This window comes from Diadema antillarum, unplaced genomic scaffold (genome assembly GCF_040938485.1).
Source record: "Diadema antillarum isolate AM-2024a unplaced genomic scaffold, OU_Dant_1.0 scf00000077, whole genome shotgun sequence".
NCBI lineage: Eukaryota > Metazoa > Echinodermata > Echinoidea > Diadematoida > Diadematidae > Diadema > Diadema antillarum.
The window spans coordinates 420,910-486,482 of NW_027270966.1; the positions used below are offsets into that span (position 1 = coordinate 420,910).

The 65,573-nt window shown below is 37.9% G+C and overlaps 3 protein-coding genes across 3 annotated transcripts; 1 reads left to right on the plus strand and 2 right to left on the minus strand.

The window, feature by feature from the left end:
• Positions 1-3,650: 3,650 nt before the first annotated feature.
• On the minus strand, positions 3,651-8,937 carry LOC139717582 (small ribosomal subunit protein eS24-like). Its single transcript, XM_071629089.1, has 5 exons — positions 8,910-8,937; positions 6,681-6,746; positions 5,773-5,982; positions 4,701-4,811; positions 3,651-3,769 (listed from the first exon to the last, which is right to left on the minus strand). The coding sequence occupies exons 1-5, from the start codon at positions 8,910-8,912 to the stop codon at positions 3,767-3,769; spliced, it is 393 nt and encodes a 130-aa protein (XP_071485190.1). The 5' UTR covers positions 8,913-8,937; the 3' UTR covers positions 3,651-3,766.
• Positions 8,938-12,071: 3,134 nt separating this feature from the next.
• LOC139717556 (poly(ADP-ribose) glycohydrolase-like) lies at positions 12,072-32,177 on the plus strand. The gene is made up of 16 exons (XM_071629064.1): positions 12,072-12,293; positions 13,927-14,041; positions 15,717-16,184; positions 18,265-18,436; positions 20,261-20,380; positions 21,480-21,563; positions 22,159-22,326; positions 23,499-23,659; positions 24,385-24,476; positions 24,991-25,127; positions 25,519-25,666; positions 26,058-26,136; positions 26,789-26,897; positions 28,223-28,328; positions 30,626-30,754; positions 31,838-32,177. The coding sequence occupies exons 1-16, from the start codon at positions 12,194-12,196 to the stop codon at positions 32,050-32,052; spliced, it is 2,403 nt and encodes an 800-aa protein (XP_071485165.1). The 5' UTR covers positions 12,072-12,193; the 3' UTR covers positions 32,053-32,177.
• Positions 32,178-40,861: 8,684 nt separating this feature from the next.
• On the minus strand, positions 40,862-45,854 carry LOC139717557 (uncharacterized). Its single transcript, XM_071629065.1, has 5 exons — positions 45,585-45,854; positions 44,602-44,853; positions 43,499-43,772; positions 42,170-42,389; positions 40,862-41,096 (listed from the first exon to the last, which is right to left on the minus strand). The coding sequence occupies exons 1-5, from the start codon at positions 45,849-45,851 to the stop codon at positions 40,862-40,864; spliced, it is 1,248 nt and encodes a 415-aa protein (XP_071485166.1). The 5' UTR covers positions 45,852-45,854.
• Between the last annotated feature and the right edge of the window lie 19,719 nt (positions 45,855-65,573).

The window sequence follows — 65,573 nt, forward strand, 5'->3', positions numbered from 1 at the left end:
TTATTGGGGCATATTGCTGTTTTATTCCCCTGACCTGCCATGTTCAAATTTCTTGTCTATTACAATGTACATGCTTCACTGCATCTTAAATCCAAAGGTAGGTTTTGGAGAAATAAAGCAAAACAAATTATATATCATGAAAAAGCTTGGGATTCTGTAATATTTGATACATGCACTATCGAAATCTGAAAATGTCCCATTCTTTCTTCTTTTCTTTTTTTTTTTTTGGTCTTGTTTTGTTTTGTTTTTCCTTGGACGCTCATGCTGATAGGTCACATTTTGATATGCACATACAGTATTTAATTTCGGTGACACGACATTTGTCCCTGCAACGATTGCTCCGATCTTATTTTATCCAAGGTCTTAGGGTTGGGGTTAGGGTTGTGATGCGGTTCTGGGTTTGGTTTGAAGTGAGAATTAAGATTAGGGTTAGGGTTATGCTTGTGAGTAGAATCTGCTTTGCTTAGCGTGCAGATATTTCATTGGTGCAATTGTCGCAGGAGCAAATATCGTGGAACATTGATTTCAATGAGGTCAAAAATTTTCTGTAGTATATTACTGATATTACACTCATTGCTTGTCATTTGCTGTACAAAAAAATCCTGATGTAGTAATCTCAAGTTTGAAATTTCTATTTTACCATGCAGAGTACATATATACGTGTACACTTCTTTAAGATGTCTGTATATGGAATTTACAGTATCTTACAATGTATATCTTACAGCATATGGTGGTGTCTTGTGTTTTGCTGCCTGTATAAAAGTATATGAGAAGAATCATCTATTTCACAGGAAGAAAAATGCAGAGATTCTCTAGTCTCAGATCATTCCTATCAAAGAAGTTTTCAATTTTATGAAGACAATCACAAAACAATACCCGAGTGTCAATCCTTTGTAAATATTTTGTTTTTCTTTACATAGATGTGTAAACTGCATTCAAGTACAGTAGTGTCATTTTCAGCCAGATGAAAACGACATAATGAAAAGAACTCTATATAATAATTGCATCAAGTCAAAGAATGCAATAAGCTCTGCATGAGATAGGCCGAGACTGCTGGAAAGTTCAAAAATGATATTGGATTAATAAGAGTAAATTGTGTAGGGTTAAAATGTGAATTCAACCTTTCTCGAAGATAAATAATACATTTCTATGTACATTGTATATATAAGAAAATTGCAAGTACATATGTATTGTAATTTTTGGTAAACCAATACCTTTATCACAGGTTCTCAGTTATTCATACAAAGCAGAGAATGTAAAAATGAATGTACAGCTAACAGCATGAAATGGAAGAACAATGTATGTTTTTGACCGTTTTACTCCGACAGTAAAAGCTTTGTAAATTGACATGTAGTTCCTCTGTGGCACTTTGCCTGCACCTTCAACTACCGTGTATCGTTAATCATATATGGTTTGTTGTGAAATTGCACCAGGTCACTGCTTTGCTATCACTTGCACCGGATGAGATGAAATATTTGTGAAAGCAGTGAATTTCTGTTTAATATCTACTTTTGCATCATTAGCTTTTGTCATGGAAACGTTTCAGACCATCAAGCGTCAATAAAACTTGATTGTTGTGTTGTAAATGTGACCACAGCCTAATGATTCCAGTGAAGTCTATTGTACAGTATAAACACAGCTAACCTTGCTCAAGTCGACCTCGCTTAAAAGTCGAATAATCACGTAAGTTAAAGGTCTTTTCAAGTCCTTTTTATATTCTATTGATTTTAATCACTTTTAAGTCAAATTTTCTCCAAGTTAAAGCTATTTCCAAATAAATTTGACTTGACAAGGTTGACTGTAGATGTAAGTCAGAACTTCTACCCTTTGCTGGGTTATTTAGTCAGTGCTGTATACTCATGGGCCCACATATCACACTGTGACATTCACTCATGCATACAGTCGCCATCATTTATATGCAATTCTAAAGAGATGAATAAATGGGAACACCATCTGAACAGGACAAGAATTTAACGAGTGAACGACTCCTCCATCCACACATCTTTCATGTACAGAGTTTGATTGGTTAAGGTGATTTTTTTTTTTTTTTTTTTTTTTTTTTGGGGGGGGGGGGGGTGATTTTCTACACAAGTACAACATGACTGCATAATGATGCCCGTCTACATGTATTTTTCTTCCTTCATTAAGACACCATTAGGGCCCGAAATTACGAAGGTGGTACAATTTTTGTCCATGGTTTAAACCATGGACAAAGACCGTAGTTTTGCATGGGGCATCAAGTGTCGCATGGCCTATTTCATTACAAAATCGGTCATTTCGTCACAAAATGACATTTCGTAATGAAATGAAAATCAGTCATTTTGTAACGAAATGACATTTCGTTGATGAAATGACTGATTTCATAATGAAATAGGCCATGCTACACTTAGCACCTCATACAAAACTACGATCTGTCCATGGTTAAAACCATGGACAAAGATTGTACGCGTGTACCACCTTCGTGCATTCCAGGCCTTAGTGTTTATACAGTGGAAACTCGATATAACGAGATGGTCGGGACCGAGTCGTTTTCCTCGTTATAGCCAATATCTCGTTATATCAGTAGGCATAAAAGAAAGCATAACATAAAGACATTAATTTGCACATGTGGGACTACCCATCATCTTTCAATCAATACTGATAACTTGGTAATGTGTGTGAGGTAATTACTCACCTTTATGGGTAAGAAGATTTTTTTTTTTTTTTTGCCAATGAAATCCGATATCAAGAATGTTTTTCTTATTAATTGCAGATGTTTGAATTTGTAAATCTATATAGCTTGCGATTGTGTGAAGATCGTCTGTGGGTTGGTATGTGGTTATGGTATGGGTGTGTGTTGTGTGTGGAAAGCTTGAATATGGTCTGCACAATGCTGTGTATGTGTGTGTGTGACACATTCTGTATGTACATTATGACTGCATGTGTGTGAACTTGGGGAATTCCCTATATGTAGAAAGCCAATCACCGCATCAGATTGCCTCACACTTGCTAAACGTCGTGATGATGTCATGTATACGGCCGTATGGCCCACCACATTTTCTGCATGTATCAGTGCGCGCACACACACACATACACGTACAACATGCGGTGCTAGCTGTAGAGTGAACTGAAGAAAATATGTATGTACAAGGCAGTTTTTGGCGCATTGAGCTTTAAAATCTCGGAACATGATAGCACAGGCGAAGTAAAGCTTTACCCGAAGACATTTTGCTTTACCTCACTATAACAGGTTTGATTGGCTATGTTTTTCTTTGTTTGGAAATCACAAAATTTATCTCGTTATAGCAGTTATTTCGTTATAGCCGATCTCGCTATAAGAGTAGCATTTTACATAGATTTGTGTAGAAGGAAGTTTGGGACCGGGAAAATTTCCTCGTAATAACCGATATCTCGTTATAGCAGTGTTCGTTATACCGAGTTTCCCCTGTACTACAGATATCTGATGCACAATGTGTCCTGTTGAACATATGCAGTGTATCATATCCTATTTAATCAGCAAAATTGTGTCGTAGAAATGATGCTGTGATTGCACTGAACTTTCTTAGCGCACTAAACTTTGACACACGACATCACCACCAGCAAAGACACAGCAAAAGAGCCGTTTCCTTCTCCACACATAATACGAAAGGCAGAACACAGAACCTCAGAAATACATTACACTGAAGTCATTTATTGACACATTTGTTGACTGATGTCTGTGGGCATCTTAAAGATCACACAAAAGATGTTGTTTGTGGGACTTGACGACGTCTCATGGAGTTCCCGCTCACTGCAAAGACAAGGAAAGTGGGGGGAAAAAAGAAATTACACTTCAATAATGGAATTCTGGAGGAATTAATGCAGTGATGCTGAATAACAGTGAACTTAGCATGAATCAGAGTAATTATGAAAGTTCTGAAGATACACAATAAATATTTGACTGTGAAGAAAATACATGTATACTTATTTTCACCTTCCAGATTGTCAATGCATATTTCTGTTTTTTATTCAAGCTCATTCAAATGTTGTATGTGTGCATTGGTTAGCAATTTTCTGCCAAAATGCTGCCTTTAAAATGGCAAAAACTTGTCCATGTATTTGCCCATGAGTTTGTTAAGGAAATTTGATGAAAACACAATGTGTATTGTGTGACACAAAGAGGTACGACATACAAGTTCATACATTGTATGTTTATCTGTGTGTGTGTGTGTCACTGTATTTAATCACAGATCATTGCTTTTTTTGGTAGTCATGGTTCAAGTGGTAACACATAAAATTCTATCCTCAAAATCCATCAGCCATCACCACAGTCATCTACATTTTATTTTCATGATTACAAACAACAAATTACATGTGCAGACATTAAAAAACACTAAATTAATTCCACCTGTTTACACATGTACATCATAACCCATACACCACAACTTTCGTTTTGTGTCATTTTCCCAGACTGGTTGATTAGCAAGTAGCAAAGAAAATTTTTGCCTGATTATTCACTTTTGTTTCATATAGCATACCTGGCTTATTCTAACACAATATCTGAACCATATACAACAGCAGAAATCTTGAAAGCAAAGTTTAATCTATGTTTGCTTATGATCTAATTTTGACAATGTTTGTTACATAATGAATCACTTCAACTTCTGATATTCAAGTTGGGAAATATATACGTGTACATGTATGACCAAGTGGCAAGTATGAAAAAGAAACATTTCTATTACCTTTTTGCCAGTAGTGACTTTGGCCTTCTTTGTACCCCGAACCTTCTTCTGTCTGTTCTTCCTCTCCTTCCTCTGCTTTGATGATGATTTGGGCTTCTCGTAGAGTCCATGCTAAAAAAGGGGGTGGGGGGACACAACATTTCTGCTTAATGGTGCTGTCAGCGACAAAGCATTTTGATACGTCTTTTATTATCATCTACTGTACTGCAGTGTTTTGACAAAACCATGTATCTCTGTCTGTGCAATTTCTAGATATTTGAGCAAATGCTAGTAGATTGTCAGCTGTGGCAACACTAAAATCATTCCTATCATTATAATCTTAACAATTTGTGCTTTGGATATGGCAAGCTAATTAGCACATGAGTAATGTAATTTTTTTAAGTAATTACACACACTCAAATATGTTGTTTTCTTTTTCAAAATATCAGGGATTTTATCTCGATACACGGTTGCCAGCAAAATCATCACCGTTTTGTTTGGCATTGTTTTGGCAAAACTACCTAAACATACATGTATCTAGAGGACTAACGATCTTCACTACACCCACTGTTTTGTCAAAGCCACGTAACTCGCACATGAGGATGTCAAAGCGTGCATGTATTGTTTTGGCAAAACCATAAGTCTCGATGAGTGTGTCAAATTTTTGTACATGTTCACTAATTCATTATGACAATTATCAAGTGTATGCTTATCATTCACTATTCAGTAACACACTTGTCTTTGCCACGCTAAGAAAAAAACAAACAATCAAAACAAAATTTATCCAAAGCTTATTTCATAGAACATGGGTACAGTTGCTGCCAGAACTCACATGGGAAACTGAACCCCTGGTATCCTCTTTGTTTCCATCTCAGCATCTTATCAGTACAATTTTACACATGTACACTTGTATAAATACTAAGGATGCCAATTTCATAACTTTAAGATCAACTTCAAGGCAGCTGATATTCACATTACAATGTTATCTGTCCAAGTCAATGCAAGCACATTTGGCAATGCTTTGCTAGTAGGTACACTTCACAGGGAATCACTTTAATCAGCTCTAAAGCCAAAATTTGTGATTTGTACTTACCCTTGCCAGTCTGTACTTGGGTTCGTATTTCTTGGCGTAGTCCAGCGTGTCGTAGATGAGGGCAAAGCCAGATGTGCGGCCACCTCCAAATTGTGTGTGGAAGCCGAAGGCAAAGATGACATCAGGTGTAGTCTTGTAGACCTGGGCCAGGCGCTCACGAATTTCTGTCTTCTTCACAGTGGCTTGACCAGGGTGGATCACATCAACGACCTCAACAGAAAATATTAATAATAGAGTTATTATTATATATCAATAATAATACACATACAATGCACTATGAAAAAAAAGAAGAAGAAAAGATTGGCTCAGTGGTTCAATGTTATTAGCTCTTTGGCTAAATATCACACTCACTGTAAACAGTTGTCTGCACTATGTGTTCCAATTACTGAGCAAATCTGCCTGGACAATTATATGTTATTAACATATAATATTCCTTAGAATAATGATACATGTGTATGTGTAGTCTTTATTAGACAATTCCCAGCTCTAATGAAAGAGCTTTCAAAACTCTGTCAAATTTTGTCATAAACGAAAATTTGATTCTGCCAGGCAGGCGAAAAGTCATAATCAGCAAAGTCCAGGCGAACATTCAAGAGTAAAATCCAGTGGCAAATATATATAAATCTTTCCTTTTCTAAAACACATTTATAATGCTGGTATATGTACAGAATGAACATCAATGAGTTCTTGCAGGGCAAACAATACTACTGCTTCTTCCTAATTTATCTCCTAAGGTCTGTTCATATCTTCAGTAATTTCAATGAAATTAAAGTGCAACCTGGTATGGACATGTCACATTAAGCTCAGGTGGTGTTGTCATCGTGACAAGAGGATCGAAGTTTGCACAGCAGCTGTGATTGGTCTATTGCATTCCTTTTATAGACATTGGCTGCTTAGTGTGTACTCACCATTTGCCTCCTGTTGAGGAGACGGTTGGTCATGAACTTCCTCGTCCTGATTGTGATTGCTTCCCCCTTGCAAAAGAAGAAAAAGAAAGAAAAAGAAAAAAGAATAATTAAGGAATCAATTTTTTTTTTTTTTTTTTTTTTTGGGGGGGGGGGGGGGGGGGGGGAGGAGGGGAACTTAGGGAAGCACACCAGGGAAAGACTGACATCTTGTATCCTTGTATTTTGCTTGTTTTGTCTGTTTATCTGTTATTGTGCTGTCTTGCAAATGCCAAATAAATAATAATGATAATAAATGAAATGATTTTGGGCTTTTGTGCAGTTTGACTCCAATTAAAGGATTACACATTCTGAATAACTGATTTAAAATGTCAATATTCAAAACAGAAATATTCATTTATACTTTTTTTTTGCCATGCAACTGCTACTTTATCAAATGTAAAGTGTAGCAAAAAAAAAAAAAAAAATGCTGCTGAATACAGTTAGTGCAGAATATAGAGTTAGTGCAGAATTAGACTATCAAGTGTACAGTCAACTGCCAATATTGTAAGTGATACATTGATACAATGTAACATTAGTTCTAACATCCCTGAAAATGATGTATGGTCTACAGTAGAATTCTAGTCACAAACAGACTAATAATACCTTTCATTATCACTTGCATTCGAATGACTAATCAAACTCATCAATCTGCATGGCACTTTACAGCCACTAGCTCTAGATCCTACCCAAATTTATAGCGTGAATTTTTCAGTGATACTCGAGAGGGAAAGGGTGACACAACATTTGCTCCTTCGACAATTGCCCTGGTCTGGTCTTCACCTTATATTCTTAATTCTTATTTGATATTTTCTCCAAAGTACAACATCCAAGGATTTAGTGCCACATTAAGTGTGTGTGTGTGTGTGTGTGTGTGGGGGGGGGGGGGCAGCCCAGTTTATATTTCTGGTGCCACTTCCAGCTTTCATCAGCTAACAAGCAAAAAAAAAAGGCCCTTACCCCCACTCCCACTTCAAGTTTTCATCAGCTTGCAAGAAAGAATTGCTCCAGTACAACTTGCAATTGGCATGCAGCAAAAGCTTCAACACATTCTCCTCTCTCCTTTTTTCTTTTTTTTTTTTTCCTAGTGCCACTTCGGGGTAAAAAAAAGGGGGGCTAGTTTACATTTGTAGTGCCACTTCTGGGTCTCATCAGCTAACAAGCAAAAACAATGATAAAACAAAAACAAACAAAAGGCAATTGGCATGCGGCACGTTCTATTTTTTTTTTTCTAAAGCCACTTAACTAACTTACAGGCCAGGGTAACAATTAAGGCCAAGGATGACATTGAGGTTTGTTGAATTTATCATTTTTTACTTTTACGGCTCTCACTCCTCCGCACAAAACTAAGTCAAAAGGGGATTCTGTGAAGCCAGTGCCAGACGCAGCTAGAAGTTGCACTCGGTCTCTATTGTTAACTGTTAGCAGAACATATTCCTGATACGACAAGATGCAGATCAATCTTTAAGTTTCGGTCAAAGGTAGTGATAGGGTTATTTGTAAATTTTTAGGTTTAGTTTGATGTGAGGATTAGGATTAAAACTTAGTGAGATTTCTAGGCGACTAGAGTTATGTTCGTGGTTATTTGTTTGGCTGAGCTTGCAGATATTTCATGTCGCAGGAGCAAATGTCATGGAACCAAGGCAAGGCAAGGGGAGAAAGAGACTCCACGTCCGCGATCATACCACAAATGCACGATCGCATGACAGCGCCCGCCCTAGCGGTTCTGTTGTGCATTTAATGCATCGTTATAAAACGGCACTTCTTGAGGTTTGGTTGTGAGCTGATAGAGTGTAGACTGGAATGAGGGCAATTTGTGTAAAGTGTAGTTATCGGCAACAGAAAACCTACAAGATAAACACAAGTCACACCAGCTAGCTAGCAGCCAGCTCAGAAAGTACACACGTTATTACTTAGTACAGTCCCACATATTGTCATCTACGTCTGACTACGGTGTTAGCTTTCTCATAGATACTCTATAGGCCTAGTACAGCCAGTGTGGTTACATTGAAACACAGTCGGTACCATTTCCTAAAAATTCAGACCATTTCATCTTCGAAAAATGCTGTCATAATTTCAAATATCTCATTCTTGGAGAACTTTAAAGTTCATTCATCATGATTTATCGACAGTCCATAATATCCATTTCAGATTGCGATGGATATTACGGATTTTCCTGACATCCCTCATTACCATTTTCACGTCGTACGGCTGCCTGATCGAAAAGAGAAACTGTGAAAAAACAACCTATAGAGGGCGCGCGTCAACGTGATTCAATACGGCACTGGATTCAAGAATGACCATGCACACACAAAAAAAAAAAGAAGAGAGAGAGAGGGGGAAAAAAGACAGAAAAGAAAAGATGAAATAATTGTACTAGTAAATGATTTTAATGACATTGTCATTGACATGCTATCAAACATAAAAATGATAGTTATACAGATATACTTTTGAGGAAGAAACAAAAGGACATTCATTAGTGTTGCTTGGCTTTTGCTCGTATTCCTGATGTTTATAAAACCATGGAGGTAGAACTACCTCCATGATAAAACTATAGGCCTGCATGTTAACATGGCTATGATGCACGTGCTTTTATTTCTCTTTCACATTTATTCATCAGCTGTCGTCCAGTCGTCTTTGATTCATTTCTTTAATAACACCAGTAAAATCATCTCTTGGCTTCATTGTATGTATGATAACATGCTGTAAAAGTGGAAGTGCATAAAGGGAGAGAGAGAGAGAGATGAGAGAGAGAGAAAAAAAAACCACTTGAACCAATCTTGTTTGTTTATGTCTTCGAATTTGCTGTTGAAAAGGGGAGATAAGAAAGGCTATCAACGAATATTTCCATCACAGTAATTATGTACTGAACGCCACTTATATCTTCCCAACAGCAGGGGCATACAAAAGCAAATAAGTAAAAACAGTCAATTCTAATGAGAATACCATATATTTTATATCCATCAAAATAAGAAAGTTCTGCATCGATCGGTGTGTAATGAATAGATATCAAGAGTAGAAATAGTCGTATAAACACCGCAGGAGCCCAAAAATTGGACTGACTGTTTCTACTCTGTATATATATATATGTATATATATATATATATATATATATATATATATATATATATATATATATATATATATATATATATATATACATATATATAAATATATATACAGATGTCCGATGTGTAACAAGAACGAAGTATCATTGTACTTAGTAAAATCCAAATAAAAACATATGTTTTTAAAACTGTAAAGCGGTGGGTATACTATGGTGGTATAGAATCCACAGATTAAGAGAGAACACGCACAAAAAAACAAAAAAACAACAAAAAGAAAACCCAAAAAAAACTAACGCGGCGTTGCAAAGAACAAAAAAAAAAAAAACTTGCGGAAACAAACAATAATTTTCTTGTTCGTAGGGAGGTATCTAGTAGATTGGAAGAGCATGGAAGAATCTTCCACCTCCTTGGTTGCACCAACTAAAGCCTCCTTGGTTGCACGCAGTGTATGCAGTGCATGTTGTGACTTGTGTGTGCGGTGTACGGTACGGAACATAGGCAGGTGGAAAATGTCTTTGGCAGGTGTACGGTGCATTGTTTGGTGCATGCTAGCTGTGTACGGATTTCCTGTGACTTGTGAGCAAAAGGTATGTGTCCAGCAACGGTTCTGTGCAACTTTTGCTAAGTTTTATCGAACTGCATCCATTTATACCTTAGAGCAGAAATGGTACAATGTACTAACTGAGGTTAAACCTTGACGGACAGATCGTCTAACGTTAGATTGGATCTATCTACACCTACAGTTGTTGTAGCTAGCTCGAGTCTTGGAAGACTGTACCCCGGTCTGTAGATAGCTGTAGCGTCAGTCCCACAGCTTCGAATTGATGTTTGATGCTCGATAATCTAGTTCTACGTGATACCTGTAAAAACTAAATCATATCCATGATTCCTATTCAAAATTTTACCTGGCTATATTTCTATCGTAATTGCATTCACACCTCGTAAAAGAACCTTAACTCCAGCTGAGGCTTCATCCTGTTTCTGCACGGTATGCTCTGCTATTCTTTCAATCTGGTTTCAGCTAGTAGCAGCTGTGACCTGAGCTGAGGTCGGAGGCTGAGCTGAGGCTGAGCTGGAGGCAGAGAATTTTTGTCGTTTTTACTATTAAATGGAGAATGGCAGAATGGTGTATTTAATGTGACCTTTTGGTGACCAAAATGTTAATGACAGACAATAGTACGGTAGCCTCTAATGGGAAAATTGAATGATATGTTTTATAAATTTTCCCTGTCTAGTTTCTGCTGCTAAAGTAGGTTTTAAGCCCAGCCCAGGGTTGTCTCATAATTCAAACATGGCTCATTTTGTAGTGCTGCATAATGCAAGTAGAGTGTAAACTTTAGATTATTAAGAGTAAAGACCTAGTGAGATATGAATGTGTTAACGGAATATGTGTCTTCTGGATGGTTACTGCTGGTCTCACTTTAATACTTTCTTATACACATTTGTTATGTACCATTTTTGTTTGTTTTATATGTAAATTGCCTTCTGTCTTATTCACTTTTTTATCCTAATATTCCATAGATCATCCCATATTTTGTCCGTGTAGCTTTTTAAACTGTTTTTTTTTTCTTATGTTCCTCTGAATATATTTATGATTGCACAAAGATGGCTGATGTTGTGGATTAAGTCATGAGGTAGATGGACTTTGGTCACAATTTTAAGTTCCAAAGGCCAGAATCTAATTTTACAAAGTGCTGGCCATGACAAAGAAAGTAGATGCACTAGTCAGTTTGGCTGTGGTGAGCTTGTTTACAAATGCTTTGAGTGGATCTAATGAAGTTTACACCCAGAAGTAAAGCCAAATCAAAATATGCTCAAAGCTTTGCTGGAAACATGATATTTATGCAGCAGGATGTACATTGAACAATACAATCACCAGATGTGAGAGAGAAACATTTGCTCAGTTGAAATTGGATACACGTGTCTACAAGTAAATTCTGTAGTTGAGTGATATTTACAGATAACTTAGTTTCAAGAATTATGATACATTAAATTCAGTGTACTTAGAAAGTCACATGCTTCATGTGTCTGTGCTCTGAAGTTAACAGCCAATGTGTCCTAAAGTCGTTTTTGAAAGTTGCATAGAAGAGCATTGGAGAAAACAGGAGAAATATGTACACAGGGATTAAAAACTGAACTAAAAAGTGAGTTCATTGAAGCAGAGGGATAAGTTGGAGCATGTCTCTTGTTATCAAGATACCATATACAACCGTACTATTGTTAACTTAATTCTGTTAATTGTCAATTTTACCCCTACTTCTCTTTTATTCTTTGTAGTACATGCACATGTATATGACTGCACTGGCGGCAAGGCTGGCTGAGCTAGAATGACCGTTTGGTGATCTCTTCCAGTCCAATCAGGAGAATCATTGCTCATCACTGATACATGTAGATGACTGCTCATCGATAATGTCCAAGAAAAGAGGCAGGGAGAGGGAAGGATCTGCCAAGAGATTTAGACAGTCCACATTAGATGCCCATTTCTCACCTGGGAGCAAGAATATAAGAGGTGATATTATAATGAAAGATGATGGTACATATGAATATTAAGTTATCTTTATGATATGTAACATCTGTTTTGATACAATGGGTAGTTCATTCATTGTTCATTAAATTGTTCTTCATAGCTTGGGGTATATAGTTCCCCTTTGAAGCCAGGGATATCTATTCTTGGTTAATGTTCTCGTGACATTTGAGTTCTACAGAATATATCATTGAAGTTTGTACACTTCTTTCTTTGTTCATTGGATTCATACAGGAGACTTTAAGGATAATACGGATTTACAAAAATAAAAAAAAATGATTTGTGTTTGACTGCAAGTTGTCCTGTGATCTTTAAACTCTGCTGCACTTTATAACTAGCAAATTTTTAGATATTGCTAAATAACCACCAGATTTGCATACTTGGTACAACAGAATTAAAAAAAAATGAAATCAGCCAATATTTGACCCTAAATACATATATTCAGGCCTACTTGAAACTCTCCCATTCGAATCGTCGTTTTGGTAGTTAAAAAGAGAAATCACATGCATGCAGTTTCTGTAGCATCTTGCTTTTTCTTGTGGAATTACTTATCTAAGGTGATAAAGAAGCAGTGTTCTCCTCTCATGTAATGGTATTACTACTGTATATGATGTAATGTGAATGTATGAATATAAAAATCACAATCTCTCCCTTGATCTCTTTCATTACCTCTCATTCCTGTATACATGTATATGTAACAGGGCTTGACACTAACTTTCTGCTCTGGTGACTCATTTGACAATCTTGATTTGAAATTTTGGTGGCCTGAAATAAAAGGAAATATTAAAAAAAAAAAATCATTCTGAATTTTAAAGGACAAGTTCACCTTTATAAACATAAGGATTGAGAGAATGTAGCAATATTAGTAGAACACATCATTGAAAGTTTGAGGAAAATCAGACAATCCGTTCAAAAGTTATGAATTTTTAAAATTTTTGTGCAGCAACCGCTGGATGAGAAGACTACTGCAGTGTATGAATAACTTGCGTACAACAATATAAGGAAAATATAAAGAGAATTTCACAAAATTCCATCTTTTGAAAAAAGTACACATTCCCCTGACTCGTTACCGACAAATGTTATGGGCAATATTATTCCCCCTGCCTTTAGAAAGAGGCAAGTCAAGAGCTCTGTTATTATGCGAAAAAAGTGAAAATATGTTGAATTTTCTTTTACATTTTCTTTATACTGTTGTACGCATATGACTCACAAGCTGTAGTAGTCTCCTCATCCAGCGGTTCCAAAACAAAAATTTTAAAAATTCATAACTTTTGCATCGATTGTCCAATTTTCCTCAAACTTTCACTGATGTGTTCTACTAATATTGTTGCATTCTCTCAATCCTTATGTTTATGAAGGTGAACTTGTCCTTTAACTGCCTGGTGGGGCCACCAAAGATAGCCTTTTTTAGAAATTTGGTGGCCCAACATCAGTTTTAGTGGCCCTGGGCCTCTGGACCACTGCTAGTGTCGAACCCGTTGTTATGTCTACAGATATAGATAAATTGATATTCATCAGCTTCTCAATGATGGTGTTAATCATACTTTCACAATCTAATTAAAGCCTCTGAGCATTCCTGTTTTATTTTTGTGTGTGTGTGTGTGATCTGCCTTTACAGCCGTGGAGGAAGAGGAGCTGCCACTAGAAGAGATGAGTCTTCAGATGAGTGCAGAAGATAAAGCAGACCTTCAGAGGAGGAGAGATATGATCGCAGATGCGGCAGAGAGACGCAAGTATGGATAGTGATATCATTATCAAAATAAATGCACTTGCTTCTGTATACACTTTGTATTCCTTGAAAGTAATGATCAGTAGTGTCAGCAAAACAAAAATTGGCATGAAACTGATGAAAAATAGTCTCATATTTCCAGCTTGCATAGAAAGATATATGAGTGAGATCATCTGGTATTCTAGTCATGTTTTCCTGTGATTTTTGTTGAGCCCACCGGAGGTGTGGGGAGACTAAGGGATCGCCTGTGGCGTCTGTCCGTCTGTCGTCCCTTCCGTCCGTCCGTCGTCCATCCGTCCGTCGTCCGTCCGTCCATCGTCTGTCCCTAACACTACAAAAACTTGAATAACTCTCTACTGAGGATTTCAATTTCAATTAGACTTGGCGGGAAGAGTGGATATGCAAAATTACACATTTTATTAAACATGAAGGGCACCTCAAGGTCAAAGGTTACAGGCAGAGGTCAATGAACTTTAGGGCCCAATGTTAAGTTTTTAGGGCGCGCTTCGTTTATGGATCGTAACTTTTGAAGTATCTCTCCGTTTGTGACCAAACTTGGACGGTAGATGTCCCTTGGGGAGGTGAAGGTCATCACAAGGTCAAAGGTCACAGACAGGGGTCGACAAACTTTAAGGGCCCAATGTTGAGTTTTTAGGGCGCGTTTCGATTGTGGCTCATTACTTTTGATCCCTATGTCCGTTTGTGACCAAACTTGGATGGTAAATGTCCCTTGTGGAGTTGAAGGTCACCACGAGGTCAAAGGTCATAGGTGGGTCAATGAACTTCTGGGAGTTAGAAAAATATTAATTTCTTGTACGCGAATGGGCGAGACACAATTTGGCACTTGCCTTGTTAGTAAAATAATTCAAGTGATCACATATCAACTGCCACCTTCTACCCGCATTACAGACCACCTACCCCGATTTTCTTGGCTCAATGGCGCATAGTGGTTTGCACACACTGTGGCATAAACTTTACACAAATCTCAGTGGTTACATGTGTGGAGATTTCATATGACACCCACGTACAAAATTTGATATATATTCTGTTGATATTTTAGCCATTTGTGAACCCATTTTTCGTAAACAAATGTCACCAATATTTGAAAGTAATCATTCCTTCATTAGTGCATTTAGTAGTTTTCATTCCTTCTGTCTTAGTAGTTCAATATCCAGAGCGCAATCTTTCCCACACTAATGATCTTTCCCTTTAAGTAAAACTTCAGTTACATATTTCTTTTAAGAATTAATCAGTGTCATTTATGAGTATTAAATATTGTAATGTACTTTATTTTGTCTGACAGTGTGATGATTCTAAATATCTTTCATTTTGAATAATTGTTAAGGTAGTGTATGTTGCAAAACAGAACCAGACGAGGTGTCAAATGGAGATAAGCAACTTTGTAATACAGCTTCAGGTGGAGACTAATGAGGATTACATCATCACAGCATTTCATTCTTGATTGTAATTCAAATGATGTTTCACAAAAAGTATGTAATATTTTAAATTGAAATATGATAAAAAGACAACGTTGGTTATCACTAAAACATGCTTGTGTGCATACCAGTAATATGGCGTTTCATTTTCATTCAGCAACATGCTTTACTCGTGTGCTTGATAGATATATATGTATTGCTGGAATAGTATTTGATTGAATCACATCTGTCACATTCACTCAGGAAAGCCCACTCACCTTGGACAACACCTCCTCACAATCAAGAAGATTCACAGCCAGAAAGGAGCTGTACCCCCGAGGAAGCACATGGACCAGGCATCAGGGACGCTGCCTCAAAGACTTCATCAAAGACTGATGATTTGGCAGTCAGCCCATCAGCATCTGGAAATCTTGCTTGGAAAAGAACTCACGGCTCTGATACTGCTGAGGCTGTTGAGAGAACACACGGTAGGATGCGCCTACGTGAAAACATGTTCGAAACTGGAACTGAAGACGCAGAAATGCATGATCGGCACAACAGAAATATTCCGTCCACCTCAAGGGAGGGTTGCCCCGTGAGCCCCGTTAATGCAGAAGGAGGCTTTGATGATGGAGATGAGTCAAGAGAGGGATTCGAAGAGAGAGATGCGTGGCAAAATGTGGAAATGAGTCCAACACTGGAGTATGATGGATCGCAGCCTTTGTTTACAGAGTAGGTATCAAAAACTTGTGTTTGACTCTAGGTCAATAGCACAATCAGGGTATGCAATTGTGTAACAGGGCAAAAATGAAAAAACTTGGTGAAAATGCTTTTTTTGTTGTTTGTTGTAGCTGAGTGTTCAAATTTTCATTTCATGTAAACAAAGAGTCAAAATTTTGCATTAAACTGCGCATAAATTAGCATTTAAATTAGGGGTGTCGAATTACATTGAAATGACTAATATATTGGAAAAATTCATCCAAAAAAAGGAGAATGTTTTTTTCATCTGATATTGCTGTTAGATATTCCTGATAAATATCCCTTTCATTCACCACCAGCACATAGCCATTACATATCACAAAATATGAATGAATTTCATATTTTCACTTCTCGAAATGGGTGATCAATTTTGTAGGCATTATTTTGAATTCAAATAAAACCACTTTTACATATTTTATCATATTTCACTTTTGCCAAAGAGTTAAGAGGCGAAACTTTCAGGAATAGGTAACAGACATATAGTAGCCATTATTACAAATTTTTATGAAATTACGGCTGGTACTTTGAAAGATATTATATTTTTCATCAAAAAATTATCTGTACAGTTTGACCTTGAATGTGCGCACAGTGTTTGGATCAATTCTCATATTTGTAAACACAGAAGAATGAATGTGAGATTTATGATGACTTGAGTTGATATCCAAGCTGTGACACTCAAACAATGACATATTAAGCCAAAATACTATGTTTTTGCTTATGATATCTTTAGTAATTGAACAAGCATTGAAATATGAACACTGAACACTTATCATATGACCTTCATGCAGTATAACATGGGCATGTATCGTACTTTTTTATGTTCAGCAATTTGTAAAAATATAAAAAAATAAGTTCCTATTGCTCAAATTTGCTAAAATTTTCACACAATAGATTTCTACATATGTACAATTCATGGTTAAGAAAACAAGGATATTCAATAAGGGGAAAAAATTTTTTGAAGTAGTCAAATTAGGATATACCTCACTGAAAATACTGAAAAACGGCTGCACTCATTTTACTCAGCATTTGAAAATGGCTCAAAACTCAAAACTAGCTGAACATTTATTGGCAAACAGTGCACCATATTGTAGTGTGTCTTCAGTACTTTCAGGAAAAACAAAAATAAGCTGTTTCTCCATGTATAGCTGTACAGCATGGGTTAAAAGGTCACAATGTCACAAAAATAAGCCAGCATTACACTCCTACCAGGATGGGACTTCAGACCTTATAACTTTCTCCAGCTGAAAGAACCACTGTTTTTTATTGCATGCAAGCAATGCCAGGAAAAAATCCATTAATTTGATACCAAACACATAGGGGTAGACTTAAAATATGGACCTCAATCTTGATTTTACGTAAGTTGTAAAACGCTTTTTTTGACGCATTACGTGGGTTTTGGGGGACTTTTTGGTAATTAATCTTTAATAATTAACAGTAAATGAGAAAATAAATAAAAGCATGCGAATATTTTTACAAATTTGTTGAATTTGAATAAGAAATTAGCTGTTGTCTTACCACATGTGATTACTGATGTCTTAGCATGCTGCATGTGAATTTTTAAGTCAGTTGGTGCATTCTTTTAGAAGTTACAATTTTTTAAAGTGAGAAAGTCATGATTGCATAACCTGATTGTGCTTATCACCTCTAATGATTGTAGATGAATGTGTGTTGTCAGTAAGATACCTCAAAATTCTGCAATTACCGTAGAGTTATTTATACATAATCCATAAATTGAATTTCGAAACATCAATTGGTCCTCCTAAATATTTTTTTTTTAATGATGTCATTGCAATATAATACACAAAAAATGTAATTGCATTCCATAAACAGCTTGTGTATCTGCGAAGGAGAATATTTCTTCACTTGCACATGGTAGTTTGCTGAACTCAACTGATATTTTGTGTGTATGCAGGTAAATGATTATCAGGGCATTTGCACGACACAGCTAACAATTATTTGGAGGATCTCATGTTTTCCTGTCATGAAAACAATCTCTGGAACTTCCAACACACCCATTCTACAAAGTCTGTGTTTTTATCCCCCCCCCCCCAAGTTCTGAGCATAGTGTTGAGGAGCCAACAACTGCAAAAAGATCAAAGGAGGAGGAAGAAGAAGAAGAAACCTATTGGAAGGGTTGTCCGATCTCAGACTTAAATAGAGCACCGGGATGTCTGCCACCATTACCTGAATTAAGGCCATCCACTGACCACTCTGTCCTCATACAGGTAAGCCTCGTCCTCCGTTACTGTAAAAGTGGAAATATTCGAGGTGTTGAAATTTTCACGCATTTCATGCAACCAGAAACTAGCACGAAAATAAAAGCATGCGAATATTTTTACTTGCCATATGTTCCTGTGCGTGGTGTCTTGCTTCCGCGGAATTAAAAAAACGCAAAACTCTTCTTACCCAGCCAAGCGCGAAAAATTAGTCAAGCGAAAATATCCACTTTTACAGTATTACATATTTGCAATTTTTCCGGATGTTACGTGCTGTCGGGTACAGTGTACACTGTACATTGGAAAGTTTTTGTAGGATTTTCCTTCCTTTCTTTCTTTTTTGTGTAATTGTCCCCGCCGAACGAGTTCGAGCAGGGGACTATGAAACGGGCTCCGTACGTGTGTGTGTCCGTGTGTCCGTCTGTCTGTCCGTCCGTCTGTCTGTCTGTGCGTCCGTGTGTGATCAAAATGTTCAATTTGCTACTTCTCTGTCATTTAAGAGCCAATTTTGATTCTGTTTGCTTTATATGATAGCACTACATGGGAGCTTTCAAACTTCTACGCAGAATTTCAGTTGTGACCTTTGACCTTGACCTTTGACCTATATTGTACATTTTGCTTCAAAATGCTACTCCTTCGCCATTTCTAACCCGATTTCGATTCCGTTTGCTTTATGTGATGGCACTAGGTGAGGGCTTCAAAACTTCTACACAGAATTTTGACCTTTGACTTCTTTGACCTTTGACCTTGATTTTTGACCTATATTGTACATTTTGCTACAAAATGCTACTCCTTTGCCATTTCTAACCCAATTTCATTTCCGTTTGCTTTATGTGATGGCACTACAGTCTGTAGGTGAGGGCTTCAAAACTTCTACACAGAATTTTGACCCTTGACTTCTTTGACCTTTGACCTTGATTTTTGACCTATATTGTACATTGGCTACAAAATGCTCCTCCTTTGCCATTTCTAACCCGATTTCGATTCCGTTTGCTTTATGTGATGGCACTAGGTGAGGGCTTCAAAACTTCTACACAGAATTTTGACCTTTGACCTTGATTTTTGACCTATATTGTACATTGGCTGCAAAATGCTACTCCTTCGCCATTTCTAACCCGATTTCGATTCCGTTTGCTTTTTGTGAAGGCACTAGGTGAGGGCTTCAAAACTTCTACACAGAATTTTGACCTTTGACTTCTTTGACCTTTGACCTATATTGTACATTGGCTACAAAATGCTACTCCTTTGCCATTTCTAGCCCGATTTCGATTCCGTTTGCTTTTTGTGATGGCACTAGGTGAGGGCTTCAAAACTTCTACACAGAATTTGACCTTTGACTTCTTTGACCTTTGACCTTGATTTTTTACCGATATTGTACATTTTGCTACTAAATGCTACTTCCGGCGGGGACATATTTTACGCACCGCGTAATTTCTACTTTTCCTTGTTTATATGACTGTTTGGCTCTAATGCTTAAATGATGATTTGTCCATGAGACACTTGATGCCTGTCTTTCTTATATCACATACATAGAAAATTAACTTGGGAAGTTTTCAGTTGTTGATATAATTTTGTATATCAGTGGTCTAAAGTCGAAACTGTCACAATCAATGATAGCACACCTCACTTCACTTTTATGTTCACATGTGTTTTAGCATATTTGTTATCACTTCAAACCTTGTCTATAAATCATTGTACAGATTTGCTTGTTCATTGTTTTTTGGGCTTTGTTGTGTCTCCGTCTGTTGTTGTTGTTGTTTTTTGAAAGACACGTTTATTCAATGAACAGAGCTTTGATTTACTTGGGCCTTACATTCTACATCTTTTCCTCAGCCCAATTCAAAAGGAGTTGTCCCGCCCCAACCAAGCCCTGAGGAGTATGATGACAGATGGGACAGTGAGCATGTACGGATGCCTTGCTCACCAGACAACCTCTACCCAGTGGAGAACCAGGTAAGAAGGCTCGTGCTTAGTCGGGCCTCGAATTTCATTAAATTCGGGTCAAGGCCACTTTTTTGAGGTGTTCACAAATCCACTCGAAGGGGCACAAATGAGTATAAATGAAAGTATTGTGGCTGTGAATGGTGTGATTTTAAAAGAGGAATTTCGGCCAGTGAGAGGGGCATGGCAGCAAATTGCTGATGGCCGATGGGTATTTCGAGCGCTGCTGCTTCCCCTGGTTTTAGCACCTTGTGCTTGAAACTAGTGAGTGGTGGTTTGTGTACTGGTAGTGCACTGTTTTCAGTGGTAGGCATACACATGTTCATGATAAGATAAGTTCATTGCAGTTTGAGTTTTGGCTTTCCTCATGTATCACTGCATTGTGCAGTGCACAACATTTATGACAACTTTATTCAAATTAATAAAATTAATGAAACTATTTACAACAATGTAGGGCAATAAGTCAATCAGTTGCGTTGTACGACAACTATACATACATTGGTTTTGATAAATGGATATATCTGTATGTCTCTGTCTTCTTTCTTTCTTTTGACAGTGATATACCCAATGACGATAAGTTAACATTTGAGAGTCTGAAGTCATGCTTAAATTCCTTTCCAACAGCAGGTTCTCAATGGATGTACATTATGTGTGTTTATGACATACCTTTAAATCACATACATGCAGACTTGGTGCCACTTCCTTTTACTTGCTCTGTGTACATGCCTTTAGTTGTTGGACCATCATCTCTTGAATTTATATGTGGAAATGTACATTTACTCGTACTCCAAATACAAGTACATGTAGCTTCTGATTATCAAACCTGGATATTGCCATTCTGCTGTTGTCATGAACATGCCATCATTTTGATGGACATGTTTGGGACAGTGTACTATTGGTTATTCAGTTCTGATGTTTGTATTTTGCTATGTTCTATTTAGTAGTAACTCATTCATTAGATGCCAATGCTAAAATAAAATGTACTCCATTAAGAATGGCAAAGATACATTTCACAAGGAACTGCACCTAGTGCATTCCTAACTAGGTGCTGCAAGGAGTGAGTTTCAACTTCAGTTTGTTATCTTGTGTTTTCCACAATCATTTCACACAGGAAGGCCTCAAAAAGGTTCAGAGCAGATGGGAACTGATAGAAGCCACCTTGCTTAGTGGAATCAAGAACTCACTGGATTTAGAGGTACTGCACATAAAATATGTCAAATTCAATCTGTTTTTTATAAAAAGTACACAAAATGAATTTACATTCATCCTACATACACTGCACTACTAAGATCTAAATCAAGCACTGCTTTTCCTCCAACTACTCACAAGGTTGCTGGAGACCTCTCCAAATATTCATCTTGTTATATTGTTTTGTTTTTGTTCTGTTAGGTGGCTGGTCTGATACAAATGTTACTCTACTTTTGCAGTTCAGCTTTGCCACTTACATAAGAAATTCATATTACCAAAGGTTTGGCTGAGAGTGAATTAACTGTTTCATTGTCCATGTTTAAGAACCAAATCCTTTTAAGAGACAATAAACTGCACGTACAGCTGTAGTAATTACTATACATCTCTTTGTCTGGTTTTAGTATGCATATTAATGAGACATGTATTTAACAAGTTACAATACGACAAAAGGTTGTTCGTTACATTTTTCAGAAACCATAAACAAAACTCAATTTTATGAGCATTTTTCATTGAGTCAATAACTAGTCAAATATCAACAAATGCCTGTGGACTTAATCGAGTGAATAATCATGCTTTCTTACCTGTACTGATTATCATTTTAGGAGGCCATTTTGACTTACAATGCGAGGTACAGTCAGCGGTGGAATTTCCGAGCACTTCATGTTCTGTTCACAGAAGTGCTAGATGTGGAGGAGACCACACTGTTCTTTGACAAGATTCTGCCCGCAATGGTCCAACTTGCACTTCGGCTTCCCAAGCTCTGTACTCAAGTAAGAACTACTTCGGGGCTGTATTTCTACTTCTCTCTAGTAACTACATTACCCATGTGTCATTTTAGACAGGTGGCATAAATATGTGGTTGTGGATGTTACATCAGCAAACAAAGGAAAAAAATGATGGCTGTTATTTTTCTCATCCATAGAGATAGAGAACACAAAACCTTCAAAAGGTATGAGTGATCCCCATGCTGTTCTGGATTAAGGTTAGGGTCGAGGTCAGTTATGTTGTTGTAGAAGAAATGTATGTCCTAATCATGATATCATGCTGTTTCTTTTGTGACACTGTGTAGTATAGAGGTGATGATAAAGCTGATAATATACAAATGATGCACAGGATAGAGTGCGTTAGTGTAGGCGTATAGTGCACTCGAGGGTATTTACAATTGTGAAACATGCACGAGGCGAAGCCGAGTGCATGTTGCACTACATTGTAAATACCCGAGAGTGAGCTACGCCTCCACTAACGCTACGAAATAATCCTGTTCATCATTTGTTTTATAAAATGGGTCGAAAATTCGAAAACTAACAGCATTTTTCAGCGTTTTTCACGTACCTTTGTGGGTCAAGACGTCCGAAGATGTTCGTCCCAAACATTTACGCACGTCGCACTCGGAAATCCCGCACATACAGTATAAGTATGATGGGGGGTTGGGTTTCTGGACACTTAAGTTCCCGCATGAAAACTTACTTATTTTACATAGAATATGCACCCTTTACCTTAAAGACTTGATATAGACTCCTCATATAGGCCTACTAGACAACATACTCTGAAAACGGCGTGAGAATTAACCTGCTAAATCGTTGGATTTGCCCTTCAAAGTGACTCCATGTACGCGTCCGGTCCCACAACGCTTGGTCTACTGTACCGTACAAAGTGTACGTAAGTAGAGTTTATACGTACGCCACACATATGCATGCACAAGGGAAGAAAGGCCGGCCGGCCGGCAGCCCGAACTAGAAGTTGTTTACAGGATTGACAGCGCGTATGCATGCAATTCAAAGGAGCCGCTGCGCGCACAGACGATCGGCAATGCAATAGGATTTAACACGCAGTGCAATGGGACTAGAATAAAGGAAGCACACGTAACTCATTTCAGCGCTTCCTATTGGCTACATTCTTGAACCCATTTTATAATGTTCGATGTCTTTCTATGTTGCTACAGGCAGTTCCACTCCTTAGGAGACAGAGAACACACAGCATCACTTTGTCTCAGCAGCAAGTAGCCAGTTTGCTAGCCAACGCCTTCTTTTGCACCTTCCCTCGCCGCAATGCCCAGCAGAAGAAATCAGAGTACTCCCGTTTTCCAGACATCAATTTCAACAGGTTTGCTCTCATCCATCTGTGTTCTGTTTCTGCTAAAATTTGGCAGGAAGCTTCCGTAGGAGTCGGGAATGCAGATTAGTGCAGATATCATCACACATTTGTTCCCAATGACATTTGACCTTGTATGTTGACCTCTCATCTCTGTCAGTTCAGAAAACTATATTGTTATCCATTTTAATCCTCATTATCATTACCACTTGATAATCATAGTTAAAGCTATGGCATGAGAAAATGAGTTTAACCAAAGTACTATGACCTTTGACCTTTGTGACTTTCCATCAATTGCTACTGTCGTGTTCATACAAGTAGCACATTTACTTTCTTTGCTTCCTTGCTGTCTTTCCTACTACGAAAAAATAGCACTAACATTTAAGTAATAGCTGAAAATGGCCAAAGGACACTGAAATTTTGTCTTGATCTTTGACCTTCGACCTTCACCTGTGACTGTTAACACAAGTAATTGTCTAAAATTTAATTGGCACATCTACACTTCATATAGCATACCTGGGCCAGGCACCACGAAAATCCTCTCAACATTCTCCTATATTGCAATTACAAAATCTTGATGGGACAGACAGATGGACGACCTGCAAACCTAGTGTTTTCTATAACCTTTGAGGCAACATGTAAAAAGGAACTTTACCAAGATTTATTGAGTAGAAAAGTATGCTCTTTTAAAATGTCCATTGAATTATTGCATTCCTTTCTCTATTCTATTTCCATAGGCTCTTCGAAATGGGCCAGGGTTACAAAAATCACAGGAAGATTGAAAAGCTCAAGTGCATTCTGAACTACTTCAGGAGAGTTGCTGAAAAAGGTATTTTGCACACAAATGGTGAATAATCTTTCTGGATAGAATTGATAACTTTGTCTCTATTAGAAGATGCTGACCAGCAACACCCTGAAATTCCTGCCACTGGTCATTTTGTGTCCCATCAGTTTGGTGTTGCATAGGTTTCAATCACATTTGATGCTGTCTAGAAGGAAAGAGTGTACATGTTTGTGATTTCCATGAATGCATGTTTGTTCTGATTTCAGGAGAAGGTGACAGTACCAATAATTAATAGCTGACGGCACCAAGGTATGCAACATACAATTATGAGTGCTGTGAAGGGATAAAGTTATAGAAGGTTTGAGGGCAGTCCTTGTATGGACTGACTGTAGTGCACTTGTTTTTGTTACAAATACTTGAAATGAAAATAAAGTAGATCTTTTGCTACAGTAGTGTAAGCCATGTCCTTGTTCTTTTTCTCTTAAATGTTGCATTAGTATTTGAATCAAAGACAGGTAGCTGTATTCCTTGCATTTTTGTTATTGTTCGTGTTTGCCAGTGCCAACAGGAACCATCACAATATCTCGCAGAGCTTTGTCTGATCTGCCTCGGTGGGAAAGAGGCAAAGCAACCCTCACCCAGCTCTACATTGCTGCTGCAGGCACCATTGAGAAAGAAGGCCATGGAATGTTGCAGGTATGGCTTTAAAAGTGGCATTTGGTTATGTGATCTGTCGAATTACCATCTGCTTTAAGTTCATCATTTGCTTCTGTGTCCTATTTGTATCAGAAACTTTTCAAACAAAACCTTTTCCTGATTCCTTGTTGTTTCATACCATGCAATAATGATATTTGGAGATGTCTTAAATAATGAATGATATGAAAATGTGTACATGGAATGAATAGATTTGACCACCAACATTTGTTGAGTCAATTGATCAAGCAGATTTTGAAAGATTATTTACAAGCAACACGATTTACAAAGCTTTAGAAGGGTTATATAAACGTTAGTTCACACTATGTTGTTGATGATTGTTGATTGAGAAATGCTTTCACTTATAATCATTTTTCCAATTTTTTGTTCCCAGATGGACTTTGCCAATAAGTACATCGGTGGCGGAGCGCTTGGCTTTGGCTGCGTGCAGGAAGAGATTCGATTCATGATTTGTCCTGAACTTATCGTGACACGGCTCATCACTGAAGTGTTGGATGAAAACGAATGCATTGTTGTCAAGGGTAAGTATCAACATCAAGTCATGAGCATGTAGATTAAAAAAACAAAACAAAACAAGTATGAATATGTGAATATTAAGTTCATTTTCTTTGGTAGTGACATGAGTGTATTAATGCTAATTATTTGCTTATCTTGCTTGGTGACAGTGTGACTCTTCAAGCAGTGTGAAGCCCAGTTCAGAAAGTTTTTACTAACAAAGAAACTTTCGCTGACTCTGATCCTGTTTTTAACCCTTTCTGTGCCAGGGGCTTTGGACAGTGGGTACAGTGCCAAGGGGTTTTATGTACCAATGGGCACTCAAAGCATGCAAAAGGTTCAAGCATCTGACAAGCCTTATGGCAAATTTTCCTTTGTATTTTATGTATATTTGTTTATCTCATTCTCTCCATGTAGGTGTAGAACAATTCAACAACTACTCAGGCTATGGCAACTCTTTCAAGTGGAGGGGAAACTTTCAAGACTCTGCCCCTGTGTAAGTTTTTTTTCTTTTCTTTTTCACTCAGTATATCAATTTCAGTAACAATCAACATGCAATAATCATGGTATCTGTGTTTTATACATGTGCCTTTGCTCACTGCCTTTACATTTGGTATTTGGTGCTCGGCAATATGTATAGTCCTTGTCACAAATGTAAGAATACCAATTTTTAAGGATTTTTTTATGAAAACGGCAATACAAGAGTAGGGCAGTGCACATTTGGAGAAGAAAGAACTTCAAAGAACATAAACGTAGCTTGAATGCAGCTAAACTTTGTGCAAACTTGATATGAGACTGTAAATTGTGATCATTTCAGTATAAGCTACTTATGAAGTCCAGTAGGTGCTGTCAAATTGTCACCATGGTCAAGCAACTCTATTGTCACTGAGTTATTCTCCCCGTATGTGCTTTATGCTCTGAATTCCAGTTATTTTCACACTTTTTTTCAAGTGGTATATTATCATCATGATTATGCTAAAGATTCATAAAAACAGAGGACATTAATTCCTGCATCCCATTAATCCAAAACAGCAGTTTTCTGTTTCATGCATTATTCAAGTGTCATCCAAAATTGTTTTCTGTATGAAGTAGATTTTTCTGTTAGTAATAACAATCTTTCTTTGTGGTTTATAATCAAATGTGAACAGTGACAGCTGGGGAAGGAGAGAGACAGAGATCGTGGCTGTTGATGCCCTTGTCATTCGTCGCTATGAGGACCAGTTCAGACCCGACTTATTACGAAGGGAATTGAATAAGGTAGATGCATGAATCTTCTGTATTTATACAGTGCCTTGTAGTTTCGATAAAAATGGCACGCTTTCTTTTTTTTTCCACAGAAGCAGTGTAAACACTGACAGGTATACACATCATTGGTGTTGTCTTGTATGACACAAGTATTTCAGTGTATCATGTAGATCTTCATTATTTAATTAAAGCCTGAAAACAAGACAGTGCCAAAACTAAATCACACTTCCTTCTGTCTCTGTAGGGACAGATGAAATGCAAAAAAGAAAATTAAGTCATGCAAGAAAGAAATTTAACCCTAAAAAGACTGGGGGGGGGGGGGGGGGGGCCTAAAAGGCCCCCCCCCCTTCGACATTTCGCGCCATTACTCTGCAACACGCAATGCTCTCGCCGCGATGCTCTATGACTTTTTTCTTTCGAGTTTCCCGCACATTTTGACACCAAATTTGTGACGCCCGGGGGTACGGTTCTGAAGTTACATAACCTTTCGTACATGCACGTGAGACCGAAAATGGCTCAAAAATGTGATTTTGTGTACAAAGTCAATACAAATTGGGTTTTTTTCACATGGTTCATATAAATATGCCTATTTTTACTCTCAATGGCTAAAATTAATTTGTTTTAGTGGTATTATGCTTCAAAAAGGGTCTGCCACAAATTTCGATGAAAAAACAACAAAAACAGAAGGTCGAAAAAACAAGGAAATACATAAGAAATTCATAAAACAATGAAAGAAATAAGAAATTGATTTTGATACTGAATTTTTTTTCAAGTACATTTGCTAAGAATGCCACAAAGAATATTTAGACCCAAAATGAGCACTTTTGGAGCTTTATTTACTGATTTAGATCAAAAAGTCTGATTTCTTGCATAAATTATCGTAATTAATCAAAATAAAATAAAAGAAGACTATTCTGGAAAATTTAAATATACGATCTTGTAGATTATATCGCACACTACCATTGTGCAAATTTCGGTGGCGATCGCGCGATCCACGGCCGAGATCTTAAGGGGGGGCCCTTTAGGCCCCCCCCCCCCCCCCCAGTCTTTTGAGCGACCAAAATAGCCCAGTCTTTTTAGGGTTAAGGAATAATTTCTACAGGCTTGAGAGACCTGCAGTTACTCTCACTTTAAAAACAATTTTAACAAACACAATACTTCCCTCAGGGATTTACCACCATTTGTTTTTTTGGTTTTTTTTGGTGATATTGAAGATATTGCAAATTCATCACCCTGTATCACATAATTCCAATAACCAATTCTTACATAGTTTTCTTCATTGATTTTGTTAATTTTATTTAATCATATGAAGATGTATTCACTTTGTCATTTTGCAGGCATACTGTGGTTTCTGTGGTGACAATGCAGCACCAGAGCATCTTCCTGCTGTTGCCACGGGCAACTGGGGTTGTGGGGCATTTGGTGGAGACAAGAGGACCAAAGGCAAGTTATATTTCCCTTGTTGATGTCAGTGTTAACTCTCCCTAGCCACATCAGACTGTTGTTAGTTTTCTATAAAGAAGTGTTAGATTGAATTGATTGAAATGAATTTTCATCCCAAGGATAAGGAGCATGGAATGGCAATGCTAACATGATGTGCTAGGGCAAAATAATGTTGTTGTTTTTTCCTGTTAAAATGTATCAAGAAAAATTGGGGTAACAAAGAATATCGAAGCTTTTGAAGAGAAAAACATTGGGCTGATTTCTTTCAGTGCTGTATCTATACTGACAGTGAAACCCCTGCACAGGAAATGGCATGGCAAATATTTGTCTTTATTTTGCTTTCATATGAAGAGAATAAACATCAGGTATCTTGAACAGCCAGTTGTTGTGTTTAAAAAAATGCATGTATAGAGAGAAATGTATTGAGTGTCATCCTTATTAAGTCAAGGCTTTCGTTATCATAATTTCTGTCCACAGCATAAAGAGCAAAATGCAAATCAAATTTAGCAGGATTAACTTTTAGTAACACTGCCAAGGTTATATATAAATATATAAATATATATATATATATATATATATATATATATATATACATACATATATCTTTATATTGTTTTTTTCATTATTATTATTATTCTTTTATTGCTGTTAGTTTGTTTGTTACGTGAATGGATTTTGATAAAACTTACAGGAAACTTGATGATGACAAGGAACAGATCATTAAATTTTGGTAGTGATCCAGGAATTTTTAATGAACTTTTGAAAGATTTTGTTTAAATCTTTTGCCTGTTTTGAATAGGGTCAATGAACTTACAAATTCAAGCTGCATGTATTTCAGGTTTGCATATACATGCACTAGTAAGTGCATGCTCTGCTCGAGGAGCCATGTAGCAGGAAGCTAATAAGGTAAACACAAGGCTTCTTTATCACTGAGAAATTAGGCGTTTTTCAGCATGCATGTATGGGTGGAAATGAGCTGCTTGGTGGAGATCTGCACTCTCTTAGTGTTTTTCTAGTTTCCACATAAAACAACAAACACTGGTACAGCAAGCAATATTCTACCTGTAAAAGATGTATTTTTGTCCCCGCCGAACGAGTTCGAGCAGGGGACTATGAAACGGGCTCCGTACGTGTGTGTGTCCGTGTGTCCGTCCGTCCGTCTGTCCGTCCGTCCGTGTGTCCGTGTGTCCGTGTGTCCGTGTGTGCGTCCGTGTGTGATCAAAATCTTCAATTTGCTACTTCTCTGTCATTTATGAGCCAATTTTGATTCTGTTTGCTTTATATGATAGCACTACATGGGAGCTTTGAAACTTCTACACAGAATTTCAGTCGTGACCTTTGACCTTGACCTTTGACCTATATTGTACATTTTGCTACAAAATGCTACTCCTTCGCCATTTCTAACCCGATTTCGATTCCGTTTGCTTTATGTGATGGCACTAGGTGAGGGCTTCAAAACTTCTACACAGAATTTTGACCTTTGACTTCTTTGACCTTTGACCTTGATTTTTTTACCTATATTGTACATTTTGCTACAAAATGCTACTCCTTCGCCATTTCTAACCCGATTTCGATTCCGTTTGCTTTATGTGATGGCACTAGGTGAGGGCTTCAAAACTTCTACACAGAATTTTGACCTTTGACTTCTTTGACCTTTGACCTTGATTTTTTACCTATATTGTACATTTTGCTACGAAATGCTACTCCTTCGCCATTTTTAACCCGATTTCGATTCCATTTGCTTTATATGATGGCACTAGTTGAGGGCTTCAAAACTTCTACACAGAATTTTGACCTTTGACTTCTTTGACCTTTGACCTTGATTTTTGACCTATATTGTGCATTTTGCTACAGAATGCTACTCCTGCGCCATTTCTAACCCGATTTCGATTCCGTTTGCTTTATGTGATAGCACTAGGTGAGGGCTTCAAAACTTCTACACAGAATTTTGACCTTTGTCTTCTTTGACCTTTGACCTTGATTTTTGACCTATATTGTACATTGGCTACAAAATGCTACTCCTTCGCCATTTCTAACCCAATTTCGATTCCATTTGCTTTATGTGATGGCACTAGGTGAGGGCTTCAAAACTTCTACACAGAATTTTGACCTTTGACTTCTTTGACCTTTGACCTTGATTTTTTACCTATATTGCACATTTTGTTACAAAATGCTACTTCCGGCGGGGACATATGTTACGCACCGCGTAATTTCTACTTTTCCTTGTTGTTGCTGTTGTTTCCATGCACTGAGTTTGAAGGTAATTCTTATTCCTTGCCTGTGTAATGATATTGAAGGCTTGCTACAGCTGATGGCTGCAGCCATGGCAGGGAGGGATGTGGCGTACTTCTCGTTTGGTGACAAGGAGTTATGTGATGACATGGCAGCCATGCACGAGTTCCTGTGCTCACAAGCTGTGACTGTGGGTATGTATGCCTGTTTTTCACTCACCAGACTAATGCCATCTTACCCACCTCTCAGTTCACCTAGAGTAATCAACCCTATTTGAAGCAGGGGCACTTTCATTCATTGATAAAACAGCTAACAAACATTGTGTGTGCCTAGTCCCACTTTAGAACACAAGCAGGAGTTTCTTGCAAGTGTTGTGGGAAGTGACACCTGATTGGGTCTTTTCATCAATGAATGAAATGGCCCGTGCCTCAGATAGACACCCTGTACAAGGCCTGCCGCAAACAGGGTTGTTTACTCTATAGTATCATTTCACACAGTGATCTTATAAAAAAGAGAAGTTATCATATTGAAAGACAAATAAGTGGTATGTGCTGAAATACTGTGAAGGCAATGAAAGTAATCCCAGAGATATTCAGTTGCAGTGACTGTAGTAATGAAGGGAAGAGAATTCTACAAAGTGGTACCATGTACCATGTACAAGTCATTGTGATTGTTTGCCATCCACCATCCCTTGTGTATTGTCTTCCTTGCATTATGCATTACCCGTGAACTCTTTGCAGTTTGGTCTTTTTCTTCAAAACTCATGGTTCCATTTTAACCAAACGTGGTAGGATTCATTCTTAGGAGTAGAGGATGCAAATTGTTCAAATGGTTCAGATGGCTGGGGGGGGGGGGGGGGAGGTGTCAGAGTAAGCACAAATCCCTAAAAGTTAGTAGATGATACAGTGTTTTCCTGTTATAACGAACATGGTTAGAACAAAATTACGGTTACAACGAAATAAGTGATCGGCTTTATGTTTTTTATTGTTTATATGTTCGGTTATAACAAAATTTCGATATAACAAAAGAAAACTGCCAGTCTTGGAGACTTCGTTATAACAGGAGTCTTTGTACCTAGAAGTTTAATGATATGCAGCTTTGTAGTCACATGATTGTGCTTTTACACAGAGTCTATATTAACATATATACTCAATATTATTGTCACTAAGTCACTGACCTAATGGAAGATTTCATTACCTCCAGCAATGTTTGAAGAGAATTAACTAATATTATCATATGTGATAAATGTTGGTTTATTCTGGTTCTATCCCCAATAGGTGACTTGTGGGGGGTTTTCCAGCGTTATCGGAAAGATGTGTTGAGACGCAGTGCTGGCACTGCCAAGCCCAAGATCTTCCACTACCTCTATCAACTCTACACAATGTGTGACTCGGATACAGACGAGTTTGACCCCGACCAGCCCAAGGATGACAGTGTCGTAAGGTTAAGAGGCCACAGCCCTAGTCCAGATTACCAGGCTGAAACACCTTAGCACTCCCCATTCCCTTTTTTTTTTCCGCAGATGGTCATCACTCAACAACACGCATCCTACTGATGATTTACCATAAACGTTATTGTCACATTTTGAATAGGGTTGACAAATATATCTGTTGGTAGGAAGAAGGGCAAAGAAAAATAAAATAAAAACAATAACATTACTACTTTTGCCTGACATTTGTGCAAATCATGTGTCTTAACTCCAAAATGTTTCTTTGTAGTGAAAATCGTATGTGCATACGTGTATGTATACATTATACATCCACATATATAGGTATGTATATAGATATTTGTATATGTTTATATATATAGGTATATATACCTACATACAGTAGTCATGATGAAAGTAGAATACAAAGTGCAGAAAACAACAATCTATGAAATTATTCAAAGACCTTCACTCAGTTAATTCACCAAATAAAAGTAATTGTGATATAGAATGTGGAAACCATTTTTAGCTCACCTGAGCCAAAGGCTCAAGTGAGCTATTGCGATCGCCCTTCGTCCTGCATCCATCGTGCGTCGTCTGTCGTCCGTCGTGCGTCGTGCGTAAACTTTTTACATTTTCATCTTCTTCTTGAAAACCCCAAGACCGATTTTCATCAAACTTGGCAGGTAGCATCCCTAGGGGGTTAGGAACTCAATTTGTAAAAATGGGCACCATGACCCACCCAGGGGGTCCCCAGGGGGGCCCAAACCCCCCAAAATTAAGGAATCTGTAAAAATCTTCTTCTCAAGAAAAAGAAGTGATAGAGCTAAGTTAATACTATGAGTTAGTACATTGATGACTGTAGTTTCAAGTTTGTTCATGGCAGAATCAGGGGTGCCCCCCTTGGGACCCAGGGGAGGGGGGTGGGGAGGGATTCTAATGGGGCCTAAATTGTACATTTTCATCTTCTTCTTGAGAACCCCATGACCCATTTTCACCAAACTTGGCAGGTAGCATCCCTAGGGGGTTAGGAACTCAATTGTTAAAATGGGCACCATGCCCCACCCAGGGGCCCCCCAGGGGGCCCAAACCCCCAATATTAAGGAATCTTTAAAAATCTTCTTCTCTAGAACCAGAAGTGATGGAGCTAAGTTAGTACTATGAGTTAGTACATTGATGACTGTAGTTTCAAGTTTGTTCATGGCAGAATCAGGGGTGCCCCCCTTGGGACCCAGGGGAGGGGGATGAGGAGGGGTCCTAATGGGGCCTAAATTGTACATTTTTATCTTCTTCTTTAGAACCCCATGACCCATTTTCACCAAACTTGGCAGGTAGCATCCCTAAGGGGTTAGAATCTCAATTTGTTAAAATGGGCACCATGCCCCACCCAGGGGGCCCCCAGGGGGGCCCAAATCCCCAAAATGAAGGAATCTTCAAAAATCTTCTCTAGAATCAGAAGTTATAGAGCTAAGATAATACTATGAGTGAGTACATTGATGACTGTAGTTTCGGGTTTGTTCATAGGAGATCCAGGGGTGCCCCTCTTGGGGGCAGGGATTGGGGGGGGGGGGGGGGGGGGTAGTTGGGAAGGTCCAAATGGGGGCCTGAATTGTACATTTTCATCTTCTTCCTGAAAACCTCAAGATGGATTTTCGTCAAACTTGGCAGGTAGCATCCCTAGGGGGTCAGGATCTCAATTTATCAAAATGGGCACCATGCCCCACCCAGAGGGCCCCAGGGGGCCCCAATCCCCCCAAATTAAGGAATCTTAAAAAATTTGGGCCCTTATTGTACATTTTCATCTTCTACTTGAGAATGCCTGGTCAAATTTTGGTAGAGCTGTGAATAATTTAGATTAGTGACTGCGTGAAAGGTGAAGTTGTGATACTCAGGTGAGCGCTAGACCCGCGGGTCTCTTGTTTCATATACAATTAATGTCATGGACTTAGTTCCATCCTGTCTCTGTTTTCATTTATCTGCCTTTGTATGTTGAATAAAACGTATGTTAATTGTCTGCCAACAAAACAATACGAGATATTAGTATTAAAGAGAAACAACCCGCTGCCATTAATTCCTCAAAATTCTTATTGCAACTATACAGTAATTAAAACAACCAAGGTTGCTGATCACAGCCCACTAGCAATATGCATTGCTGATGATAAATATGTATGCAGTGTGTGATTTCATGTTGGAAAGCAAATGTTTTATACAATATTTGAATAAGTTTAAAACAAGTCTACCTGCCTTTGTGTTGTCCCCTGAATTCTGGCACTAGACTGAGAGTTGTGCAATACATGAATATACAAGTACTGCATGATATGCTGTTTTTCTTCAGAAACTTCTACATTGAATTTCTTCTAGTTGATATTATGCTTTGGTATAACAAGGTATGCTGTATTTCTTCAGAATCTTCTACATTGAATTTCTTGTAGTTGATAATGTGCTTTCGTAAACAAAGTACAGCCTGTAATATATTAATCTTGACAACAAGTAAAATGTTGAAATGACACCATTCCATGCAGCCATCTTGTCCAAATTTCCTTGATATTTACTTGATATTACACATATTTGTATGATGCCAACATTTTGGATATGAATATGATGTCCAAAAATGTTTCAATCTATCTACCAAGCTTCTTGCACGTTGAGGCACCTACCATATGAATAACAAAGATGTGTAGGTTAGCTGACTGTTACATTAGGCCATGAATTGCATGTTGGACACAAAGTAAGTCAAAGGGCTTTAATTGCCTAATGCTGCAATAAGACTACTCTAGATATTTTCATACAGATACGACTACTAGCCCTGATGAAGTTGTTTTAAAGTTTGTTTGTATGTTTGTTTGTTTTTTATGTTCGTAAAATCTCACTCATGTGCCCAGTGTCATTCTCGTTATTAAAAATCTTGACTGTTTGTATCCCAAGTATGTCAGACACCAATGAAATCATACAACAGAATTGGATTTTACATTAGTATGGCTTGTTGGAATAATCTCTCGGTCTGCCAGAGGAATGCAGTATATGAGAATGTAACATTGTAGTCCTGGCAATTACACTCAACAAGTTGTTTGAGAAAGCTTTGTGACGTTTTACCAACCAAGATTCAAATCAAGCAATATGGCAGCCTAGTTCCCAATGGAATGGAAACATGTCCACTTCAACTACTTTGAGAAATCTAATGATTCCATATTATGTGACTAGATCATTATAATTATGGTAATCACTGTGATGGTCAATTTCACTCAAATTATCTTTGGTATTGAGCCATATAGAGTGCTACCTCCATTTATGTCTTTATACAGTGCACTCCCGTTACAACAAACACGGTTATAACGAAATTTCGTTATAACGAAGTAAATCTTCTGGTCCCAAAATTATCACCATTGAAGTCTATGGCACAAAATTCGCTTATAACGAACACGGTTATAGCGAAATTTCCGTTATAACGAAGTCTTTTCCGAGCGTCACAGACAAAGAAAAACAAAAGAAATGTGCTCCGTTATAACGAAATGGGAATTGCTTTCAAAAACACGTAGCAGAACAAGCATATATAGCGTCTCTGCATGGGTGAATGCTTCACACCACTGTGTGTGTTCGCTCCTTGTGTCATGCACAGTTTCTGAGGGGAACTTGCGTTTATTATCATAATACAGTTATCCCATCACATCTCACATAGCTTTCCAGTGTATGGTGAGTATTCAGCAAACAGAATATGATATATATACGTGGTTTCCTTGTTTTCATTAAATATTGTATTTGTTCGGTTATAACAAAATTTTGTTATAACGAAAGAAAACTGCCGGTCCCGAGCATTTCGTTATAACGGGAGTGCACTGTAATTATGATTTTCAGGTGTACGATGGCAAGCCTTGAAAGTTTACATCGTGAACATAATAAATGTTAATGTGACCAGCATAATCACAGCGAATTTCTGGGATTGGTCAGAGAGTTCTACTTCTCATGAACTTTTGCTAAGTGTTGTGCAATGTAGCAATTACTGTCAGTAAGAAAATTATACTGCTGTTAGTCCAAATGCTTTAATCCGGGGCTTTTAATCCATTTGTTTAGGTCTTCCTCTCTGTAAATGTTAATTTCCTTGAAAAGTCATCAATAGTTCAAACAGGATGACATTGATATAGATGTACTTTGATAAAATGTGCGGTGTAAAGTTCAATGATTTTGGCATTAAAGGTTCAACATACATGTAATTCATTACTGAAAGCATGACAAATTCTTCATGTGTGAGTTACTGATTGTCAACGACAAGGCACCCACACGTCTGACCAAAACTAATCTTGTCCCGTCCGAAGCACAAGTAAATTTGAAACAGGTGCTGTTCCCTCCCTCACCCAACAGACAACATACAGCAAACATGTCATTCATTACTGAAAGCCTGACAAGTTACATGTGAGTTGAGGATAATCAACTACAAGACCCCTGCACCTCTGACCAAAACTAATCTTGTCCTGTCCAAAGCACAAGTAAGTTTGAAAAAGGTGCTGTACCCTCCCCCACCCACTCTTTGTAGATTGAGATGGGGTAAAGCACATTACCTTTCAATATTGTGCAGTGGGGCAAAGAAAAATACATATGTTTATACATGTATATTGTAGCATGTGTTTAAACAGAGATTTAAATCTTAATGATTTCACAGGCCTTGAATGTAAAAGACATCTCTGGTCTTGTGTTTAAGTGAAGATTATTTTTTGACTTCCCATGTTGTTGGAGGTATTTGTGGTACTGTCACAAGATTGCCAGTTGTAATGTGTTGGTCATTTGTAAAACAAATGATGTCTAGTGTGATTTTTAGTAGTAAATGAAGTGTACTTCTGAAATAATAAATTATGCATCGTGAAATGAAATATCAAAATGTGTCTGTTCTTTTATTGTTGTACATGTGCTAGCTAAAGCTGCTACTCTACAACTACATTTATCACACTAGCAAATATGAGTACATTGACATTGTAGCTGTAGTTCTTGGATAGGGAATATATTAGACATCGATTAAAGTCGGCATTTACAAGCCAACAACTCGCCTAAGTGGACATGATTTTTTTTTTAATCTCAACTGGAAAATCGTGTTGTCTCATACAAAAACGGTACTTTTGCTTTAACCACAAAAAGAAAAAAAAAAAAAAAATACTACAATGCTTGACCATCGCCATTTTGGTTCAATTCCCTTCATTGTGGACTTCCACCCATGAGCCAGTGTACACAGTGTGAGTGTGTGCGTGTGTGTGTGTGTGTGTTCCTGGCATTTACTGTATGGTAAACTGTTACTGATTGCTCTGCAGCCTGCAGTCAAACTTGAGAATTTTCATGCAGTGCTTCATCTCTAGCAACATCAGCAACAGCGGTAATGATGGTTTACAACAGAGGACCAGGAGGAAATGGCTCAATGCTTGTTCAGATCAGGATGTTAGAAAAGGGTATCAATGCAGGTGATCATACCTGTAGGTTCATTGATACATATTTATATACACATAATGTCTATATCCAAAATGATAGATGCTACATTGCATGTAAATAATGTATGCATGAAACTCACACACATCATACTACTCAGCAACGCATGATGGAAGAGGTAACTGCAGTGTGTTGTTCCAAGGAGGTTCAAGAGAATGGAGTCACAACCGTCTTATTTCCTTTGCAAGATGTTCGATGCTACCGCTCAAAAATATTTGAAGCACGTGCCAAACAGGATCTGCCACGCAGATACATTGTAGGAAGACAATTGACTCGTGTCTCATTGCATGGTCATCAGCCACTTTCTAAGGAAGATATGTCTTTGTGATGGTAATTACTTTTCGCTATCCCTTCTTATAAAAGGCAGGTGGTACAGACACGAGGATGCGCAAATAGAAATTGTGCAAAAAATGCTGAAATAAAGATGAAAATTACTCCACTGGGCATACCCGGGCACTAATCTGATACATCTATCAATAAAGAATTACACTTAAAGATTATGCCATATTAGTTTAATTTGTGGAAATTAAAGTGGAAAAGTGATAAAACCGGCTTTCCAGGATGGTACAGTTCTAAACATTTTTTTACATGATACAGCTCTGATTTACACTTTTGCACTTAATTTCTGGACGGGATTGACTTTTGCTTTACATGCTTTATCACGAAGTGAAATTTCATTTCATTTAATAAATAAATAAGCAAAATATGGCCAACATTATGTTAACGTTCAAAATGAAACCTCAGATTGCTCAGCAAGACAGCGGTGTCGAACATCAATCATCAAAGGCACAAATGCACCTGTGAAATTCTTTTGTACATCAATAGAAATCTGACAACTGTTTGGATAATTACAGCCAGTTGGAACTCCAACTCTTAGACCTCCTTGGTTGTTCTATTCAACAGTGTAGGGTATCAAATGGACTTGGAAAAGAATCAAAACCAGTGCACAGTACACATACATGTATTAGAATATTTATGCTTTTAATGATAAAGTATTGTATTCAATTTTTGCTATGCCATAGTACTGCTTTATTTTGTGCCGATCTGACATTTTACAGCTTCAATCATCCATATCCTTGCTGAGTAAAACTCTTTTTCAACAAGCTATTAAAGGCAAATACTCTTTAAGATATAAATACATGCACTAGTGGAAGTTCAACTTCATTTGCAAAAACAATTCTGCTGATTTGGCATACTTATAAATGAAAAAAAAAGTAGAAGGGACATTCACAGTTTAACCCGTTCAGGACGAGTCGTGAGTATACTCGGGCAAGTAACTATGGGAAATGGGTGTTGTAGCAAAATCAGTCCGTCCTCAACTGGTTAAATCAAATATTATGCAAACGTCAAGTTTATGTATTCCCTTTTATGTTACACACACACACTATAAAAATTGTCTGGTCAAAATGAATAGTATAAGAACTTTGCATTGTTATGGCATTAGGAGGTGTGGCAGTACACATCTCAAACCCTCTGGTTTATAAGAGCAGACTAGACAACTAACTTGATGGACTGATATGAAAGGGCAATATGGATTGAAGTTAAACTGCCCTACTCTTCAACTACAGTTCGACCTCGATTATCCGGCCTCCTTTTATTCGGAAATCTCTATCATCCGGACGCGTTCACGCAGTGAAGGACTTTTTTTTTTCATCCAAAAATTGAGAAAAAACAGTGACTTTAACATCTTTTCATGGATCTATTTCACTAATTTCATAAGATGTGCATGATAGGTTTCTCAATATCTAATGAGGTAAAACATGTATGATTTTCACATAAAGATATACTTTATTTTTGTGAAGAAGGGACTACAATTTTGCGCAGGCTAGCATAGATTACAACACCGTTGCGGGGTACGTGATTACGCTACCTGCCTAGCTGTCAGTGCACTGGGACGGCAGCTTGGACGGCAGCTATATACATTAACATTGTGTTTCCCATATCTGGCCAATATGCTTATCCAGATGAGCGCCGGTCCCGACATGGCCGGATAATCGAGGTCGAACTGTATTATAATTAATGACTATCACTGTCCTCTTACTCACATGTATGTTAATAAATGTTGATCGAAGACCGAAGCTTGAATGTGTCATCTGCTTAAAAAGAACTGTTCATGTCTCATCAGACGAACTATGACATGGCTTTTTTGTAAAAGAAATTGTCAGTTTGTATTGAAGCTTTGACAAACTCATGGTTTGAAACAGATTATAAAAGAACTGACAGGAGTAATGGAGACTAGCGGAAGCTTGATTGATAATATAGTCAGAAATAAATCAAACAACATCTTGTAAATAAAATGTTACATTCCAGCATGCCTGAATACATGCAAAAACTCATAACACCCCTTGGTAAAAACAAACTTGTATGATTTGTGAAATGCAACTAATAATCGTCTGATAATCCTACAAGCCATAAAAATTTGCTCAAGGAAATATATTAAAGTCGCTTTCATACAAAACTCCTTAAAAAACATGCATATCTGTAATACTTGTATGCAATAAATTCTCGTAACAGTTAGGCACAAGAAATTAACTCCTAGCCATTAATCACTGAACACAAACCCTGCATCATTATTGTGCTGAAGCCTTTCAGCATGATATCAAATACTCAACAGGATTTTTGCCTATGTGTGCAACACAATTATGTCATGAAAGGGGATAATATAGAAGTCACAGAAATGGCATTGCACATTTAGTGAAGGAGGTATAAAATCTCAATGATTGCATCTTAACACTGTCAAAGGACAGGAAACAAAATGTATTTAGGGCCTATACATACCCAAGAAAGAATAGGCAGTGCCCCATTTATAAAGGGATGGTACAGTTTTAGTTGAGATGGTGATTTAGGTTTCCAATTTTTTTAAAATGATAATTCTTTGAGATAAAGAGAAACCTCTTGCAAGACAATGAATGATCTATCCCTCAATACTGATTTATTATTCTTTTTTGGTCCAATTTTGACAAGGAGTTTTGACGGATCAGGACAATATGATACAATGAAATTTGGACTTGGAAATTTGGAATACGAAGAGAATGATCAAGCCCAGAAGTATCAAAAAGCGGTTATACTCTTCTCTTTACCAATTGTTATTAGTGTAAACTTCAATCAATGAGTAAACTTTTTGCTATAAAAGTTACAAAGTGTAGAACCCGCAACTATCGGCAAAATAAAGAATTCTTCCTGGGTGGCTGTAGTGTCACGGAACATTAATTGTCAATGTTAACAGAAAAAACTATAGGCCTGCATTTATCAAAATTAATCAAAGCATATTGTATTTTCTCCAATCCTCACACCTTAAATTTAAATCTCTTTTTTATAATCAAAATGGAACTGGCTCACAGTAGATTTTAAGGAACGACATACATTTCAAATTACACTTTTTTTAAAGGCTGGAAACAGCTTCAAGGCCTCAGTCACATTTAAGGATGCTGTTTCTCATTTCAGTCAGTGCATTTATCACAGCGTCATGGAACTTGCGGCTGCTGTCCATGGCATCTATGATGAGCTCGGCGTGTCCTCCTTCCACGATCATTTTCAAGGTTACGTCCACCTCTTGATCCGACAGCACTGTGGCAAACTTCTCGCTTGCTGAAGGAGGCACAACTGAGTCCTTGGTCCCATGAATGAGGTAAAAAGGCGGCAAGCTATTTGAACAAGAAGGTGCAAGCAAGACAAGCAGTTTAATGATGCACTTTTTACACATCGTGTCTGCCTGTAGAATGAAGAGATCACAAGGGTAAAAATTGTTCAGCTGAAAGTGTTTGTAAGTAGATGATTTTCTCTCAACTCTTTCTGTGCCAATAAGTCAAATGTGCACAAATTGAAAACACATAACAATTGGACAGGAAATTAATGTGGTACAAAGAGGGTTAAACAAGTATACAAATGATGCACAGGTCTGAGTGCGTCAGTCGGAATTGTGTGCATGAGGTAACTATGGAATGCTTAACCCACGAGGCGAAGCCGAGTGGGTTTAGGCTAAATTCCATAGTTACCGCATGCACACTATATTCCGACTGACGCACGAAAAGACATGTGCGTCATCTGTTTAATAGAATGGGTAATTTTCTTGCCAAAAACCCGTTTTTCTATCGTGTTACCCGATGACAAATTTACTGGATGCATTTCCTTTTGGCTTGCCATAGACGAGAGTCCAAAAACCATGCATCAGTTTTTACTGGACGCATGGTTTCTCTTCAGAACCATGCATCAGTACCATACATCAGTAAAAACTGATGCATGGTTGTTTTAGCCAATAGGCGTCTTTTACTGAGTGCGCGAACGCTTGCTTAGTGCGCAAACCTTTGTTACAAGTACACATACTCTTGCTACAAGTGCGCGATAACATGTTTACCACTGTGACTCAGCGTGCGGCCAGTAAAAATCAACACATAGCTCTCGACCAATGAGATTGCAGGATTCTCGCTACCCATTCTATAAAAAAAAAGAGAATATGCTGGAAGTGGTAGCAAAATATTACTACAGTCTTTTAGCTGTCACAGTGTTTTCTTTCAACCTTAGGGACCTTATGGGTTTGCATGCATCTGTTGTCTCTTCACAGTATCAGGGCCCAGTTTTATCAAAAGATATAATCGATTTTAAATTTCATGAACACACAGGCTGCCATAGACTTATGATTGAAATCAACTATAAAATCAATTATAACTCTTCATAAAACAGGGCCCACGGCTAATCCTATGCCTGTCCCTACTTTTACCTTTTGAGCTGGTCAGGTGTCATCTTGCGCAATCTCTCGACAGGTGAGAACACATCAAACTGGTCCATGCCCCCCATGGCCTGCCACATTGGTGAGAGATCCTCCACGCCCCTCCAAGATTCATGATGGTAGTGATCCATGATGTGGTACACACCCCCTAATCCTACAACCCCGCGGACAGACGACAGCAACGCACTAGCATATTCAGAATTTCCTGCCACTGTGAAGGAAATCAGATGAGGAGATGACATATCAAGTCAATCTGTAAATGATATGGCATTATTGTGTCCTTTTATTTCTTTCCCAGTATAGCAATCATTCTGAATCTATCTGCCATACAATTATTCAGCTATAATTGAAATACATTCCTTCTTCTAATACTTACTCATCATTCATAACACAAACATCTATGGTACCAAAATCAATCATTGTATGATTCTTTTCATATCTCATTAAGGTCTTGACTTTTAAGCTCTAATTAGTTGCTGAATGTCTGGAATTTCATCTTGAACACATCTTTCAATGGTTAAAAAATAATAGAGCACTTTGACTGCCAAACAGGCGACTGCTTCACACAAAACATCAATATTTACCTTCATTACATGGCCCTTAAGTTATATTTTGATTCACTGAGTTTGACAACAAATCAAGGATCGACCATTAGCCCTGTCTACACAAAGGAAATATTTCAAAATAATCTTTATCTAGTATCATTAAACTACTCGTACATTATCATATGGACTTGCCCCATGGAGTTCACGACAACACAAGACAAATGTCACCTGAGCAATGTCTTGCCTGCATATTGCAATTTGTATGGTTTGAAGTGGTAACTTGTCACAGCTTCCAAGCAGGGGAATGTCATAAAGATCTGAAAAGGCTGAATAAACATGGTCATAGCTCAAAGCTGTGGAGAGCTATTGAAAGCTCACCCCAACATTGTGAGCATCATGTTTTTCCATGAATTTCATTGACCTTTTGATCATGTCAGACTTCATTAACAATCAAACTTGACCGGCATCTTTAATTTGGTGATGTGCCTGTGGAGCGAGTTTTGTGGTCATAGCTCAACGCTGTGGAAAGTTATTGAGAGTACACCACAATACTGTGAGTATGGTGCTTATCAGGTAAAGATCATTGACCTTTTGACCTTTGACCTTGTCTGACTTCATTAATATTCAAACTTGACTAGCATTTCTAGGTAATGTACTGTGGTGTGAATTTGTGGTCAAGCTCAAAGCTGTGGAAAATAATGTGATGCCTATGTCTCACTTCCGCTATGCAAGTGAAACTAAAAGCAGGGTCTGTGAAATCAACATGTGGACATACCTTCATGTGAGCAGTGTTGGGAATTGTCAGCAGCGAGCCCCTCGTGATCTTTCCTGTCTGCAGTAACTGATGCTCCTGATGGTGTCACAGAGAGAGCAGCTGCTTTTCCCTCTGCCAAGTCGATGGAAGACAGAGCACATAGGTGGGCACCGGCTGAATGGCCAAAGAGAATGACCTCTTGCTGGTTGGCACTGGGAGCTAATTGACAGAATTCTTGCGACTGGATGAATGCCAAGGTATCATGGAGATCTTCAACCATTTCTGGGACTGTGCCCTGTATCAAAACAATGCAAAAATAATGCATACGACACATTTGAGACAATTATCTTACACAGGTATATTTATGACATATTTTGAGTCCATGCATTATTATATAAAAACGACAACAACAAAAAATAGTTGACCACAGACAAGACCCATGTTTTCTGACATAATAGCCATTAATGTACAATGTAGCAACATAACTGTTTTTAAGATCTACCTGAACTAAAAGTCTTGTCAGGCAACTACTGTAAAAGTGGATATTTTCGCGTGACTTATTTTTCGCGCTAGGCCAGGTCAGAAGAGTTTCGCGTGTTTTTAATTCCGCGGAATCAAGACATCACGCACAGGAACGTATGGCAAACAAAAATATCCGCGTGCTTTTATTTTTGCGCTAGTTTCTGGCTGCGCGAAATGCGCGACAATTTCAATTTCCACTTTTACAGTATATACAGCGTATTGCCTTTATTGCTGTTCTTGCCTTTTATAAAAAGTTGTAAATGTCATTGAGTATTAACCGGAAATGTGCACAAGGTCAAATACTTGTTTTATACAGTGCACTCCTGTTATAATGAACACTGTTATAATGAAATTCCGGTTACAATGAAGTAAAAATTCAGGCTGCAAAATTATCTTCTCTTTGTTCTGTATTGTTCATTTGTTTGGTTATAAAGAAATTTTGATATAAAGAAAAAAAATTGCCGGTACCGAGGCTTTCGTTATAACAGGAGTCCACTGTCCGACTGTGCATCCCTAAGTTGTTATGATCAACACATGTGCAATTGACTCCCTGGATCAAAAGATGCAGCGATTTGTAGAGATTCCACGAGAAATATGCTAACCTTAGGATAGGTGCTGTAGTTTGGAATGATCACAGCAGCTCCTAAGTGCTCGATGATCTGCTGAGCCAGGAGGCTGTACATATTTTTGTCACCTGAGCCCCAAGCTCCTCCATAAACAAAGACGATAATGGGTCTGCCATTTGATCCACGACTGGACTGGTTTGGGAAGGTGCAATCTATATGCTTCCCGTCTTTCATTAGCTCAGGCATCCACAAGTCTAGTACATTGCCGTGTCTCCCATAAGGTATATCCTGCATGGAAAGAAGTGAATGTTTTGGAATTCGTGCAGAAAGTAACAACAATAAAAATCATGCACTAGAAAGTAACAAGAGCTGTATAACTGCTGACAGTAAGACCAGAGTCACAAACAATAATATGCTAGTCTTGGAGAAGAAAAGTGGGAAATGCATGAAACATTCTAATTTTCTAGCTTTTCAAAGCTTTTTGATGGAGTGAATAAAATCAGATACAGCTGTTATGGTGAGTAGACAACTGCATTCTGAAAAGTTAGCTTAAGAATACTGTAAAAGTGGATATTTTTGCGTGACTAATTTTTCACACTCAGAAGGTTAGAAGAGTTTTGTGTGCTTTTAATTCCGCGGGATTAAAGGAAATCAAAACCAAAAGAGAAATGTAGATTGAGTGAAAGCAGCAACATTAGTAGAACACATCAGTGAAAGTTGGAGGAAAATCGGACAATGAATGCAAAAGTTACAAATTTTTAAAGTTTTGGTGTTGGAACCGCTGGAGGAGGAGACTACTAGAAGTTATGATGTCATGTGTGGACAACAATATAAAGATAATATTAAGGGCGTTTCCATAAAAAAAAATAATTTTTCATGAAAATTACACATTCCATCAACTTGATACCGAGTACTGAAATTATGTTAAGGGTAGCAATTATTTCCCCTACTTTCTGAAAGCGTTTAGTCAAGTGCTGTTTCATTTTGCTAGAAAAGTGAATTTTCATATTACATCTTACCTTCACAACATTGCTTGCGGTTTTATAAAAAGAGGTCCACCTGATGTACAGAGGGAGCCACTTGGCTAGACTCAATTGCTCGGCCAGGGCATATGTGACCTTCAAAACTCTGTTGGGTTGCAGAGCTCGTTTGAATCTGTCCTCCCCCTCCTGACTGCATGGCCATCCACGTACCAGATTGGTCACGATGACAATTACATAGGGAACTCCCACTGCCAGGAAGGCCCCCCTCGCCAGTCTACTGCTCACCACTTTCATTTTGTCCATTGTCCACCAGTTGCAGTCTCTGGGTGAAAAACATGCACAACAGCGACAATTTAACCTTTCTGGGTCAAGAGAATTCTACAGAGTTAAAACCAGTACCGGTACCAATAGTATCGTATGCTCAATCAACCCAAAATATGGCGGCCTGAACTGTGACAAAACTGTGTGAATGAGCGCCATGAGATTATGGTGGCATTATACCACCCATACTGAAAGAAGAAGCAGAAGCAGAAGAAGAAGAGAAGAGAAAAAGGTGATTATGTCTGCAATATTTATATCAATTAAGAGGGTTCTACAATACGAATGAAATGTTTGGGACCCCTACAAACTGGAGTATAGTATGGATACTGGATGTATTGTGAACTGTATGCTGATTTGGAATTGAAGATGAGCTGCCGACAAGATCTTACAGAGCTAGAGAGGGAGAAATATGGATACAAGTCACTCTTCTTGCACTAATGCTAAAGTGCTATATGGGTAATGATAGACCTATTGCTTAAACTGATCACCCTGGCCCTGTGAATACATCACATGGAACCCCTCAGGCTCAGGATTGAATCCTTTGAATGGCCCTAGCTCTTACAAGTCTTCTTACTGCATGGGCGTCATCATACTAGGTAATTCAGGTAATTAATAATTCAGGTACCGGTAATAACCCAGGATTGCCCAACAAGGTAACTAGCTAAGGTATAGGGGACTGTATGACGGAGGGCTCTGGATTTAGGGACTTGGTGACTGCAACCAGGCTGAACACGAAGCATAAAGGACAAGTTCACCTTTAGAGACATGTGGATTGAGTGATCGAATATGCAGTGCTTTAGTATCAGTAGAATACATCAGTGAGAGTTTGAGGAAAATCAGACAATCCGTTGAAAAGTTGTGAATTTTTGAAGTTTCTGCTCAGTCACTGCTGTATGAGAAGACTACTAATGTCTGTGATGTTACATGTGTAACAATATAAAGAAAATGTAAAGAAAATTCAACATCATTTTCTCGCGTAATTAAAGAACACTCATCTTCCCTCTTCCAGAAGGCAGGGGGAATGACCCTAAATGTATGTCAGTGACAAGTAGAAGTCGTTCGTGGAAATGTGCACAGCTTGACTTATTGCAAAAAGTAACATTTTGTGAAACTCTCTTCATATATTTTCCTTATGTCGTTCTACGCATGTGACATCATACACTGTGTAGTAGAGTCTTCTCACCCAGCATTGACTGCACATGTCTACAGTAGGCCTACTGGTTGAGGTGGGGATTCATGTTTTGAACATTGGTAAGTGAGATAATGAGAAACATCTTATGTAATATGAAAGAGCGTGTAATTTTAAGAAGGATTCAACATTTATTTGATGAAAATTGGTTTTAAAATGGCCAAGATATCCAAAAAAGTGATAATAATAAAAGACTACAGGCCACGCCTTTTATTAGGATCTTTTTTATTTCACCTTGTTTTTGGATATCCAAGCCATTTCAAAACCGATTTTCATCAAATAAACTTTTGATACCCCTTAGAATTGCGTGCTCTTTGACACTCATAGAGTGGTTTCTGAATTTCTCACAAAACGTTTAAAGCTAAATCCTCACCTCGACCAGAACTGTCACACCCTTTAATAAATTTCATAACTTAATTTTGAACCGATTTTCCGATTTTCCCTATAAACTTTTCACTCATGTGTTCTACGATTGTTATACCGTACTGCATTCACTCAATCCACATCATCAGTAGACCTATATGAAGGTGATCTCGACCCCGGGGTTAGGAACTTGGCTGTCCTAGGCATATGCCTACTTTAGCTTCAGGGGTCTAACTTCAGACGTCCATTTAGACCATACAAAATTGATGTCTGACACAAGTCAGTATAAACCACTGTAAGATACGTACAGTGTACGTGTAAATACCACGCAATAGAGCCGTAGCCCGGGTTGTGTATAGTTAGGAGAACCAATGATACCAGGTACTCAGCTGTAATGTTAGAACGTAGTGTCTAGTGATTGCAGCTAGCTGATTGCAGGATCTGTAGGAGTAGGACGTAGGAGTAGGACGTAGGAATAGGACGTAGGAGCAGGCACTCACAGGCTCTTGTCAACCCACCATCAACAGGCTTGCAGCAGAGGCAGAGCGAGAGCCGGCGGCCCGAGAGGTCCACGGTGGTGCGCGACGGTGGTGCGCGGCGGCGGTGCGGTGACGGGCTCAGCTAGCTCAGCGGATCGTCTCGGCTACGCCGCCGTAGGTGCTGGCAGCCGCAAGGTCACTTCCGCAGATTGACTGAAGTGTACCCACCCAACGTGAACTCGCACTAAATTTTCCCACATTGCGCCATCTCTTGGTAGGTTTACTCCCAACCCCGGCAAGTCCAGCACCGCACCGCCGTCGAGTTATACCCAGGTTGTACCGGGTTCATGCAGTGAAATAATGTGTAAATCTGTGTCAAGCCGCCTGAAGGGGAAGACAAGCTGACAAATGCCAGAGCGATGGATCAAAAAATGCTGACGTTTCCTTCATACGAAGAATTTAAGAAGTATCTGTGTCAATATGAGAAGCAAACCACAAGCCATTTCATTACTCTGAAGCAAGAAAAGGGGTTTTCCCAATCGGGTAAGTAGTATCCACGTAATACCGTTACAGCACTGCGCCTACGTCTGGTCGGCCTGGCCTGGCGGGACGCTCCATCCATGGCTGCCTGCCTTGTGTACTTCGCGTTCCAAATGGCAAAGGACGACGTTCGGGCTGGTGGCAGTTTGTACACTGCTGTATGCAGTAACTGTATCGCTGCAATGTTTAGCAGCAAACATAACGTAATGATACAATGTCAAGTTGAAATCAGGTTAAACTTTCCGGCAAAAAGAGAAGTAAACATTACCAATGAATGCAGAGGCCTAAACAGTGATTAGTGTAGTAGTGCAGCTCTCGCTTGTCGATGTGAACCAGGGCAATCGATTACCTAACCAGGGCAGGGGGGTGTTTCACAAAGCTGTTCTTAAAGTTACAAAGGACTTAAGAACGACAAGAACGACTGGGGATCAGTTCTTATGATGTGCTATACTTATCAGAATCTCAATAATTCAGCACAAGAACTGATCACCAGTCGTTCTTAAGTCCTTCGTAACTTTAAGAACAGCTTTGTGAAACACCCCCGGGGTCTGTGTATACGGCATTACGGGGTTACAGCCCAGCACCCAGTCGCTGTAAAAACGCAATGGCACACGGCGTCTGGTCGGGCCATATCAACTATTTTAGTCCATTGATTAGGAGCTGAGTGATAGTTTTGTGTGTTGAAGTTTCCCATTCATGATATGGATGGTTGTTTAGTTGATCTTTATTTTTATGAAACAGTGACAAATGACTTATGACTGTAGTGATCATACAGTGGGTTTGTTTGATCATAATTGTCTGCCTCCATGTATTTTCCGTTCATTATTTGAGATTTTGTTTTTTGTTTTTCCCCCAGAGTGGAAAGGTAAGAGACTCCACTGGAGGGACGATCTGGACCAAAAGGTCTGCATTCCATATGTGCTTATGGGAGTATTGCTGCTTGGCTGCCATCAGGGACGGGATAAGAATGTTGGCCAAAAAGAGCGATACAAAGAGCGTGTTGCTGAGAAGATGGTATGATCTCCTTCTTACTTGTTCCAGCATCATAGGCTGAAATTGCTGAGTGAAACACTCACTTCCAATTTTGATTAAGGTTGTTAGTTAGGGTTGTTAGAGGTGAATTGATTGCCATTGTCACACTATGTATTAGACTGTGTGACATCTTGATGGCTGATTGTTGATGAGTAATGCTTTGATGTATGCACTAAAAATCAGGAATTGTTCCATGCAAAAGCTGTATAAATCAGTAATTTATCCATGCAAAAACTTCATACTGCAAAGTTGATGACCATTAGATAGCAAGGGAGGAAATGCCAAGCTATGGTTTGCATTAAAATCAGTGTACATGTATGAATAAACCATGTATTAATGACCATTTACAAAAAGTGAAATCAGCTTGATAATTCCATATCGCCAATCTGATAACTTTTGTTCTTTGTGAATACAGATACAATGATGATAGTGATTTAATGATGATAAAACATCTCTTCATTTTCATCAAACTATGTTCTTTAGGTGATTTCCATTTGTTCTTGTTTATCAGAGCCAGCTTATTCCTTTGAAGTATACAACATATACACTCTTTTGCAAGGCTGTGACTTCTGTACAATTTTCATAAATTTGTGCTTTTACATATGTGATGTACCAGTGGTATTATGTTTGTTCATGATATTTATTATGTACTGGGATCTGGAATATCCTCAGTCTAAGTATGTTTTCTCCTTGTTTTGTTTTCACAGAAAAATACTAATGGAAAATTTCGACAGAAATTTCTGGCACAACCAACCAAGAAACTAGACTGTCCTGCCGTCATCAAAGTCAAGAAAGTTGCTTCATTTCCTGATTTCAAGGAACAGCTGGAATGTTCAAATTGGAGCAAGCGAAAAATTGTCCTGGAAATTGGCCACATTGTCAAAGAAGGCAAACCAATCAAAGTGGTCCATGAATTCATTACAAAGTTTCCTTCATGCGATGCACACAAGTACCATGCACAAGGCGAGGTTAGAATTTCTTAGTTAAGTGGCAGCATTACATTGTTTGATTCTGACTGATTTATTAAAGTTGGCACGTCCATGAATGCACATTTGTCCCAACTCCTATCAAATATGTGCATAGCTTGTGCTAATTAATACTCTAGACCAGTTCTTCTCTACTGATGGGCCGCAATGTCAGTCAAAAATAAAATGAAAAGAGATTAATATCTGATCTAACAGGGCCACAAAGACATTTGTAAGAGCCAAAATGGTTCTGGGGTTGAAAAAGAATGAGAAACATGGCTCCGGAGATGGCCACATCATTGACTGTTTGTTGTTGAAGATAATGAAGGTATATATTATAGCAGTACTTTTAAGTTCCTATTTGAGCTCATCATATCATTCACAATTTGCAAGCTAAAAAAAAAAAACAAAAAAACTTTGATAATGTGTAAATACTGCCTCACGCTTATTTCTAGTACAGTGTAGCCAGTATGCAGCCATCTGCATTAAAAGCCTTTCCTTTTCAATTTTGTAGTGTCATGCTCTTCATAAATGATGCTCATTTGCTGTACGAGCTGAAATTTTTCGCGGTGGTTTTATTTTCGCGATGGTTTTATTTTCGCGAATTTCGCGAATCGCCTTTGAACCGCGAAAATAACAACACGCGAAAATATCAAGGCGCGAATAACTAAGTTCAGTTAGACCCTCGCAACCACGAAATTAACAACACGCGAAAATGTCCTCCAAGTAGCAATTCGCGAAAATATCTGTACGCGAAAATTTCAGCTCGTACAGTTTTCATAATTTGAATAGTGCTAGTTGGCTTGTGAAAAAAAAAATCAAAAAAGTTTGTATTGTTACTCAGTTAACAAAATTCAGAGCCTTAATGTTTTGTTTTGTTCTTTGCCATTTCTTTCATTTTCATAGTTACATTGCTTTCACATCAAGTTTATCAACCTTTTTAGTGAAATAGCCTCTTTGACTTCTTTCCTTTTCGTAGTTTGCTGGAATGAGAGAACCAGTCGACCCTGTGGTCAGGAAAAAGGTAGCAGACCTCGTTCGTGGTGGAATGCTGAATGTTTCAGACATCCAGAAAGCTGTCCGAAGTTTTGTTGTCACAGAGCTGTTTGCCAATGAATCCCCACCTTCAACGATGCGTAGGAGGTATCACCCCACCGAAAGAGACATTGTAAACATTTCCTATTCTGTTAGGAAGAAGCTGCAGGAGGCTTTAACGAAGAAATGTCAACCAAAGGAAAAGGATTTATGGGACACAATGGCAGAGTTGCATCAGACATTCCCCAATGATAGGATATCTCTGAAGGATAGAGATGCTGCAGTTTCAATACAGCAGGATGAACAACGGAATGAAAAGCATAGCAAAGGTGGCAATATCATCCATTTCTGCCACCAGACAAAGAATCAGGAGCGACTGCTGAACTTGTATGGCTCCCTTGTTGTCATTGATGTGGTTTACAAATCAACAAACTTCCATCCAGAGCTGGTCTTCCTCTATGTCCGGACGAACGTGGACTTCCAGGTAGTGGGACAGTTTCTTCTCGGGTCCAGCAAAGAAGAATACCTGAAGGAGAATTTGATGGTCTTCAGGGAGTGGAACCCAGGCTGGAATCCTGAGTTTATAGTAATGGATGTCTATCCAGAGACAGCTGATGTCATTCAGACAGTCTTTCCGGGTTAGCACTCTATTTTTTATTTATTTATTTATTTATTTATTTGTATATTTATTTATTTATTCATTTATTTATTTATTTATTTATTTATTTATTTATTTATTTATTTATTTATTTATTTATTTATTTATTTATTTATTTATTTATTTATTTATTTATTTATTTATTTATTTATTTATTTATTTATTTATTTATTTATTTATTTATTTATTTATTCTGAGATTGTGCACCATGGGCTCCATCTGTATTTTGGAAGACATTATCCCATTGAGGATGAGTCTTGAGTATACTCTAGCAAGTGTCTATGGGAAATGCGTGTTGTAGCGAAATCAGCCCGTCCTCAACAGGTTGATTGCAATACAGGGTACCCTCATTTACTTTGGAGGTAGTAGTGTATTTTGCGTACTCTCTTGATAGTTGATTATTTACATTATTTGCCTAATTCATACCACAGTTATATGTTTGTATTTGTCATTTGGGCATATACCTGCATGTGTTCCCTAATGGTAAGCATGGTGTCCTTCATGTAATGTAAACCATGCTGCACAACGTATTGTACATTCATCTGTGGGTCTGTGTGTGTCATCACATTTTGCTGATGGATTATTGCTGGATGCTGGTCCATGTTCATTTTAGACAATAGACTATACACAAAATCTGTCCTCAAATTTACCAGCCATCACCATGTTCAGTCAAACTATTTAGCTCACTAGCAGTGAGTGGCTAAAGTGAGCTATTTTGACCTGTTGGGCAGGTTCCAAATACCCCAAATTAGGAGGCTGTTGCCAAGGGGCCATCAGAAATCCCAGAATAATTATTATTATCTTTTTTTTTCTTTTTTTTTAAATTGATTGGCTCTGGTCGAGTGCAAGTGAGGCAAAGTTTACTGCTCAGGTGAGCGTTAGACCTTCAGGGGGGCATTTCATGAAGCATTTTGTCGGATATTTTTTCTGACAAACTGTTATAAGCTACTGAAATCCTTGTATCTGATTGGCTGAAAGCAAATTCCGACAAAGTTGTCTGACAAACTCTTCATGAAATGCCCCTCAGGTCTCTTGTTATTTTGTGATTTAGATTTAAGAATTCAAGTACAGACACAAGAGAAAAATACTTGATACTCTCCGGTTCATACTCTACAGCTTTATCTGTAAACATTTATATTTTTACATTGTGGCACAAGAATGTACACCGCCTGACAACTGTTTGAAGTGTTGCGTATAACTTACACGATCAAATCTGCACACATACACTTACAAATGCGCACAACCATGTATCATTTACTGAGTAAGGAGCAATAACTGTGATGTGGTAGAGTAATCTATATGATTTGTTAGGTAGAGTTCCTGAGGGACAGGCCATGGGATTAGATATTATTATATTTTATCTTTACAGACTCTCAGCTGTTCATGTCAGAATACCACGTGGAGAGGGTGTGGAGGAATCGGCTGTCACAGATCCAGCCAGGAATGGAGCGGGCTGCAATGGGGAAAATACTGGTACTGATCTTCAAGGCAGCCAAGGCCATGACGGCAGAACAGTACCAAGATGCATTAAACGCCTTGGAAGAGTTACCGTGTTGGACGTCCCTATCACCCGAGCAGAGGGTGCTACCCCCACAGGAGGTAAGATCATGTCTTTCTATACTTCGTGCTCAACTCTCTTTCTATGTATTATGTATACCGTATGGGTGGAAAGCAGTATACTGTAAAACATGATATATTCGCGGCATGAATTTTTCGCGAATTGGAGCCGACGGCCTTTTTTGCGGCATAAAATTTTCACGAACTGCCACTGGCATTCAGTGCACATAGTGTAGACAAGAACTTTTGCATGCATTTTAATTTCGCGAATCTTGGCGCTCGCGAAATTCGCGAAATTAAAATGCACGCGAACATTCCTCGTTTGACAGTAGTTATAGGTCTCCTTCAGTCTGTGAAGACCATTGGTATGAATCCGAGCTGACTATCCTTCGGTAACAGACTGATGCACAAGTGGAAGTCTGTCTTACAAGTAACACTTGTGGATCATCTCTGTCTTTTTTTAGTATTTTCTCCATGGATGACAGTCCAAGAAAAGAAAGAAAAAATTTGTGTTTGTATAATATACATACATATACATATATAAACACACAGACAGAGAGAAAGAGATGAATACCTATGAAAATATATTCAATATCTACTTGTGTATGTATGTTTACAAACTGTAATTTCTTTCCTTGGCTCTCCCCCTTAAAAAACAACAACAACAACAACAACAACAACAACAAAATTGATTTACCCCTATCTTCAATTTGTATGGATGCTGATCTGAGAGAACTGTTTTATTTGGTTTCTGCTTGTGGTTTGTCAGCAATGGGTGACAGCATTTCGTCCCGAGAAGCTTTCCTTCCTCCTCTACCCAATGAATGGCTTTGAGAAACTTCTCGAGTTGCTGAGGACTGACCACTTCAAAGACCACTCCATTCAAAGGCTCGGTGACCTGGTCCATACATGTGTTTCTACAGTGGTGCCCGAGTTCTATCAGAGGTTAGTCACTTTGAATTTTTTGTCAGGTTCTCTTTGTGATATTCTACACCTCCCAGCATTAATCATTACATGGATACAGAACTAAAGGTCAGATGTCATCAGTGGCAGAACAGTCTAGAAATTCTCAATTCCAGCTGTTCATGAGTGTTGCAATATTCATCTAAATGCATTATTTATTTTCTTTTATTCAATGGAGTCTAGAGTGCCCATGTTTATTTGGAATTAGAACAGATTCATTCTACTCTTTTTCAAAATGAATAAAGATGGAGATAAAAATAGATTTCCACATAGCATTGAAATAAGTGAACCTCCCATGTATGCAAAAAAAAAAAAAAAATCACTGAGACTCTTTAAAAAGCTACTAATGTAGATAGAGGTATATACCCAAAATACATGAGTGTGCTAAATAATATTTTTTTCTATGCAATTTATAAAGAAATGGAAATTGCAATATGCAAGAGGCAGTTTTACCAACCTACACTCAAACTTTCATCAATATTCCCTAATTGTCTTTCCTTACCTTCTCCTTGTGTCAGTAAGATATCTGTAAATGGGTACAGCTGAGGTTACTTACCATGTAGGGAGAAAATATCATCTTGTTAACCCATATCCGCTGATCTACGGGATATCCTGTAGTTTGGACAAACGCTGTGAATGCTGATCTACGGGATATCCTGTAGTTTGGACAAACGCTGTGAATGCTGATCTACGGGATAATCTGTGGATAATCTGAAGATTTCAAAATTGGTAATTTTTCTGTTAAAGGTTATGGATATTTTTCATAGGTGGTTTCTTTGGAATAAATGATGTGACTATTCGTAAATATGTAAATCATATGAAAAGACCAAAATCTTATTACATCACATAATTCATGACGTGATGCTGATTCACATTTTATATGAAAGGATATTTCTTTCTCTTTCAAGTGATATATAGTTTTCCATACTTTTCTTTTCATAAGTGTCGGCGACATCACCCTGAATTTGAGACGGCGCAGTTTAGTGAACAATTGTGAAATAGCCTCCGGCAGCAACAGCCTATAAACTGCACTATGCGACTGGTGGATATGGGTTAAGTTGTCATAATTTTATGACATCAGAACGTTTGTGCATGTGTGTAGTACTCCTCCTTCCCTGTTTTGTTTTGTATGTCTTCAGCAAATCCTGAAATGTAATTTGATACCCTACCATGTCAGTGACAGTCACCATACTGCTAGTAATTATCAAAGGCTCATGTCTGTAGCTATTACATTGCTGTAAGAAAGACAAATGATGGTTGATTGTAAAGCATTTTTATCTGTAGTCCTCTGTCAAGTGTGAGCTGGGATTACTATTAATTTTTTTTTTTGCAAACCCCATCCCTTACTTTGCCCTTCTTTAGGTACGTAGAAAGGAATATCCGTGCATCAAGCATCTATGGCAAATACAACGAGTCACTCCCACCGTATCTGATGGATAGACCACGGGATATGGTCACTCATATCGGTGCCCGATATCCTGTATCGCAGCATCTGATTGACAATGTTGTCCAGCTGGAGAATGGATCGTTCACAGTACTCGGAGGCAAGTCATCCTCCCAGCACATTGTTGTTGATCTCGGTAACGAGGCTGTCCATCCGTCATGCAACTGTCCAGATTGGTTACAGCATCGACTTCCCTGCAGACACTTCCTGGCGGTTTTTCACCACTTTGTGAAGGAGAACCCCTGGGAGCAGCTCTCCTCTCTCTACACCCGTAACCCCATCTTCTCCCTCGACCTTGAGTGTATTGCCCAGCACGTGTCCTCACAGTCAGCTGATGTCAGCAGGAATTTTCGAACTTCCGAGGTGGATCCCGTTTGTGCAGACGCCAAGGAAGGTGTGCAACAGATCACCCTGGCAGTAAATAGTGGTAGTGACATCCATGCTTATAATACTTTGATGGAGACCAGTGAAGCATTGGATGTGGATGCTCACCAGCTGCTGGTGAATGAAATCTCGACATCATTAGCCGAGACAACATACGTAGTGATAACGGAAGCGAAGGGTGAAGCAGATGATCCAAACTTGGTGCTGACCACACTGGAAAGCTCTCAAAGTAATTCAGGGGATTCAGCACAGTCAGGAGAGGGATCAGTAGAACCACCGACACAAGACATGCAAATTGACAAATCTCATACTCCCGCTGAAAGTCAGCCAGAAGATGCGCTCTGTGCAAGGAGATTAGAATGTGATCTGCAACTCAAGCGTCTCACGCAGCTGACGTCTGCCATATCCGATAAGTCTGCTCTTGATAGGGTAATGAACCATATTGAGCAAGCCATACTGGAAGCCAGCCAGACTAGTACCTGCTCAGACTGAAGTATGGTCATGTGCAGCATTGTGCCATTGATAGTGTTAACTAGAGAAGTGACCATGACCATGTATCATAAATGAATATATGGTTTTAATGTGCCAAGTGTATGATAAACAAGTATGGACAAGCTGACAAAAGATATTAGCATTCATCTTGAGTTGTGGGTATGAAAGGTATTACTGGTACTATATGATGCCATTTTGCTGCGTCAAATTGTTGGTGATTATGAAGTGTGCAGAGAATCCAGAAGACAGCAGGTAGGATGTTATATGTTCATTGAAAGGATCCAATTTCATCCATTCTTGAATAATCTCCATTGTTTACCAGTTAAACAGTAAATGATTCAGAGCTATTAATCTTGCTTCATTCCACACGACTTATCTTGTTTATAGGCATCCTTAGTTAAGCACTAGCTGATCATTATCACTGTACATGTACTCTCTGCCAATCACATTCTATAGAACATGGGCATATGGCAGCAGTGCATTTTGTCATCCTCTCCTGTACTCTGGACTTTGCCGGAAAAAAAAGGGCAACATCCTCATCAGAAACAACTTCAAAAAATTGGAAAGATGCTGTGAAAATTTACTCAATCACAGAAGTATTAGGCATTATCTATCTTTACCGTGTACAAGATATTACATTTAAGTCCTTTATCCATTGCAGTCAATCATTGAATGTGATGCAATGTCCTGGTTTAATCATTGTGAGCTATATAACTCTAATACATTATTTGTATTATGATTATGATTATCATGATTCTATGTAACTTGAATCTGTAATGAGTATTATGTAGCAATCAAAAGACACATAATTTCCCCAGTTCTTACTTTCAAGTTTTACTTTCATCATGGAACACATATGCTTTTAGCCAGAGAGCTTTCAACCCATCAATTTATGCCAGTCATCAATGCCAGATATGAATTGAACTATGTATGTTTTCTTTAGAGGTAATAACTACGCAAAATTTTGAAAGAAGCAAAGAACAGCATACATCTTTCATAAACTTTTACATTTTATTTTTCTAGTAAAGTCATGGTCACGTTTTCCCCATACATGTCCCATGAGCCAAAACTCCAAATTCATACATTATTTTATATTTTACTTTCCATTTATGGGTTTTCCACAGGAAATAAAAGATACCAAAATTTCACATTACAAACATTAAACTTTCCTAAGGTGTGATTTTCTTCAATTTGTCTCCCTCTACAAATTGAATTTGTTAAGATCGCAACTAGCACATAACACGTGGGTTGTTTTCAGATTCACATATATACACGTACAGTGGACTCCCGTAATAACGAAGTCCTCGGGACCAGCAGTTTTCTTTCATTATATCGAAATTTCGTTATAAACAAATAAACAATAAGAAAGCACAGAGTGAATAACTTTGCAGCCTGATTTCTTTTTTCGTTGTAACCGTGTTCGTTATAACAGAAGTACATTATATATATATATATATATATATATATATATATATATATATATACAACTGTATACATATATATATATATATATACTCACACACATTTGAAGAGTTTGTTCGCAAAAACTGATAAGTCCATATTTGCCAAATGGAGATATTTGCGATTAAAGGTCAAGAAATATAAAGAAAATAATAAGAAAATTTTTGCTTCTTTTTTACCATAACTTAAAAAATGTACCTTTATATGTAGTGACCAATATATCATTTAAAAGGTATTATTTTGTACTTTATGACAGAGACCGTTCTTTTAAATCTTCAAAAATGGACTTATCGGTTTTTGCGAACCAACTCTTCATATATATATATATATATATATATATATATATATATGTATATGTATACATATACAAAGCAAGTGTCCTTGTATCAGTCATTTATCTTCTATAAAGTATATGTGTGCACACTACTCCACTGTCGCCAATGACAAAAGAAGGTTGTTATTAATATTCGTTGCGTGAACACTCATTTTATCAAGTGACTAATTTGAAACTACAACAGAAGTATGCATTGGAAACACCATTATCTTTATTTATATTCCTGCGTTGGCACAGCTTTTTCAATGAAAAGCAACATGTATGTCCTGTCACAAATATATACAAGAGCTGATATCCTTTCTATAAAGAGACGTGATCTACAAAGCTTCGCTGTGATATAAAACTTAAAATTGCAAATTAATTCCACCCAAAAAATAGTACATGCATATATTCACATGCCTGATGTATCTGTGATTAGTTGGCATGAATATTTTTTGATGTACGATATTCTATACTCATCACATACATGGGCACAGTATTTTACCCGCTCTGTACAAATTGTCGCCTTTTGACTTCAGAAAATGAAACGTTTCCAACAAACAAGACAAAATCATAACATAATACATATACGTAGAAAAGATTGATGCAATATATTATGTATTATATATATATTGAATATATATGTATATATATATATATATATATATATATAATATATAATATATATATATATATATTCGATGTCCTTGCGATAACGTTCACCATAACTATATTCCTATATATACAAGAATACAGAGTAACTGAAAATGCATTCTAACGTGAGAAGATTTACAATGCTTACGTCACATAATAAAAACAGCTGGTTGGGAATATTGAAGAGTATAATTGTGACGGCGGGCAAAAATTGCTATGCGTAACAGAAGAGGAGGAATAACACTTCATAATGATATACAATCAACAGTCAAACTCATCGACACGAGACTGTCATCTACTCTTTAAATTCAAAATTGAATATGTCAAAAGTTATACAGACCAAACGCACATACACACACACACACACATCGTGTATGAAAATTCCTAATATAATCCATATAATTATATCTTTTCTTGTGTTTTCCATACACGTATTTTTCTTCTTTTTCCATCAGAATGTGCTAGATTTGCAGGTAAAAGCATGAACATCACCCAACGATTTATTTTCCGTACAAACGTCTTCAAAGAAAGAACATTGTATTCTTAAATCGTATTTTATCACAGATTTGAGCTTATCTGGAAAAGTTCGACTGATTCCTGTACAGGTTAAACTTGTCATAGTTATGATCAGGGGTCATCTTTTGTCTCTGTTTGGTTAGAATGCGGCACCTGCTTTTTCCTGATGTACCTACAGTTGTTGATTTCTTCCCACAAGTCTCGCATCGACAATCCATCCAGCTGCCCATCCCGAACTGTCGACTCGACCTTTGTCCGCGTCTCTGCGCGCTTAGACGGATCCTTAAGCGCGTCCATTTCCTCTAGAGTCAATCTGCGCAACTTTGCGATCGAGCGAGGTTTTACCCTGTTGTCCGTGCCGGAACTATGGCGGCGATGAATGGCGGCATGTTCAAGGGGGCACGAACAGCTTTTGGTTATCAGTGCCCGTCTCCCGCCTCTGATCTTGGCGCCATCAACAGAGAGGGCAGGGTTACGACGTCCAATGACCTTTTCGGACTTGGAGCGACGAAGAGAAGCTGGATCGCCGTCTTGGTTTGAACTGGTTGGCGGAGTCCTTGTGGCGCCCGGCTGTGGACTGGTCGGATGGCGTCGTGGCAAGCTTGTGCGTTTGAAGAGCGCTGAATCATGACTTTCCTCCATAGCTTCTGCGGCGGAGAACAACAGGGCGATAGCGACTCTTTTTCCAAGCAGGGATATCAAAAAAGAAAAGAAGAAGAAGGAGGAGGAGGAATTAGCAATAATGTTATTGTCTGACAGCTCTACACTTATAAACACGTGATAAACTAATTGAGTTGTATGAACTCTGAAATCGTAAGGTTGTTAATCACCCTAGCATATAAAAAACAACAGCAACAACATTATGTTACAAAAGTTTGCCTATTGCCCAATCCCAGACAGCTGATATCGATGGAATTGATGTATTCCGATACGCGATGAGTTATAGGCCTACACTCTGTAATCCTGCAAGGCAATGTATAAATCACGCTGTTCTGTTGCAGAGCTGCATCATGTTAAAAACAAAATAATACAAATATGGATCGACCCATTACATCATTCATTAGCACAAAGGTGCTTTGTCATTGAGGAAAACTTTCGAATTGCACTTAGAACTACTTATAAAATACTCGGATCGACGATACGAAAGATTCGCGTTTGACTTTTTGTGAATTACAGCGTTTTGTAAGATATAGTAACATGAGGGCTTAATTGTTTAGTGAACCTAAGCAGTCGGATTGATTGAACGATCTCAACATGATTTGAAATCTTTTTTTTTTCTTCATAACGAAAGACGTTGGATATGTTTTGATGAATAGATGACAAATCTGTGATGGAATTAAGAAAATCGTCGCGTCCTGATGCAACTATAGTATACGTTCAGATGATTATGATCCTGTCACTCAATCTTGTAGTTTTGAATTAAAATATGTGTCATTATCTTAAAGATAATGAATTTAAGAAGTATAACCAGTATACACTCTGAATGATGCATGGGTGTTCATGGGAAGAAGTTGAGTCATTTGATGGTATTATCATACTTAAATTAGGCTGTAGTATACAGTTACTGATGGCTCACTCTGTTTACTGAGCTGTAAAATGATGTCCAGATGCATATTAAAAAAGAAAGATACAAAATGTGTAACGTCATGCTGTCTTTGTCGTTATTAATGAACGAAGAACACCATGCGTGCACTCCGTTTTCGACATATTTCTAATTACTACAAATACTACAATATTTCAAATACTACTTAACGTTTGATAATTAAGAAAAGTAAATCTGGTCACTAGTAGCTCGTCACTGAAACATGCAATCATCGTTTTTAACCGCAATCTTTTATACCAACCTTAGATTTGATATAATCTTTACCAGATGTTCTGGTCCTTAGCTTGTAGGAACATGGAGCTCATGGTTTGTGCTTTGTTGCCATTATTTATTTATGATTAGGGACAATTACTATTAACCCGTCGTCAATTATAAAACATGATTCAGCTGGTTCCCTTATAAGTAATGTGCACATGATATAGTGTGGCTTTTACCTGGGTTCTATAATGAGCGTGAAAGTATAGACAAATGTTAATCAATGCAACTGACGTGGTATATCATTTGTCCGTATACTATACTAGTACATGTATATGGTAATCATATGTGGACGACCCGATAAGCGAATGTGGCGTTGTAGTGTAATTCCAAAGAATTATTTTAGCTTGGATTAAAATCCGTTGTTACAATGCTGCGAGCTATCAATGTATAGCTATTTCTTCTCAGCTCTTAGACAGAAACCAAATCTATTGCCATCAATTTGTGAAAGGCTTGGTTTGGCATAATATATTGTTATGTACAAGGTTACAGAAATTGGGTAGGCCCTAGATTGTTTTTTACTACACGCAGCAATAATTGCCATCCATCACAACACTGAAACTCGTGAAAATTTCTCCTTGGCATATTATTACTCACTCGATATTGTATATGTCTCCAACGCAGAGTCTTTCCCAGCAGGAATTTTCTCCAGTATCTGCCACAGTGATTTCAAATCGTAACTCCAAATGAAATCGAAATATCATATACAGAAGCAGATGATATAGCACCTACAAACATTGTAATATGCCACGAAGGATATTAAGGGGCTCTCCATGTACGGATTGGAAGCACTCTGTAATAAGTGCCAAGCCCAGAACGTATGATTTCTCTTTTATCATTTTTCGTTGGCAGGTGTCAGCGCTGTTTTGTGCCGAGCAAGCAACGGAGCTGTATAAACGCAGGAGTAACTGCTGGGGCAACCACTCAATAGAGTAGGTTTAGTCATGGCTGTTTGAATGGTTGATGAATGCTTGGTTGTTGTTGGTTTTTTCCTACCGGAAAATCTACGGAAGCGAAGACAGATGTCTCTATTCATCTTAAAATCATATTAAAAGCGTTGTTTTATCATGAGCCCTCTCCCGGGTCTCCTAATGTTTTGCCTGAAAATGCGTGATGAATGCAATAATAATGAACACACTATATATAAGCTATTTTCATGTCTGTCGCATCATCTCGTTAGCGAGTCTGTACACACTCTCGCATACACAGAAAGAACGAGGGTGGTGATTATTGTGTTTACACCCAAATGACATGCAAGGTCATGATTGGTCTACTTTAGAAAAAAAAAAAATATTTGACATTCGCAATGGAATAATTAGCTGTATGCAAGGCGCATTGCCCTTAAAGGACAACTTCACCCAAATGTGAATTGAGTGAATGGAGCAATATTAGTAGAACATATCAGTGAAAGTGTGATGGGAATCGAAAACTCCGCTTAAGAATTATAATTTTTCAAAGTTTCTGTTCTATGTTTCATTTTTTTATGAAAACTATACATTCCCTCGACTTGTTACCGACACAACACACGTTATCTAATGGTAATATAACTTTGTTCTGCTTTCTGAAAGAAGTAATAAGTCAAGCGCTCTTTTATTTTACTATAAATATGAAAATAATCACCTGTATGTTGAATTGTCTTTATAAATAATTTTCTTTATATCGTTGTACATACATGACATCACAAACTGTGTTCTTCTCATCCAGCGATGACAGCACAAACATTTTAAAAAGTCAAAGCTTTTGAATGGATTGTCCAATTTTCCTCACACTTTCATTAATATGTTCTACTAATATTGCTGCATTCCATTCACTTAATCCACACATACTATCAATTTGAATAAACTTGTCTTTTGAATATTCTTTGCAGGTTGTGGCTGTGGTTCATAGCAACTTTTGTTGAAACTGTTGAATGTGCGAGTGAACTTTGAGATGTCATTTGCCGTGTGGTAAAACTCGCACTTATTTCGAATTGATAGTTGATAGATTAAGGATGTGCTATTAGATGCAATTTAACTCATTTCTCATTGTCGCTTAATGGAGCGCTGGATTATACTCCTCGTGAATTTCCATTTGTTTTATCCCTTGTAAACCAATATTTCTTCGTCCCGGCAAATGAGAGGGTATATGCCTACGATATTTTCTGAGCATCTGAAGCATATTACTCACTAAAACCAAATACGCAAATTACAAGATTGTGCATTAAAGGAATTACGAAATCAATTACTCCTAAGTCCTAAGCCAAAGCAGAATCATCGTATAAGAAGTATAATCCTTAAAACACTTCAGTGCATGTGTGTAATTTGCCTGAGAAAAAACAAACAAACAAATAGAAAGAACACCAAAAATAAAACAAGCCATCCCGCCATGTAAGAGCGAAATGGATCAATGGTATCCCATTAAGAAGGACTGCAGTTCCAAGTATATTACCTGCCATGGACTGTATAGGAATAATTAAAAAAAAACAGTTGTGATTGCGTGTACAAAGTTTTTACCATAGAATAAATACATTGTTGTTCATATGTATAGAAATTAACTCAAGAAAGTTAAGAGTGAATACGTTACCAAGACTATAATAGACGTTTTATACATCAAAGTTTTTACTGTAAGTACATATTTATATAGGCCTATACTTAATTTTTATAGTGTAGCATGACACATCCAAATAGCGGTTCCAGATTTTGCTGTGGCAATTCACACACACAGGACACACACACGCACATACACATACAAACACTATTTCCTTTAATCTATCAATTCCCTCATTGCGTCGTTACGTTTAGTGTCATTGCCATGACTGTTTGTGAAGTTTTGATTTTTTTTTTTGCAGTTTTACCATTATTATGGGCCCTATATAGGGCCCATGATAATGGTAAAACTGCAAAAAAAAAGTGGATTACAGAGATTTACCTAGTACATTAATTTCTTTGATATTGGTAGGCACGTATATACGTGCCTACCGATATCAAAGAAATTAATGTACTAAGTAAATCTCTGTAATCCACTGCACCTCAGCCATTGATGAGAACTCAATAACAAAGATTTGAGTATGTACTCATGCTGGAAATTTTAACTGAATTTCAGGTATCTTTGGTATATGGTTTCATGGTATATTTCATTCTCGTATTTGTTAAATTTGTTAGTGTATAATGTGTACGTAGAAAGAGTGGGGGAGAAGGAGACCTTTTGGCAAATTGCTATTGAAACTTCCATCATATTGTTAATCCAAACTTTATTGATTGCAGTAATTCACAAAGAGATAATTCCTTCTCGCTATTCAAAACAGTGATTAAAAATGTCGAACGACGACATAATGCCAGTTGTCGAGTTGCTAAATGTTGGTTGATGTTTGCTGTTTTCTTTATACCTTTTGCGATCTTTTTTGTTGTTGTTGTGACGCATTTGCTTTACCAATGTATGAATGATATACACTTTCACTCTTATTAGCTCTACCGGAACATAATCATAACCCAAAAGTCACTACGCAGGCACACACATAGGAACATAATAACACATTTTCATGACGCAAGCACATTGTTCATAACGAGTGTTGTATATGTATTCAGTATACTGCAGTATGTATATGTATATGTATATGTATATGTATATGTATATGTATATATGTATATGTATATATATATATAATATATACTCTCTAAAAAAAAATCGAGTGAAAATATTCACTCTTAAAGGAGTGAATTAAAAAAAGAGTGAATTTAGAGTGAAATTGGAGTGAATTTTGAGTGAAAATGTTCATTTTCACTCATCTTGGAGTGACCTCAAGGATCACTCGAAGATTTTGGA

Coding starts and splice junctions, on each gene's coding strand:
- LOC139717556 (XM_071629064.1), top strand. CDS start 12,194: ATGTCCAAGAAAAGAGGCAGGGAGAGGGAAGGATCTGCCAAGAGATTT. Junction 22,327..23,498: donor TTCCCAAGCTCTGTACTCAA/GTAAGAACTACT, acceptor ATGTTGCTACAG/GCAGTTCCACTCCTTAGGAG. Junction 30,755..31,837: donor CTCACAAGCTGTGACTGTGG/GTATGTATGCCT, acceptor TATCCCCAATAG/GTGACTTGTGGGGGGTTTTC.
- LOC139717557 (XM_071629065.1), bottom strand. CDS start 45,851: ATGGACAAAATGAAAGTGGTGAGCAGTAGACTGGCGAGGGGGGCCTTC. Junction 42,390..43,498: donor CCAACACTGCTCACATGAAG/GTATGTCCACAT, acceptor TTTCCTTCACAG/TGGCAGGAAATTCTGAATAT. Junction 41,097..42,169: donor ACACCTGACCAGCTCAAAAG/GTAAAAGTAGGG, acceptor TTGTTCAAATAG/CTTGCCGCCTTTTTACCTCA.
- LOC139717582 (XM_071629089.1), bottom strand. Junction 5,983..6,680: donor TCCTCAACAGGAGGCAAATG/GTGAGTACACAC, acceptor TTTTCTGTTGAG/GTCGTTGATGTGATCCACCC. Junction 4,812..5,772: donor CCAAGTACAGACTGGCAAGG/GTAAGTACAAAT, acceptor CCCCTTTTTTAG/CATGGACTCTACGAGAAGCC.